Source organism: Tachyglossus aculeatus, chromosome 1, assembly GCF_015852505.1.
Source record: "Tachyglossus aculeatus isolate mTacAcu1 chromosome 1, mTacAcu1.pri, whole genome shotgun sequence".
In the NCBI taxonomy this organism is placed as follows: Eukaryota; Metazoa; Chordata; class Mammalia; order Monotremata; family Tachyglossidae; genus Tachyglossus; species Tachyglossus aculeatus.
The window spans coordinates 39409786-39481615 of NC_052066.1; the positions used below are offsets into that span (position 1 = coordinate 39409786).

General features: G+C 42.4%; 1 protein-coding gene across 2 annotated transcripts; it reads left to right on the forward strand.

The window, feature by feature from the left end:
* Positions 1-20707: 20707 nt before the first annotated feature.
* On the forward strand, positions 20708-59722 carry SPTSSB (serine palmitoyltransferase small subunit B). 2 transcript variants are annotated; one of them, XM_038750274.1, is made up of 3 exons: positions 20708-21085; positions 51564-51687; positions 59211-59722. In XM_038750274.1, the coding sequence occupies exon 3, from the start codon at positions 59260-59262 to the stop codon at positions 59494-59496; it is 237 nt and encodes a 78-aa protein (XP_038606202.1). In that variant the 5' UTR covers positions 20708-21085; positions 51564-51687; positions 59211-59259; the 3' UTR covers positions 59497-59722. The 2 variants fall into 2 exon arrangements, with proteins under 2 accessions (XP_038606202.1, XP_038606211.1); XM_038750283.1 differs by lacking the exon at positions 51564-51687.
* The last annotated feature ends 12108 nt before the right edge of the window (positions 59723-71830 follow it).

Consider the following 71830-nt stretch of genomic DNA (forward strand, 5'->3'; position numbering starts at 1 on the left):
GCAGTCACAGAGAGAGGAGGAGAACCAGGAGAGGACAGTGTCAGTGAAGCCAAGGATGGATAATCTTTCCAGGAGAAGGGGTTAGTTAACAGTGTCAAAGGCAGCTGAAAGGTCAAGGAGGATTAGGATGGAATAGAAGCATTTGGATTTGGCAAGAAGGAGATCACTGGTGACCTTTGAGAGAGCAGTTTCATGGAATGAAGGGGATGAAAGCCAGATTGGAAGGGGTGTAGTAGAGGAACTGGAGACAGCAGTTGTGGATAACTCACTCAAGGAGTTTGGAGACGAATGGAAAGAGGGAGATGGGGTGATAACTGGAGGGAACCATGGAGTCAAAGGAGGGCTTTTTAGTACAGGGGAAACATGTCTGAAAGCACTGGGGAAAAGGCCATTAAGCATGCTAAGTGCAGATTCAAGTGCATAGAAACTCTTTAAAACGTAATGATGTACAAATGTGCACAGGATCAACTGTTAATCAAGCTAGACACTTTTTTACATGTTCATCTAAAACTCCCCCAAATATAATTGTACTGAGAAATGTGGCTATTTCTAATTTCACATGTGTGAGTGCCTCATAGGCTATAAGCTCTCAAGGCCCACGGGTGGTCATGTGTCAGTCAGTCAATCGAATTTATTGAGCACTGACTGTGTGCAGAACACTGTATTAAGCACTTGGGTGAGTACACTATAATAACAGACATATTCCCTGCCCACAACAAGCTTACAGTCTAGAGGGGAAGACAGACATTAATATTAATAAATAAAATTACAGATATATACATAAGTTCTACACATCCATGCACACTCATATATACAGCGCTTACAAAAAACTTTTCCTTCTAAACAAATACATTAAACCATCTGCTCTTCATATCCAACCCAGATGATGTGTCCTATTAATTATGATCTGTCTGTTGTAGAAGAAAATGCCAGCAACCAATCAATACCAAAGCATTAACAAATTTCACCAAGTTTACACAATGGGTCAAATATAAAAAACAAAATAATTGGATGACAATACCCAACCTAGTTTTAGCTTAGGGGTTACAGACTTGAGTGCAAAGGTGAGGAGGAAAGGAGGGAGAACAGGGTGGGAAGATGAGAGTCCTTGACCTAACTTAACACTCTTCATAAGGGGTGATGGTCTATGGAAATGTTTACCATTGCTGAACCCCTCAGTTCTCCTAAAGACTACTAATTTATGGCTACTAACCAATCCCATGCATAACAGTAAAAATAACCCCGAATAGTTTTGAGTCAGGATCTTCATGAAAATGGACTGTTTCATCAAATGCAAAATGTTTCACTCTCCCCTTCACATCAATCAATTACTGATACCAATTTAACACTTATTGTGTGCAGAGCAGTGTACTATTCATTCATTCATTCATTCAATTGTATTTATTGAGTGCTTACTGTGTGCAGAGTACTGTACTAAGCGCTTGGGAAGTACAAGTTGGCAACATATAGAGACGGTCCCTAACCAACAGCGGGCTCACAGTCTAGAAGGGGGAGGCAGACAACAAAACAAAACATATTAACAAAATAAAATAAATAGAATAAATATGTACAAGTAAAATAAATACATAGAGTAATAAATACATACAAACATATATACATATATACAAGTGCTGCAGGGAGGGGAAGAAGGGAGGGGAAGGAATATGTTGACAATTTGTACTTCCCAAGTGCTTAGTACAGTGCTCTGCACATAGTAAGCGCTCAATAAGTACAGTTGATGATGATGATGATGATGATGAGGTAAGGCAGGGGGATGGGGAGGGAGAGGAGGGGGAGAGGAAGGAGGGGGCTCAGTCTGGGAAGGCCCCCTGGAGGAGGTGAGCTCTCAGTAGGGCTTTGAATGGAGGAAGAGAGTTAGTTTGGCGGATGTGTGGAGGGAAGGCATTCCAGGCCAGGGGGATGACGTGGGCCTGGGGTTGACGGCGGGACAGGCGAGAACGAGGCACAGTGAGGAGATTAGCAGCAGAGGAGCGGAGGGTGCAGGCTGGGCTGTAGAAGGAGAGAAGGGAGGTGAGGTAGGAGGGGGTGAGGTGATGGACAGCCTTGAAGCAGAGGGTGAGGAGTTTTTGCCTGTGGTGTGTACTACTACACACTTGAGAGAGTCGAATACAATAGACATGTTCTACACTAGTAGACACATTCTCTGACCTCAAGGAACTTGTAATATAACAGGAGAGGCAGATGTTAAAATTAATTACATCTAAACTGACAAAAGCCACTTGAACAACAAGGCATGAAGACTTTTCTTCTTTTCTCTCCAAGACTCTGCAACTTCCCAAGGAAATAAGACTGCAACTATGATGTCAGGTGCATCCCAGCTCTGCCACCTATCTGCTGTGTGACCTGAAGCAAGCCACTTTGCTTCTCTGTGCCTCAGTTACCTCATCTGTAAAATGGGGAATAAGACTGTGAGCCCTATGAGGGACAGGAACCGTGTTCAATCCAATTTGCTAGTATCCACCCCCAGCATTTAGTACAGTGCCAGGCACATAGTAAACACGTAACAAATACCATATTATTATTATTATTATATGGACTACTATTTCTACTTTGAATCCATTTTTTTGGAAGGCTTTTCAAGCCTAGGAATCAATCAATAGTTTTCTGAACACCTACTGTTCTCAAAATGCTGTACTAGGTGCTTGAGGGAGTAAAACAATGAGAAATTAATTTTCCCTGCTCTCAAGCAGCCTCCAGTCTAACAGAGAAGTTAGACACAAAATAATTACAAGAGAATAAGATAATAAGAATAATAATTACAAAATAATAAGAAGGAAAAAGGTAAAGGGAAATAAATATGTGGATGAGTAAGTGCTTAAAGAGGAGAGTTTGTAAATATATGTCCAAAGACTTGTTACAGATGGATGTGAGAGCATGAGTGCAGAGGAGATACAAAACTGTTCGGGTGGCAGTTCAGAGAATATGACTTGGAGAAAAGAAAACTGAATCAGGGAAGGCCACCAGGAAGAGGTACAATTCCAGAACAGCTTTGAAGATGGATGGACTGGTGATCTGATGGTTCTGGTAGATAAAAATTGGGAGGGCATTTCAGGCATGAAGAATGGCATTCATTCATTCATTCAGTCGTATTTATTGAACACTTACTGTGTGCAGAGCACTGTACTAAGCGCTTGGGAATTACAAGTCGGCAACATATAGAAATGGTCCCTACCCAACAACGGGCTCACAGTCTAGAAAGAGGGGTACAGCACGAGCAAGGGATCAGAGTGAGAAAGCCAAGTATGAGTCATGGGGGAAAAGGGAACTTGGGAAAAGTGAAGAGAGAGAGTTGGGATTCAGTAGGAGAAGAGAGTGGATAAGTAAATGGAAAAGAGTGCAAGAAGTATCTTGAAGCCAATTGTGAGGTCTGATGCAGAGAGGAATGAATAATCATAAGTGGTGTTTGAGAAGTGGGAAGATATGTGCAGTACAGTGTTTTAAGAAAATGATCTGGGCAGCAGAGTGAAGTAAGGACTGGAGAGGGGAGAGGCTGGAGGTAGGAAGCCCAGTGAGGAGGCTAAGGCAATAATCTAGTCACGACATTACGGGTAACTGGATCAGGGTTGTACCAGGCTATGTGCATGAATAGGAAGGCATAGATCCAGAAAATGGTGTGAGAGAAAAAGACAGCCAGAAGAGAGAGTTGAAAAAGAGAGTGGAATCAAGTATAATACCAACAATGTAGGTTTCACAGAAATTCTTATCAGATCCCGCAATGACTACTGCATCAGCCTCCTTGCTGACTTTCTTGCCTCCTGTCTTTCCTACTCCAGCCCATACTTAATTCTGCTGCCTAGATTATTTTTCTAGAAAAAAATTCAGTCCATGGCACCCCATTAGTCAGAAAACCCCAGTAGTTGCCCATCCATCCCTGCATCAAACAGAAACTGCTTACCATTAGCTTTAAAGTACTCCATCAGCTCACCTCTTCCTACCTTACCTCACTGATTTCCTACTACAAGCCATTCCTTATACTTTCCTCCTATCAATCAATCAATATTTATTGAGTGCTTACTGTGTGCAGAGGACTGTTCTAAGTGCTTAGGAGAGTATAATGTAACAGAGTTGATAAGCAAGTTCCCTGCCCACAGTGAGCTTACAGTTAATGCCAACTTACTCGCTTATACCTTAATCTCATCTATCTCACTGCTAACCACTTGTCCACGTCTTCCCTCTTCCTGGACCTCCCTCCCCCTTCATATCAGACATACCACTTCTCTCCTCACTGTCAAAGTCTTAATTACAATCACATCTTTTCCAAGAGGCCTTCCCAGGTTAAGCCCTCATTTCCCTATTTCCTCGTCTTTCTGCATTGCCTAAGTGCTTGGGTCTGTACCCTTTTAAGCACTTGATATTCAACCCGTCACCAAAACCTGCCGGTCTCACCTCTGCAACATTGCCAAGATCCGCCCTTTCCTCTCCATTCAAACCACTACCCTGCTCGTTCAAGCTCTCATCCTATCCCGTCTGGATTACTGTACCAGCCTCCTCTGCGATCTCCCATCCTCCTGTCTCTCCCCACTTCAATCCATATTTCACGCCGCTGCCGGATTGTCTTTGTCCAGAAATGCTCTGGGCATGTTACTCCCCTCCTCAAAAATCTCCAGTGGCTACCAATTAACCTACGCATCAGGCAAAAACTCCTCATCCTCGGCTTCAAGGCTGTCCATCACCTCGCCCCCTCCTACCTCACCACCCTCTCTCCTTCTACAGCCCAGCCTGCACCCTCTGCTCCTCTGCTGCTAATCTCCTCACCATGCCTCGTTCTCGCCTGTCCCACCATCAACCCCTAGCCCACATCATTCCCCTGGCCTGGAATGCCCTCCCTCCGCACATCCGGTAAGCTTGCTGTCTTCCTCCCTTCAAGGCCCTACTGAGAGCTCACGTCCTCCAGGAGGCCTTCCCAGACTAAGCCACCTCCTTCCTCTCCCCCTCCTCCCCCTCCCCATCCCCCCACCTTACCTCCTTCCCCTCCCCACAGCACCTGTATATATGTATATATGTTTGTACGTATTTATTACTCTATTTTATTTATACATGTTTATTCTATTTATTTTATTTTGTTAATATGTTTTGTTTTGTTCTCTGTCTCCCCGTTCTAGACTATGAGCCCACTGTTGCATAGGGACTGTCTCTATATGTTGCCGACTTGTACTTCCCAAGCACTTAGTACAGTGCTCTGCACACAGTAAACGCTCAATAAATACAACTGAATGAATGAATAACCCACCCTCTACCCTACAGCACTTATTAATTAATGATGGCATTTGTTAAGTGCTTACTATGTGCAAAGCACTGTTCTAAGTGCTGAGCACTTATGTACATCTGTCTCCCCCTCTAGATTGCAATCTCCTTGTGAACAGCAAACGTGCTACCAACTCTGTTCTATTATACTTCTCAAGTGCTTAATACAGCGCTCTTCACAGATAAAATGCTCAATAACTACCATTGATTGACTAATGGAAAACTTGAGCGGAGAAGAGGATTTAGAAGGAAAGGTGAAGACTTCGGTTTTTGACTGGGAAACATTCTGTTGCTCCCAGCACCCATTTAGTCTCTCTCTTTCAGGATGGGCAAGTTGACCAAGGTCATAAAGCAGCTGTGTCCAGCCTGATTGTTTTGTGTCTGCCCCAGTGCTTAGTTCAGTGCCTCCCTGTAAACTGTAGCTTGTTATGGACAGGGAACGTATCTACCAACTCTGTAATACTGTACTGTACCAAGTGCTTAGTCAGTGCTCCTCACACAATAAGCGCTCAATAACTATGATTGCTTGGTACTTAGACTGTGGGGCCTATGTGGGACAGGGACTGTGTTCAACCCTACTATCTTGTATCTATTCCAGTGTTTAGTACAGTGTCTGGCAAGCAGTAAGCATTTAGAAAGTACCATAAAAAAAAAAATCACCTCAGCACCACCGCCAATCCTTGAAAGTGTGAGCCTCAACAGAGAGAGGCCAAGAGGACTGAAGTAGCCCCAGGGAACCCTGACCTACCTGAATCATGTTTGGTGCTGCAGATTCCTCAAAAACCAGTTCGGTTCAACACCAATCCAGACGATGTTCCGGGTTCGGTCCAGGATCCCTAATCTTCTCCAACCTGCTGAAGAGGAGACCTTAAACTCCAGTTTAGATTCTGAAACCATCCCAGAAGGATGTTAGTCAGTCAGTCAGTCAGTCAATTGCATTAACTGAGTACTTACTGTGCACATAGTACTGTACTATGCACTTGGGAGAGTACAATATAACATTCATTCAATCATATTTATTGAGCGCTTACTGTGTGCAGAGCACTGTACTAAGCACTTGGAAAGTACAATTCGGTAACAGATATCCAAGAACGGGCTCACAGTCTAGAAGGGGGGGAGACAGAAAACAAAACAAAACAGTAGACAGGCAAAGACACATTCCCTTTCCACAACAAGCTTACAGTCTAGAGGGGGGAGACTGACATTAATATAAATAAATAAATTATATATGTGTACATAAGTGCTTTGGGGCTGGGCGGGGGGCGATGAATGTAGGGAGCAAGTCAAGGTGGTGCCAAAGGGAATGGGAGAAGAGGAAAGCAGGGCTTAGTTAGGGAAGGCCTCTTGGAGGAGATGTGCCTACAGTAGGGCTTGGAAGGTCTGGCTTTCCGAGGTCCCCTGGGCTGGGGTTGTCAGGGGGTGAGACACAGGACTCCAGACCTTCTGCAGCCACTGCCATTCCCACAGGGTTGAATCAGGCCTCGTAGACAAGGCCTGAATAAGCCTTTCAAAATTTATGGGGAATAAAATGTTTGCCAGCCCCCATGAAATATTTGGTTGTGGGTTGTAGCTTAAGATTCTTAGAATCTCTATCCTTTGCCCTTGAATAAATACAATGGGCAGATGATTTAGATCAGCTTTGTGGTGGGCAAGATCAAAGGTGGGGAAAATGTTTAAAACTGGAAGATGGAAAGAAATATTGCAAGGAACGATTACAGCAGAGACCGATCAGGTTTTACTGCATTTGATTGCCAGAAACTAAGGAAAAAATTATCCCGTGACTCTCTGATGACACCAGTTTGAGCAGTTATACCACGCTTGCATTTCAATCATTATTCTGGCATGACAGAAGGTGAATTCATTCATTCATTCAATCATATTTATTGAGTGCTTACTGTGTGCAGAGCACTGTATTAAGCACTTGGGAAGTGCAAGTAAGCAACATATAGAGATGGTCCCTACCCAACAACGGGCTCACAGTCTAGAAGTCCTAAGAGGCATGACTTTCTATGGCAAAAACAGGCACTCAAATGGGGCTTAGTCAGTTGAGGTTAAATCTACTTAAATATTTTACTGTCCAAAGAAATGCTCCAAAAGGATTTCCCAGATAAGGAGAATGACATACAAGAGAACTACAACAGTGGGCTACATGGTGATGAATTACATTATGCAGCTATTCAATTTCACATAGGTGGCTTTCTCTCTAATTCAGTCTTTTCCTATCTTGTTGCAAGATAAGTGTTTCTATTTCAAGTTGTAACAAAGTATAGCATGTAGTAGTTCATCAATCATTTATTCGGAAATGTTCACAGTGACTTTTTAAAAAAATCTCAATTCAGAATTACTCATTATTCTCCTGAAGTTTGGACATAGACACAGTCCCACGTTCTTATGCAGCCAGGAAATAGTCAGTGAGCATAACTTACTGCTCACATCTGGAAAGAAAAAGGGGACGGCATCTTAGATCCGGGTGGAATAAAAGCATTTCCAAAAGCTTTAAGGAAAGCTTTTCAGGTTTCTTACATAAAACAAGAAAAACTTATACACTCAGGAAAAGTCTTTTGCACATAAAATTTTTATAATGTACTTAAGCTTCATCAAAAATATTGCTCTGGTCTTTAAGACTGCCTTACTGTCCCCAAAAAGGTAGAACATAATTTGGATACTATATCTAATGAGAATTAAATGGTCAAATGAAATACAACACCAGTTGGTATGAATGAAAACAAAAATCTTGATAGAATAAATTTAATCTAAAACTAGTTATTGGAGTGGGGAACACTTTGTCCATGCACAGATCTACTATAATGTCCCACAGTGAATCTTGTTGAAACTAATATCAGGAAACTAAGATTTGACCTGTTCTTGCACATATCTCAGAGGTGAGAAAAAATTACAGTCCCTATTCTCATTTTGTTTTTGCAGTTGATCCATCTCCCAACTGTTACTTCACTTATTATTTAGTGCAAAATCAAGAAGTGATTTTTATCCCCGTAGACTGTGAGCCTCATGTGGGACAGGGACTGTATCTGACCTGATTGTCTTGTATCTACCCCTGCACTTAGCACAGTGTTTGGAATCTAGTAAGGACTTAACAAATTCCACAATTTTTAAATGGTTTTTGTTAAGTCCTTACTATGTGCCAAGCACTGTACTAAGCACTGGGGTAATCAGGTTGGACAGAGTTCCTGTCCCAGATGAGGTTGACAGCCTAAATAGGAGGGAGGAGTTAGTCCCCATTTTATATATGAGGTAACTGAGGAGAAATGAAGTGACTTGCCCAAGGTCACACAACAGACAAGTGGCAAAGTCGGGATTAGAATCAGGTCCTCTGATTCCCAGGCTGTGCTCTTTCCACTAGGCCACAATGCTGATTATTATTCCAATAATGTTCATTTCTTTATCCTTCAAGTACTGAAAGGATTGTTTTTACCTCTTCTTCATTTAATGAAAGGATTGTTTTTACCTCTTCTTCATTTAGGAAATGGAAATTTAGCACATGGCATGAAGTCAAATTCCCAGAAAAAAAGAAAATACAGGCATAACACTGCTGCTTGGTGAAACAGAAAAGAAAAAAATAAAGGTGGTGCAGAAGCTGCACTGTATTTTGTTTTGGTTTTGGCTGAGGGAGATGTCCTCTGTCATGGAGAAAATAATTAGTAGGCAACACCAATAATTCTAAATTCAAGACTAGAAGTTAGCCTTATGGAAATCTCAATGTTTATTCTACAGAATTGTCTTAGGAATTTTCATCAGTTCCCACTTGAAAAGGAAGGCTAATTTAAAAGGATGGATACTGAACCATCAATACAAAGAAAATTGAAAGGAAATGAACTCTCATAAAATATATTTACAATTTGTCACCCATTCTGCAAACAGCAACGACTAAGCTTTTCCTGTCTATAAGGTCTTTCAAGGGACGTCAAGACTTCTCCCATTTATTCAGAGTAACTCCAAGTTCATGCCCTTGGTCCCCCAACTTTCTCCAACAATTCACAAAAACGAAAGAGATGTACTCTCACTTTTATTTACCCATAGTGACCCTGTAAAAATCCAGCTTTAACAGTGGGACTATAATGAAGCAAGTTCTTCTTGCTACAATATCCCAAATTCTTGCCACATCCTTAGTATCTTTGCTCCTCCTATTTTCATCATCAGGAAAGTTACAATAGGCCTCCTCTTCACTTGATATTAAGAGATTAAATTAAAGGTGACACCCATCTAAGATTAGAATAATCTTCCCCATTATTTCCATCTGAGGATAGTAGGACATGACCCAAACTTCCCAGTGTAGAGAATTTTCAGTAAATACTGTGGTCTATGAGTACAATTCAGGTGTTAATTCCATTAGTTGTGTATTGCTATGTTATCTCCATTACATTTCTAATTTTATTTTCAAATTGGGCAAAAAGGGATCTAACTATTCTCAAGCATTTAAACATTTTGTTGAAAGAGGTAATGAAAGTAACTACTTTGTTTTCTCAATGAAATACCCATTACATTAATGGTAGACAAATACCTCTCCAGAATTCTTAAAGAAAGTAGTAGCGAGTTACAATAAAAGCTCATTAGAGGAATATTGGAGGGCTAGTGATGCCAGTTAGTCAAAAATTTCAATTAGCTAAGAGCCAAGGTTGCCCAGAATGCCATTCCCAAAGAGTGAATTGCATAATCATAAAAATAGCTAGCTAATGCTGCAAGATTAGGACTGCAAACACTTGTAATCAATCAATCAATGGTATTTATTGAAAACTTATTATGAGCAGACCACTGTACTAAGCACTTGGGAGATTACAGTATAACCGAATTAGTAGTCACATTCTCTACCCATAATGAGTTTAGAATCTAGAGGAGGAGACAGACATAATGTAAATAAACAAGTAATTTATAATATATAACAAAGATATGTAGACGGGGAAAGAGCCTTAGTAATTAATCACTTAGTAAAATGCATTGTATGCAATTAGCACCCAGTAAATACCATTACTACTACTACTGAGAAACAGTGTGGCTCAGTGGAAAGAGCATGGGCTTCGGACTCAGAGGTCATGGGTTCAAATCCCGGCTCCATCAACTGTCAGCTGTGTGACTTTGGGCAAGTCACTTAACTTTTCTGTGCCTCAGTTACCTCATCTGTAAAATGGGGATTAAAACTGTGAGGCCCCCCATGGGACAACCTGATCACCTTGTAACCTCCCCAGCACTTAGAACAGTGCTTTGCATGTAGTAAGTGCCTAACAAATACCATTATTATTATTATTACTACTACTACTGTTACTGCTACTACTATCACTACTAGCGTTATTACTACTACTACTGCTCCTGAGGCCTGTTAGTATGGGGAATCAATAAATTAATGGTATTAATTAAGCAGTTATTCTACGCAAAGCACTCTACTAAGCACTTGGGAAAGTTCAATACAACAGAATTTGTAGATGTCATCCTTGTCCATGAAGAACTTATAGTCACAGGAGGACACAGATATTGAAACATATTTAATGTTTAATTTAATTCATTAGGGATAGGGGAAATAGAAGAGTATAAGAATATTTACTTAAGTGCTGTGAGGGTAGGGTGAGTATGAAAATGCTCAATTCAGGGGTTCACAGCCAATTTCATCAGACCTGCAGGAGTAGGCATCTTTCTTACCGCTTTCTCCTTGCAGAACTACAAGTAACAGAAATAAGTAAGAAAGCAGTGAGGAGAGACAGTTTCCTGATTGACTACCTGGTTAAAATTCAGGAATTGGATGGCCACACCGTTTCCTTTTCCCACCACCAGCCATAGTAGCTGTTAATGAGAGAATAGTTAACATATATCTTCCTGTCTGACTATTCCGAGCTATGCAATATAACTCTGCAAGGACTCCTGGGAAGAGCTTATCGAAGGGAGTGTCCTAGGAGAGAGCATCCAACTTGACTTTATTTCTGATCACTGTAAATTTCTTCCTCCGCTGTCAGCAGTCTCATATATTTGCTCCTAAATGAAAAGACATCAGATATTCCTTCATTCATTCATTCAATTGCATTTATTGAGCACTTACTGTGTGCAGAGCACTGTACTAAGTGCTTGGGAAATACAAGTCGACAACATATAGAGGCAGTCCCTACCAACAATGGGCTCACAGTCTAGAAGGGGGAGACAGACAACAAAACAAAACATGTAGACAGGTGTCAATCGTCAGAACAAATAGAATTATAGCTATAGGATGTGGAGGTAAGTGCCATGCCACGCAGCCAGGGAGAGCATCAGAGTGCTTAAGGGGGACACGGCCAAGAGCGTAGTTGATGCAGAAGGGTAATAAAGGGCTTAATCAGGGAAGTCTTCTTGGAGATTTGATTTCAGGAGGGTTTTGAAGGTGGGGAGAGTGGTAGAGTGTTGGGTGTGAAGGGGGAGGGGGTTCAAGGCCAGAGAGAGGAAGTGGGCGAGGGATCGGCAGTGAGACAGACCAGATCGAGGTATATATGACAGTTACTAGATATTTCCCAATCAATCAGTGGCGTTCATTGAGTGATCACTGTAATAAGCACTACGGAGAGTACAATACAAAAGAGTTGATAGACACGCTTTTGGTAGCCTGCACTTAAGAGTTTAAAGTGTAGAGGGGGAGAGAGACATTACGTTTCCCCATTGGCTCCTTCCCACTGCTTTTAAGTATGTCCATTTATCATCTATCCCCAAAAAAAAACCCTTCCCTTGACCCCACAGCAGCTTCCAGTTATCACCCCATTTCCCTCCTACCACTTCTTGTCTCCACTTGTCTGCTATGTGACCCTGGGCAAGTCAATTTACATTTCTGTGCCTCAGCTACCACATCTGTAAAATGGGGCTTAAGACTGTGAGCCTCATGTGGAACATGGACTGTGTCCAACCTGATTATTGTGTATAAGAATAAGAATAAGAATAATTGTGGTATTTGTTTAGTGCTTACTATGTGCCAGGCACTGTAATAAATAATAATAATAATAATAATAATAATGGCATTTATTGAGTACTGACTATGTGCAAAGCACTGTTCTAAACACTGGGAAGGTTGCAAGGTGATCAGGTTGTCCCACGGGGGGCTCACAGTCTTCATCCCCATTTTACAGATGAGGGAACTGAGGTCCAGAGAAGTGAAGTGACTTGCCCAAAGTCACACAGCTGACAATTGGTGGAGCTGGGATTTGAACCCGTGACCTCTGACTCCAAAGCCTGTGCTCTTTCCATTTAGCCACACTGCTTCTCTAAGCCGCTTCACTGTACTAAGTGCTCGGGTGGATACAAGCATATCAGGTTGGATACAGTGCTTTGCACATAGTAAGCACTCAATAAATATGATTGAATGAACAGTCCCTGTCCCACATGGAGCTCACAGTCTTAATCCCCATTTTACAGATGAGGTAACTGAGGCACAGAGAAGTTGAGTGACTTGCCGAGGGTCACACAGCAGAAAAGTGAAGGAGCCAGGATTAGAACTCAGATCTTTCTGACTCTTTGGCCTGGTTTTTATCCGTTATGCCAAACTACTACCCAATGCTTAGTACAGTGCCTGCATGTAGTAACTTAACAAATACCAAAAAAACTCTGTCCCCTCCTTGACATTCCCATCACTGTAGACAATACCCCTAGCCTCCCTGTTCACCAGCCTGTAACCTTGACATTATCCTCAATTCATCTAACTCAACCTGTATATTTAATCTGTCACCAAATCCTGTCATTTATATCTTCACAATATCTCTAGAATTCATCCTTTTCTCTCCATCCAAAGTGCTACCATGCTCTAAAGCACTCAATCACCTCTGATTCATTCAATCGTATTTATTGAGAGCTTACTGTGTGCAGAGCACTGTTACTAAGCGCTTGGGAAGTACAAGTCGGCAGCATATAGAGACGGTCCCTACCCAACAACGGGCTCACAGTCTGGAAGATAATGATGGCATTTAAGTGCTTACTACATGCCAAGCACTGTTCTAAGCACTGGGGTAGATACAAGGCTATCAGGTTGTCCCACATGGGGCTCACAATCTTAATACCCATTTTACAGATGAGGCAACTGAGGCACAGGAAATTAAGTGACTTGCCCAACGTCACACAGCTGACATGTGGCAGAGCTGGGATTAAAACCCATGACCTCTGACCCCCAAGCCCGGGCTCTTTCCACTGAGCCACGCTGCTTCTCTGATTTCCTACACCTCACTCCGCACACTTTGCACCTCTAACACCAACTTACTCACTGTACTTCAATCTTATCTATCTCACCATCCACCCCTTGCCCACATCCTCCCTCTGGTCTAGATTTCCCTCACCCCCGTATCAATTAATTAAGGGCATTTATTGAGCACTTACTATGTACAGAGCGCTACACTTAGCACATGGGAGAGAGTTGGTAGACACATACCCTGCCCATAATAAGCTCGTTATTATTAAAATTGCTAATAATAATTATTATTATTATAACGGTACTTGTTAGGCACTTACTACGTGTTAAGCACTTTTCTAAGCACTGAGGACGATACAAGGTAATTATGTCGGACATAGTCCCTGCCCTGTTGCCGTCTGCCTCCACGCGTCCGGCGCAGCGGGGAGATGGGCACGCGCAATGGAAGAACACAGGCCAGGCGAGTCTCAGGGTGGACAAGGAGACTGTTTATTCAGCACACTGTGGAGGATTTTATACAGTGAGGAGCCTCAAGGGAGTTGGGTGACAGGCGGATGACTGCAAGCTTATCAGCAAGGCTGAGCTTAACAGCAAGGCTGAGCGCATGCTTGGATCGGCACAGAGGCAATTCTCAGAACAGCGCCAAGTTATTTATCTAGCAGCCTGACTTCCTTCATTGTTCCTTGTAGGTCTTCCTGTGAGCACGGAAGGCCGGGGGGCCTGGCTTTCTACCTAGGCCCAGATGTTAGGTCTGCCACACTGCCCCGCATGGGGCTCACGGTCTAAGTAGGAGGGAAAACAGGGATTGTCTACCCATTTTACACATGAGGAAACTGAGGCATAGAGAAGTTAAGTGACTTGTCCAAGGTGGCACAGCAGACACGTGGCAGAGCTGGGATTAGAACCCAGTTCCTCTGAGTTCTGGGCCTGTGAGCCTTCAGTATAGAGAAGACAGAAATATAAATAAAAATTTACATATATTCTTTTAGACTGTGAGCCCACTGTTGGGTAGGGACTGTCTCTATGTGTTGCCAATTTGTACTTCCCAAGCGCTTAGTACAGTGCTCTGCACATAGTAAGCGCTCAATAAACACAATTGATGATGATGATATATACATATATGTACTATATATACAAATAATTGTCATTTGTAAATGCTATCCAGTCAAAATCTTCCTTTCAGATATGTTTTAAAACAGCATTATTGATTGCCAGATGTTTTCATTTTGACTTAACCTACAAACAAAACCATATTTATGAGGGGTATGTTTGATGTGAATTCTGTTGACCCAAATTTCAGCAAATTCTCTAACTCTAATGCCATTTCTCACTGGCCGTCAAAGAAGAAAACAACCCTAACACAAGTTGGAAGTACCAGAAAGGCATGCAGACCTCACCCACCATGATATACAATTAGATAGTATTATTATAAGTATTCAGAAACATTCCATTTTATGCTTTTGCCCCATTTTTGTGTTTCTAATTAGTCAAATACTGCATTTCCTTGCTACATGCCCCAATTAGCATATCATCTGAAAGTATGCATGATTATTTGCACTGGTATAAAATTTTAATAGCTCATTTGTTCTAAGGATCCACACACCAGCCAAGAAAATAAGTACTGTCCCAAGTTACAGGGACCTAAAAGACATGAGAGAAGAACTGATGGAAACAAAGAAGACCTAATAGAAACTGATACTGTGCTTCTCATCTTTATTCTTTTGGTTCATTTTCTTTGGGATCTGTATTTGTGGATGCCTCCCTAAGTGTGTTTGGTGTAGACAAATGCTTGTATTTTTGTGGCCTAGTAACACAGAGAATGGTGGGGGAATAGCATAGCTTGAAGAGGAAGAGGGTTGCATTAATATTTGCAAGCAAGGCATGTTGCCAACTTGTACATCCCAAGCGCTTAGTACAGTGCTCTGCACACAGTAAGCACTCAATAAATACGATTGAATGAATGAATGAATACAGCCGATCTAAATTTTAGAAGACCAAATAACATATGAAAATCATACTACTTAGAATCAATAAATCAATCAATCAATCAGTGGTATTGATTCTTTCATTCAATCAATCGTATTTATGGAGTGCTTACTGTGTTCAAAGCCCTTGGGAGAGTATAGTGTAACAATAGATACATTCGCTGCCCACAATGAGCTTGAGTACCTATGGTCTGCAGAACACTGTACTAAGTGCTTGGGAGAGTATGAGAGAATCAGTAGACACATTTCCTACCCACAATGAGAAGGTTATTGTCTGTTCTATAAGAGCAAAATTAATCTAAAAATTAGTGGATGTTTTATCCATATAGGAAAAATAGAATGATGTCATGAATCAATGATAGAGAATATTAAATGCCAACCCCTGATTTTATTAGACTCTGTGGAACTAGGAGCATCAGCAACCATAAAAAAATCAACCTCTTGGGTTGGGAAATTATAAACTGCAGCCTAGAGCCTGAGGAGTTTGGTAACTATTGATCATTCTTCTGCTTCTTCTTTCTCTTCATACTAAAATCTTCTTGATATATGAAAATCAATTATGGCAGGCACCTGCATAAAAAAATCCATGAAGGAGTAAATAAAATTTGTGGCTGTAAATACTTTAATTCTATTTTGGAGTGCTGCTGGTTCTAAACCTTTTGTGCATTCCAGTTTGCCATAACATGTTTATATACTTCTGATCATTATGTTGTTTTTGTGTTCCTAGTAATACCCATGTTGCAATATTGCAGACACATTCATTTACTGATTACTTGCTTGTTTTTGCATTTGTCCCATCTTCTCCAGTTAGACTCTAAATTCCTTGAGGGGAGAGACCTTATCTTTATCCCTTCTATGTGGCTCCCTACAAAACATGGTAGGAGAATTAGATAATATTTATTAGAGGAAGCTGTGTTGGAAATAACTACTGTTCTCTGATATGATTTCTATATTTCATTGCAGTCAAGGACTCCTTTGAGGAAAGTGGCCCTGTTGGGAGCTCACCTCCTCCAGGAGGCCTTCCCAGACTGAGCCCCTTCCTTCCTCTCCCCCTCGTCCCCCTCTCCATCCCCCCATCTTACCTCCTTCCCTTCCCCACAGCACCTGTATATATGTATATATGTTTGTACATATTTATTACTCTATTTATTTATTTATTTATTTTACTTGTACATACCTATTCTATTTATTTTATTTTGTTAGCATGTTTGGTTTTGTTCCTGTCTCCCCCTTTTAGACTGTGAGCCCACTGTTGGGTAGGGACTGTCTCTATATGTTGCCAATTTGTACTTCCCAAGCGCTTAGTACAGTGCTCTGCACATAGTAAGCGCTCAATAAATACGATTGATGATAAAGTGGCCATCCCTCATATACTTCCTGATCCATCTTACAGTAATCGAAGTATTCTAGTCCTTTCCACTGTGGGTCAGATGAGAGTTCAAGTCAAAGCTCTACCAATGGCCTACTCTAAGACCTTGGGCAAGTCAGCCTGGCATACTGGATAGAGCACGGGCCTGGGAGTTAGAAGATCATTGGCTCTAATCCCGACTCTGCCACTTGTCTGCTGGGTGACCTTGGTTAAGTCACTTCACTTCTCTGTGCCTCAGTTCCCTCATCTGTAAAATGGGGATTCATTCATTCAATCATATTTATTGAGCGCTTACTGTGTGCAGAGCACTGTACTAAGCACTTGGGAAGTACAAGTTGGCAACATATACAGACGGTCCCTACCCAACAGTGGGCTCACAGTCTAGAAGGGGGAGACAGACAACAAAGCAAAACGTATTAACAAAATAAAATAAATAGAATAGTAAATATGTACAAGTAAAATAGAGTAATAAATCTGTACAAACGTATATACAGGTGCTGTGGGGAGGGGAAGGAGGTAAGGCGGGGGGGATGGGGAGGGGGAGGAGTTGGAAAGGAAGGAGGGGGCTCAGTATGGGAAGGCCTGCATGTGGGACGAGGACAAGCAAATCTGATTTGCTTGTATCCACCCGGTACTTAGTACAGTATCTGGCATATAGTAAGTGCTTAACAAATACCATAATTATTATTCATTATTACTATTATGAAGTAATAATGGCTAACAATCAATCTGCACATCAGGCAGAAACTCCTCACTCTTGGCTTCAAGGCTGTCCATCACCTCGCCCCCTCCTACCTCACCTCCCTTCTCTCCTTCTCCAGCCCACCCCGCACCCTCCGCTCCTCTGCTGCTAATCTCTTCACCGTGTCTCGTTCTCGCCTGTCCCACCATCAACCCCCGGCCCACGTCATCCCCCGGGGCCTGGAATGCCCTCCCTCTGCCCATTCGCCAAGCTAGCTCTCTTCCTCCCTTCAAGGCCCTACTGAGAGCTCACCTCCTCCAGGAGGCCTTCCCAGACTGAGCCCCTTCCTTCCTCTCCCCCTCGTCCCCTTCTCCATCCCCCCCATCTTACCTCCTTCCCTTCCCCACAGCACCTGTATATATGTATATATGTTTGTACATATTTGTTACTCTATTTATTTATTTATTTTACTTGTACATATCTATTCTATTTATTTTATTTTGTTAGTATGTTTGGTTTTGTTCTCTGTCTCCCCCTTTTAGACTGTGAGCCCACTGTTGGGTAGGGACTGTCTCTATATGTTGCCAATTTGTACTTCCCAAGCGCTTAGTACAGTGCTCTGCACATAGTAAGCGCTCAATAAATACGATTGATGATGATGATGATGACTGTCTCTATATGTTGCCAACTTGTACTTCCCAAGCGCTTAGTACAGTGCTCTGCACACAGTAAGCGCTCAATAAATACGATTGATGATGATGATGATGATGAGTAAGCATTCAATAAATACGATTGATGATATTAACCTCTCAGGACCTCACTTTCCTCATCTGTTAAATGGGGATGTTACATTGTGAGGCCCATGTGGTCCAGAGACCATGATAGGGAAGTAGTTTGGCCTAGTGGAAAGACCACAGGTCTGGGAGTCGGGGATCTGGGTTCTAAACTTGGATCCACCACGTGTCTGCTGTGTGAACTTGGGCAAGTCACTTAACTCCTCTATGCCTCAGTTTCCTCATCTGCAAAATGGAGATTCACTGCCTGTTACCCTTCCTACTTAGACTGTGAGCCCCATGTAGAACCTGATCATCTTATATCTACCCCAGAGCTTAGTACAGTGCTTGACACATAGTAAAGAGCACAATAATAATAATAGTATTTGTTAAGCACTCACTATGTGCCAAGCACTGTATTGAGCCCTGGGGTAGATACAAGCAAATCAGGTTGGACACGGTCCCTTTACCCATTTTACAGATGAAGTAACTGAGGTGCAGAGAAGTGAAGTGCCTTGCCCAAGGTCACACAGCAGACATGTGGAGGAGCAGGGATTAGAACCCATGACCCTCTGACTGCCAAGCCCATGCTCTATCCACTACACCAAGCTGTCACCATCACAATCACTATTATTGGTATCTCATAACTTCGTATCTACCCCAGCACTGAGAACATAGTAGTTCTAAGCGCATATGGGCTCCTGGTTCAGGGCTTGAATAATAGTCTGTGCATGTGCCCAGGAGCCCTCTGCAGTCGCCTGCTGATGCTAGGGCCAGTAAGGCTGCTGCTGAGCTATTTTCATCCCCACGGGGCTTGTGAGTTGCCTTAGGTAAACAGTAATGTAACTCCTGTTTTGCCATTGGTAAAGAAGAGGTTTGAAGAGGTGGGGCTCTTGAAAGGGCTAAAAGGAGCAGGCTTCTGGGGAAAGAGGGAAGGGAAGGAGGAAGAGAGGGGCCGTATGAAAAAGATGAAAGCAGGAGAGAAAGGCAATATTGTGGGAAGCAGCGTGGCTTAGTGGAAAGAGCAGAGGCTTTGGGTCTAATTCCCACTTCACCACTTGCCTGCCTTGTGACCATGGACAAATCAAAACATCTTTGTGTTTCAGTTTCCTCTTCTGTAAAATGGGGATTAAAAGCCTGTTCACAGTACAAATTATGAAGTGCTTACTCACTGTTCTAAGAATTAAGATCGTCATCATCATCAATTGTATTTATTGAGCGCTTACTGTGTGCAGAGCACTGTATTAAGTGCTTGGGAAGATAGCTGCAAGTTAATCAGGTTGGACATCATCCCTGTCCCTCAAGGGGTTTACATTCATCGCCATTTTACAGATGGGGTAACTGAGGCACAGAGAAGATAAGTGGCTTGCCCAAGGTCACACAGCATGTGGCAGAGCAGGGATTAGAACCCAAGTCCTCCTGACCCCCAAGCCCGTGCTCTGTCCACTAAACCATGTTGAGAGTTGGTACATAATCCCTGCCCGGAAGGAGTTTATGGACTAGGGGTGGAGACAGACTTTCAGATCATTCAGACAGCCTTTCCAAGCCAAGCAGAATGTCTCCCCCATGTCAGCTGAGGGCTCGGAGGTACACAACCCTCACTGTTGCTTCCAGCCTGGCCTGATGGGGTCTGGAGCAAAAGGAGCCTGGAGCTTCGGGCCTCTCCCTCAACATTGAGATCCCTGGTTTGGGTCATTCTCTGCATCAGCGATGGATTAGTTTCGCACTCACTGACAATTCGTCTTTTATGCTAGACTCTGTCTGAGGAGATGTGGTAGATTCTACAGTGCCCAGGAAATGGTGCTGGGAAAAACAAGTGAACTAACAAAATTGTCTTCTCATAGACCCCCCAATTTGCATTGTCTGAGTACCTTCCACCAGTGATCTCAATAGCTCTTGTTACCAGTTTTTCACCTGCTTTCCAGGAGAGACGTACATCTTTAAAGAAGTGCAGTCTATCAGCAAGGCAAACAGTTAACATTTGCATCCTCAGAGACTGCAAAATGTATCTCACTGACTATAACATTTTAATTTCCCTCAGAATAAAATGGTGTGAAATGCATTTAGTTAAAAGCATGCACACACACTAGCCACATTTGGCTCACTACCCTGGCTGTAGTCTGGCTATCAGACTTCAATCTTGCTGTAATGAATACTGGGTTGTTGTTTTTTAATTATTGCAGAAGCCTGCAGATGGGACAAATACTGTACTATACTAGCACAAAGAGGGGCATACCTTTCAAACTCTCCTGATTTCTGTGTTTCACTCCTGCCCACCACCATCCAGGGACAGCCGCCTTTAATCATTTTCATTGATAGTAGTCATCCGGGAGAGGGAGACGAGAGATTCATCTTGTCCTCCCTCCTGCTCTGACTCTGGATGCTACTGCAGTAGCAGAGTTGCCAGCAATGCCTCAGCCTGCATTGCTGCTTTCCAGAGCCACAGAGCCGTTCCACCGAGACAGTGCACCTAGCCAGGAGGATTTAGGGGAGGCTGTTTCCTAGAAGAGTGATAACTGAATGGAGAAAACCAAATAAAAAATGAGTTGTTTGGCTACATTCCTCCAGTGACTAACATAATTGTACAGTGTAGAAAGGGTCAGCCTGTAGGAAGTTAGGGCAAGGGAGAGGAGGCATTACCATCTTTAAAGAGTCATTAGGAGCAGTTCAGTTGGGCTTTAAAGTTGGTGTGGGAGTGTTTTCCCTTTGTCAATAATTAATCATTAAGCTCAGCCTAACAGGAGCTGGGTATAAGTGATAGAGGCCAGGGTGGAGCTGTAGGAATCCTAGCTCAGAGACGGTGAGCAGCACTCTATGCAGTGAGGAGTCACACAGCCCAGCAGATACAGCTCACCCTACCCAGTACAAGAGGTAAGTGCTTTCTCCTATTTATTTGAATTGCCTGATCCCTTGAGAGACCAGCTTTGGGTCATTAAAAGTAAAATACTCTTGCTTCTGTAACATTTAGGAAGCTTACTCTAGCTAATTGACTTTATTGTTAAGTGATGAAGAGATCATCTGGATTTTTCTTAAAAGATTTAGAACCATTATTTTGCTATTCCACTAAAGCAGAAACCAACCTAATATGCTAAATGCTTAATACCTTATCCAAAGGGAAGATGCTAGAACGATGCCTCTAAGCTTTTCTACTGAGATATGAAGGGCCTCTTTCCAGAAACAAGAGTTGCTATACTATAGCTTTCTGAGGAAAAACAAGACAAAAAAAGCATGTATTTGAAATTCTCTGGTGAACCTGTAATACTTTTTGATGCTCTTGTGTGATTTTTTTTAGTGACTTCAGGGAATACACTGGTGGCAGAACTTATAAAAAAGAAATTTCAAGGACTAAACTTCAGGATGCTCTTGTATGTGTTTTTTTTAGTAACTTCAGGTAATACACTGGTGGAAAAACTTTAAAAAAAAAAAAAAGAAATTTCAAGGACTAAACTTCAGGACTTTTCCAAAGTCAATAACATGGTAAGCCCCTTGAGAGGCATGTCCACTAACTCTACTGTATCCTCCCAAGTGCTCAGAGTAAGTGCTTAATAAATACTACTGATTTTTTTTCCCCATCATTGTCTGGTTAGGATTTGTCTTTAGGGACTGTAATTTGATTCAAAGACTCCAGAATTGATTAGTTTCTAGGTATCACTTTGGCTACCTCTATTACTAAGATGGATTCAGCTGGTTGCCACTCTTTGTAGTGGTTCCACTGAGCCACCCATTGACTCCATTTCTTATTAAGTAGTCTTGATGGTCATTCTGCAGGTTTATCTTATTAAACATTAGCAAGGACACACTGTCAAGAAGTCTACAGGAAGATTCTGTGGTCCAGGAAACTGTTTTCAGCAACAGCCTTTTCTGTGTAGTTAATATTTGGCGGTTTCCTCATCTAAACTCTAAGTTCTTGTGAGCAGGGAATGTGTCTGCCAATTCTGTTGTACTCTCCCAAGTGCTTAGTACACTGCTCTGCACATAGTAAGCACTCAATAACTACCACTGATGATGATGATTACAAGACCTTCCTTCTTCTGAGAGCTCTCCCCCTGAATTTCTAGATTGAAGAGGTCTGCCTAATTTGGGACCAGCATCTGAATTTTTTTGAATGCTTTTTTAAACATATGTTTGACTCAAGGAGTATTGCTGCTGCAAAAACTCACTTATTCCACCATCAGAAGTCAACAGGCTTGGAGATACAACTCCAGACTCACTAATGTTCCATGCATTATCATGTAACCATTTTGGAACAATGAATTCAAACCAAAAATGAGAGAGGAAAATTTAAGTACTGTGTAAAATTTATCATTACTGTTTGTGATTGGAAAGAACACATTAAAATGGACCTAAGATTGAGGAGGTAGGCCAGAAAGGCCTTGTCCATTAACATGAGCTAGTATTAACATATGTGAATACCTCATTTGTTATTCTTCACCACACCCAAGCAAGATACATAGGTATTAACTATCTTACAGATGTGGCAACCAAGAAACAAAAAGATGAAAGCATCAATTAGCCCAAACAAACACTGTAATAGCTAGAAGAGCTGCCAGTAGAATTCACACTCTCAAAATCCAATATTTAACCTATTTAACTAGATCTCTGTTTGGATTCTCCTAAAAGTCCTGCTCTGGTGTCTGAAATACAAGATGGCCACAGATGTGGCCATCAAAGCATGTATGAGTAATTTGCATCTACACACTCAAAGTGCATAGTCTTTCTCCAGGAGAATGTTATTTCCTCTTTGCTATTATTTCTCACCAGGAAAAATGCATTTTAGTAGCCCTGGGGGAATTATAAAATGGCATGACACTATTTTCTCAATGAGATAGTCTCCAGGGAATCAATGCTAGGCCATTGAGTGCCTCACACAAAAACCATCAGTGTTGCTGAAGACACAAGGATTCCTTTATTCACCATTCGTTCATTCAGTCTTATTTATTGACTGCTTACTGTGTGCAGAGTACTGTAACAAGCACTTGGAATATACAATTCACCAGACCCATCATTCCCCCAGGTGTGTCTTCAGGGAAACTAGGTCACAACAGGCCTAGAGAAAAGTTGGGGAATACACAGGTGACCCATTTAGTGGGCAGGGAACATGTCTACCTGCTCTGTTAAATTGTACTCTCCCAAGAGCTTAGTATAGTTCCCTAACACAGTAAGTGTTCAGTAAATGCAATTTATTGATTTAAGAGATTCCTACATAGGTTCTGTCCTTGAGGGTTCCCTGTTCAGGCTGAGTCCCTTCGCATCTCTTTGGATGGCACTGAACCAATGGGAATCTGGGAGCCCAGAAGAAATATATCAAGTCCTGTGACTTCTGAGGTGACCACAGGATGAAATGGATTCCAAAGTGCCAAATCTGCTCTCTCAGGGTGGTATAGAATTCAGGAATGCAAGCCAGAAGAAACACTTTGGTTTAGAAGTGTCCTTCTGGTCTGAATTTTGTCTTGCTGACAGTCATAGACACTGAAGTCTTGTCTGGGGCCACCTGGAAGTTTTCAGTTGTTTCTGTATCCTTCCCCCGTCTCACTGACACAGATCTACTGGGTCAGAAATGAAGGACGGGAAGGAATGGAGGATATTAAAGAAAAGCAAAAAGGGGTGAGGGGAGGAAAGACCCAGAGAAACCTGGCCCCTCCAACTTCTTCCAGATATACTGTACTCAAACTTCAAAACCCACAGAGTTCATTGGCCTGTTCATTCCATTAATTCACTCTTCATTTTGAGAGCATCCACAGGGTACTAGCCCTGTATTAAGTCCTCAGAGATGTGGGTGTGAGACAAAATTACCTGTCTGCAGCATGCTAATGAGTTTTAAAAGGAAGCCTTTTGCCACAGCATGTTTTGGAGAATGCTGTGCTGGACTATGCTAAGGGAATAGAAGAACTACTTTAATGGGCTTTAGGTAAACTCTAATGGTCTGGACCTAATAGATTTTTCTAGTAAAATTGTTTGATTCCATGAACTGATGATCTAACCTTATGTGATAGTACTATTTATTGAGCATTCACTTGGTGCAGTGCACTATATAGTTGCCTGGGAAGTACAGAACAAAGAAGTGACACTGTCTCTGTCCATCAAGATCTTAAACTAATGGGAAAGACAGAAAGAGGACAGAGAGAGAGCATGCACTTTCACTTTACACTGGCCAAGTCTTCAAAACCGAAACACATCTCCCATTTAGAAGAATGCTTTGTTGAGGTGAAATAATCTGAAGTAGCTATTCTTTCTTGGGTCGAAGCAATCCAAGGACCAGAATCAAGGAGAGAAGTATCAAGTAGATATCAAATATCAACCAAATAGAACAGCAACTAGAATGAGCAGTGTCTCTCTTTCTGTTGGCACCACTTTCTTACTAGATTTATAAAAAAGGCTTTAGAGCTAGTTGTCTTTCCTAAACACCAACACGTTTCTACATTAGCATTTGACCTACACCACCTTTTTAATTGCTTCAAGGTGGATAGTATTAAAGAAATGCAAATTTGCCTCATATAAACTAGTTTATCTCCAACTTACATCCAAGACATCTTTTCCACTGAATTTTCCTTGGTTTTTAATCCTATCAATAGGGAAGCAACGTCTTTAAATTTCAGAAAGTAGTAGAAGGCAAAGTGAGTAGTTTTATGGAACTATACCTTGTTGCAGGTTAGGGAACGTGTCCACCAACTTTGTTATATTTTACACTCCTAATGCTTAGTATTGTGCTCTGCACACAGTAAACATTTAATAAATATGATTACTTGGGGTGGGAGCCTTTGAAGGTGGTTGCTTAAGAGGAAAGCATGACAGAGTAAGGGAGAGAAAAAGGAAGAGAATAAGAGGAAGTGAGGGGAGGGGAGTGCCTTTTAACCACTGGGAATATGCTGCTTATATGGCAACAAAAGTGGCAACTACCACTGTGTATTCTTGGACTTCCCAGAAATTTGCGTAGAGGAACTTTGCTTCCAGTCTTGGATAATGGAAGGCTGAGATGTCAACTTTATCCAGAAACAAATTTTAGAGAATGGATTTGAGGATTATCTGTTTTAGTATATCAGAAAGAAAAGCTATTCCCGGACTGAAGTCCTTGAGAAAATGTACGTGAATGATGAAAAAGAACTCTGACAATTTGGTCAGAATAAAGGAAACATGGAAAATAAAAAGGATCATTGAAAATCAGAACAAAATATTAGAAGGGCACAATGGTGAAAGCAAAAAAAAAAATCTCTATTATATAATCACCAGACCCCTTTAAGGCTTCAATTCACAGTTGCCCAATTCATTTTATGTGTCAGAAGAGTAGACAGAGCAGAGGTTACAACAGGCCAGATGTATGGATCAATGGATTTTTAGGGACTTCATTCTTAGTGTTGGTCAGCAGTAAGACTTTAAAGTGCAATTCTTCCAGTCCTATCTACAGCACCTTCTTACCAGGTTGGTAAGAACCTGGGCCGTTGATTGGTTCTTAAAGTCACTAGGCAACTGGCTTCTTGGAAAGAGGAATGGGCAAATCAGGATCGGCCTCCAGTTAGCGACTCTGATTAGACAACATGGAGCTGTGTTTGGATCCTGCCCTTTGTTGCAAAGCTCTACAATAGAAAGTCAAAGCAAATGAATCGCATTTTGTACCTACAGCATTCTGATCTCCCCAGGATTTGCCCAGTATCTCTCTGGCTCATGTGCCTTCTCCTCCCATTCTAGACTGTAAGCTCGCTGTGGGCATGGAACATGTCTACCAACTCTGTTATATTGTATTCTCCTGGGCACTTAGTTCCATGCTCTGCACACGGTAAATGCTCAATAAATATCATTGATTGATTTCTCTCTTTTCTGTGAACCATGGACCAGTGGACACATGACAAGAAGGGTGCAACATCCTCTTTCACTACCACCGTTTCCCCTCTCTGATGGTACTTGACATTGAGCTCATCTGACTGGGATTTATGGGCTCGCAGGGTTTCGTCTCATCTCAGCACATGTCCCTCTCTCATCCTCCTTTCCATGCTCTCTCAAGGGGACTTGTGAACTTCAAGGGCTTTAAGGACAATGGAATAAGCAGTTGGACTTTAAGCTCTTTGAGGGGAAGTACTATGGTTTCTTTTTTGTATTTTCTTTAACTTTTTATTCCTAGACCTCTAGTATAATGTTCTCCATGCAGTAGCGCTCAATAAGAAAAACTGATCAGGAAGACAAAGAGTTAAGAACATTTTTAAAAAAATATGTAGGCAAGAAAGGGATTGATAATCAATGAAAAGATTTGAAGTGTTATAGAAACAGCATGATCCTGATTTTTTTTTCTAATTCTAGATACACACAGTAAGCACTCAATAAATCTGGTTGCTTGATGTGGTTTTTGTAACTAAAGTCCTTGAGGTCAGAAACCATTCATATCTGCATTCTGAAAATATCCTTAATGCCTCAGTTTCATATCCCTAACAAATACTGATGACAAAAGTGAAAAAAGAAAGGCCATTAGGTGGGAGGGGGGTGGTTTTCTGAATCTCTGGGAATTTTTCGTCATCCTTGACCTACCTGTGAAAAACGTGCCACCAGTAGAAAAACTCAACTCAGGTTCATACCCTGTTGCTGATAGGAATCCCATTACCAAAAATACTATGCAAGTTGGCATGCAGGAATGTTGCTTTTTCTGTTACTGAGGCAGGAGCAGCAGCTGTATCTGACAGTATTCTGGGTATCAGAAGAGTTCCATTTAAGGAACATACAATTTTCCCAGAAAGGGGCCCTAAAAATCATCTACCTCATTCAGAACAAGCTCACCTAATACTACTGAGCATGTGAGCTGCCATTTTTGTTATACCAAAATTGCACAATAAAATGAATTGTATTTGCCATCAGTAATGTTTGCCCCAGGTAAACATTATGAGCCTCACCCTTGGGTCTGTTTGTGACTCTGTCTCTCTCCTTGGAACATGGCCTAGTAGTAAAAGCACAGGCCTGGGACTCAGAGGGCCTGAGTTCTAGTTGCTGCTCTGCCACTTGCCTACTGTGTGACCTTAGGCAAGTTACTTAACTTCCCTGTGCCTCAGCTACCTCATCTGTAAAATGGGAAATAATATTGTGAGCTCCATATATGAAAGGGGCTGTGTCTAATCTGATTAACTGTCTCTACCCTAGCGCTAGTACAGTGCCTGGCACATAGTAAGCATTTAACAAATACTATTATTATTATTATCACTACAAGAAAAATCCAAAATTGACAAGTAAAAGAAGCATGGTCTGTAAGAATTATTAATTGTAGTCAGAGTCTACTATATGCCAAGAATTGCACTACGCACCAGGGTAGATAGAATATAATCAGATTAGACAGACTCCCTGTCCCACACAATGCTCACAGTCTGAGGGAGGAAGCTGTTGTTGATTTGTACTTCCCAAGCGCTTAGTGCAGTGCTCTGTACACAGTAAGATAAATATGATTGAATGAATGAAGAACAGTTATTTAATCACCATTTAACTAATGAGGAAATTGTGGCACAGAAAAGTTGCGTCTTGCCCAAGTTCACAGAGCAGGTGAGTGACAGAGATGTGAATAGAACTGAGATCCCCTAACTCCTAGGTTCATACTATTTTCACTCAGCCATACTGCTTCCCAATCAATCTGTAGTTTTTGTTGAATTCCTACTGTAAACAAAAACTATACTAAACAGTTGAGAAAGGTCAACAAAATTAGAATACATGTTCTTTGTTCTCAAATAAGTTTAAGAGTAATTTATCTGCATATAGTATGCAATGTCTTGAGTGAAACACTGTGATAGATACTCTAATCTACCACATAAAGATATTCTCTAGTTAGATATTCTCTAGTAGGCTACTCTCTAGTCTACCACATAGGACTCACAGTCTAAGGACAAAGTAGAGAAGAAATTTAAACCCATTTCACAGTTAAGGAAACTGAGACCCACAGAGGTTGTTACTTTCCCCAAGTCACACAACAGGCAAATAGAAGTGCTTAGTACTCTCTGAAGCGCTTAGTACAGTGCTTTGCACATAGTAAGTGCTCAATAAATAAGATTGACTGAATGAATGAGTACAGGGTGAGGGTCCCATGACCTACCCACCTGCTCCAGAGAAATTGGAGCCAGGCCTTAGCTCTGCCACATGCCTGTTGTGTGCACTTGTGCAAGTCACTTCACTTCTCTGGGCCTCAGTTACCTCATCTGTAAAATGGGGTTTAAGAGTGTGAGTCCCATGTGAGACATGAACTGTGTCCAACATGATTAACTTGTGTCTACCCCAGTGCTTAGAACAGTGATTGGCACATAGTAAATGCTTAGCAAGTATCAGTATTATTATTATTATTATTATTATTATTATTATTATTATTGTTAAGGGTGTGCTCTCAAGCCACCAAGTCAATAGTATTTATTGAGCGTTTACTATATGCAGAGCACTATAGTAAGTGCTCAGGAGAGAACAATAATAACAATAAACAAAGATTTTACAGGGAAATGACCTACTTCTTAATCATAATTTTGAATCTCACTCAGTCGTCTTACCCAAAAAAAGTTTTGGGACAAGAGCCAAGACTGACAGAAGGCGGGTGCTCGAAGTTAAAATTCCAGTCAGAGGCATCCAGTGCCTTATCTGAACTGGAAGGGGAACAGACCCCACAAAAGTTAATGTACAGCATAAAACTATGTACAAACATACATATAAAATTTTATATTAACCAACGTTAATATAACTTTAACCTTGACTGGCAGGTAAGAACCAGGAATATAAAATGATGACTGAAGTTACCCAAATTAATGATTTCTTCCCTCTGTGACCCACCAATATTCTCAGCCAAGAATAAATTGCAAAACGGATAAACCAGTTGAGCCAGAAACCAGCTAACTTCAAGCTGCTTCAACCTGAAATCCCAGATAATATTACCAAGATTGAACTAGGCTAAAGACTTCTGTCTAAAGACTAGACTAAAGAACCTGCTCAACTGGAACAACAACAGAAAACCAAGCCCACTGAAGTTTCTTTCCTCTCCCCCTTCCCGCCCTCCCCCTCTCCACCCCCCCGCCTTACCTCCTTCCCTTCCCCCACAACACCTGTATATATGTATAGATGTTTGTACGTATTTATTACTCTATTTTACTTGTACATATCTATTCTATTTATTTTATTTTGTTAATATGTTTTGTTTTGTTCTCTGTCTCCCCCTTCGTTCTCGCCTGTCCCGCCATCGACCCTGGGCCCACGTCATCCCCCGGGCCTGGAATGCCCTCCCTCTGCCCCTCCGCCAAGCTAGCTCTCTTCCTCCCTTCAAGGCCCTGCTGAGAGCTCACCTCCTCCAGGAAGCCTTCCCAGACTGAGCCCCTTCCTTCCTCTCCCCCTCGTCCCCCTCTCCATCCCCCCATCTTACCTCCTTCCCTTCCCCACAGCACCTGTATATATGTATATATGGTTGTACATATTTATTACTCTATTTATTTATTTATTTATTTATTTTACTTGTACATTTCTATCCTATTTATTTTATTTTGTTGGTATGTTTGGTTCTGTTCTCTGTCTCCCCCTTTTAGACTGTGAGCCCACTGTTGGGTAGGGACTGTCTCTATGTGTTGCCAATTTTTACTTCCCAAGCGCTTAGTACAGTACTCTGCACATAGTAAGCGCTCAATAAATATGATTGATTGATTGATTGATTATAGACTGTGAGCCCACTGTTGGGTAGGGACCGTCTCTATATGTTGCCAACTTGTACTTCCCAAGTGCTTAGTACAGTGCTCTGCACACAGTATGCACTCAATAAATACGATTGATTGATTTTCTAAGATTTTATAGGGAAATGACGTACTTTTTAATCATAATTTTGAATCTCACTCAGTTGTTATACCTCCGTGAATCAAAATGGTATAGCCACAAATTTTTTCTTAATTATACAAGTAAAAATATTTCACAGGTAACCCAGATCAGATATTTGAGAGCACCTTAACTACAAGAAATTCTCCTCCAAGCCACAGTTTTTATCTCCAGTCTTTGAAAATAATAATAATAATTGTGGTATTGGTTAAGCACTTACTATGTGCTAAGCACTGTACTAAGCACTGGGGTGGATAGATGGACATCGGGTTGGATACAGTCCCTGCCCCTCTTGAGGCTCACAGTCTTAACCCCCATTTTACAGATGGGGTAACTGAGGCCCAGAGAAGCGAAGTGACTTGCCCAAGGCCACACAACAAATAAGTGGTGGAGCCTGGTTTAGAACTCACGACCTTCTAACTCCCAGGCCTGTGCTCTATCCACTATGTTATGCTTTGCTTACTCCAGTTAGTAAAGTGACAGGAAGCATTTAATAATATGACTGATATATTATTAACAATTATAACAATATAATTCTATTATTTCTTAAGTGCTTAGTATTATATATGTGCTAAACACTGGATTAAATACAAAATAATCAGGGCAGATGCAGTCCCTGTTCCACATGGGGCTCACGATTGAAGTAGGAGGGAGAACAGGTTTTGAATCCACATTTTATAGATGAGGAAACTGGGGCACAAAAAAGTTAAATGATGCACGCAAGGTCACACAGCAAGCAAGTGGCAGAGCCAGGATTAGGTCCTCCGACTCCCAAGGCCCATTCACTTTTCACTAGACCACACTGTTTCTCCAAGAAATTAATAAATTTGATGCAGAATAGTTGATGAACAGAATAAACTAAAACATTTTCTGTTGCAGGGGCAAAATCATTTATATTTCTATAAACCAAGTTTCATAATGAAAGTGTTTTACAACTGAAGAATGCGTTATGAAATTGCAGGGGAAGAGGTTTTCAAAACAAATTTTTAAGCTAAAAAACTAGCATTTCTTTTAAGGCAAAATGCCGTAGATTGAACTGCATATTTTTTCAAGTATTTGAAAATTACTTTGTTTAGTATTTAGAAGCATTCTTCTGTGGGGACTTTTCTTTGCCTACAATTTTTGGTACCAATATTACTCAATATACTTTTTCCAAGAATGACAGAATGTTTTGCAAACTCACTGATCTTAATTGCAGATGCTTAGTTGGGGGCCTAAAAGGTGGACAATAAGTACTACTAACTCTATCCATGAAATAGCTAAGTCAAAGAGATGTTAATTCCCTATCCCCCAGTTGGCCAGAAATCAATTCCATCTCTTAAACTATGTCAGTCATTAAACACTTGCTCCCTGTGAAAATTCTGGACAAGTAATCTTAAGAGAATGTACTATTGCTAAAAACATTCAACCAACAACAATAAAAAAATTAGGCTGATCTGATCCTGTTCTGCATGGACAGGAAAATCAGGTTGGAATTTAGAACAAAGGAAGCTGCTCCTCAGGTTTCTCCTATTAGAAGATGATAAAATCAGTGAGAGCATAAGAGGAGATAATGTGATATACCATTCTTTACTCTTGGTGAACTCTTCTCCCTCCCTCATAGTAAATAAAATGCAACATTCTCTTACCTCAAAATAGTGGGTTTCAATAAGAGCAAATGCAGATAGGAAAAACAAAGGTTTCATTAAGCAGCATTGCCTAATGGAAAGAGCCCAGGCCTAGGAGCTGGAAGACCTGGGTTCTAATCCTTCCTGCCTGCTGTGTGGCCTTGGGCAAGTCACTTCACTTTTCTGTGCTTCAGTTCCTTAGCTGCAAAATGGGGATTCAATACCCCTTCTCCCTCCCACTTAGGTTGTGAGCCCCACATGGGACAGGGACAGTAAGCAACCTAATTTGTATTGCCCCAGCATTTAGAACAGTTCTTGATATGTAGTAAGCAGTTAACAAATACCATATAAAACAAGTACCATAGACTAAATCAAAGAACTCTTTTTTCTCCCAAGGTCCAGGGACATTAAGATAGCTACTTTTTCTATCCATCCCTTCCAAGTTAAAGTGACCCTCTCCAGAATGGCAAAGAGGTTCTACTCTACTTCATCAGTATTTTCCACAGTATTAATTAATGTCATTTATTGTGCGCACAGCAGTGAACTAAGCACTTGGGAGAGTATAGTAAAACAGAGTCGGTAGACATGTTTTCTGCCTATAAAAAGCTTACAGTCTAGTATTCATTCATTCTCTCAATCATTTTTATTGAGCGCTTACTGTGTGCAGACCACTGTACTAAACGCTTGAAAGAGTACAATATAAAAGATACATTCCCTGCCCACAACAAGCTTACAGTCTAGAGGGGAGACAGACATCAATATAAATAAATTACAGATATGTACTTAGGCATTGTGGGGCTGGGAGAGGGAATGAGTAAAGGGAGCAAGTCAGGGTGACGCAGAAGGGAGGGGGAGAAGAGGAAAGGAGGGCTTAGTCAGGGAAGGCCTCTTGGAGGAGATGCGCTTTCACCCCATACATCCAATGCGTCACCAAAACCTGCTGGTCTCACCTTCACAATATTGCCAAAATCCGCCCATTCCTCTCCATCCAAACCACTACCCTGTTAGTACAATCACTCATCGTATCCATTGTTGGGTAGGGATTGTCTCTATCTGTTGCTGAATTGTACTTTCTGAGTGCTTAGTACAGTGCTCTGCACAAAGTAAGCACTCAATAAATACGACTGAATGAATGAATAAGGCTTTGCACAGGGGGAGAGTAATTATCTGTTAGATTTGAGGAGGAAGGGTATTCCAGGCCAGAGGCAGGACATGGGCAAGGGGTCGGTGGTGAGATAGTTGAGATTGAGGTACAGTGAGAAGGTTGGCATTAGAGGAGTAAAGTGCAAGGGCTGGGTCCAGTGCTTAGAACAGTGCTTTGCACATAGTAAGTGTTTAATAAATGCCATCATTATTATTATTCGTAGTAGTAGACTGTGAGCCCTTTTAGACTGTGAGCCCACTGTTGGGTAAGGACTGTCTCTATATGTTGCCAACTTGTACTTCTCATGCACTTAGTACAGTGCTCTGCACCCAGTAAGTGCTCAATAAATACAATTGATTGATTGATAGTAGGAGAGTAGTGAGGTGAGGTAGAAGGGGGCAAGTTGATTGACTGCTTTACAGCCAAGAGTGAGGAGTTGTTTTTTGATGAGGAGGTGGATGGGCTACCACTGGAGTTTCCTAATGAGTGGGGAAACATGTCCTGAACATTTTTGTAGAAAAATGATCCAGGCAGCAGAGTGAAGTAAGGACTGGAGTCAGGGATAGGCAGCAGGGAGGTCAGCATGGAGGCTGATGCAATAATCAAGGTGGGATAGGATACGTGATTGTATTAACGTAGCAGCAGTTTGGATAGAGAGGAAAAAGTGCATTTTATTGATGTTGTGAAGGTGGAACTGATAGGATTTAGTGATGGATTGAATATGTGGGTTGAATGAGAGAGAGAGGAGTCAAGGATAATGCCAAGGTTATGGGCTTGTGAGACAAGAAGGATGGTGGTGCCATCGGCAGTGATGGAAAAGTCATGGGGAGGGCAGGGTTTGGGTGAGAAGAAAAACAGTTCTGTTTTGGACATGTTAATCTTGAGGTGATGGGAGGATATCCAAGTAGAGATGTCTTGAAGGCAGGAGGAAACGTGAGACTGTAGTGAGAGAGTTAGATCAGGGCTGGAGATGTAGATTTGGGTAGTTTTGCAGCTTACAGCAGTATATAGTATATATTGAGCTCCTTACTGACTACTATATTTCTGCCCTGCCAGCATTCTTAAGAACAGAGATGTTTTCACAGCAATAAATAACCTCCTGTGGTGCAAATTCCTAAAAACATAGGCACGTTACAAATGGACTTTAGTAGAGGTGTTAATGCCAGAGTAATACAAATAGCGCCTAATATATTATTTACAGACCCATGGGCTTGAGGCAACTTCTGTTTCTGCTCCATGTACATTTCTTAGTAAATTATTTAAATGGAACACCATTTCATCCTGAATTGCCCTAGATCCTTGCAAGGAATGTATCTTTCAATAAACCTTACATTCAAAAGACAGCACAAATTAAGAGGGGTTGGTGGTATAACAAAAAATGATTTAATAATTCATAGCTGATGGCCTGCCCTTAGAGATCCAGATAAATTTAGTACTGATATTAATGCAGTATTCTTACCTTCTTTTATAAGGACAGGCAGAACTCTAACAAGTCTAGTTAGAGTTAGAACAGTGCTCAGCACTTTGAACAGTGCTTGGCACATAGTAAGCGCTTAACAAATGCCATCATTATTATTAGAGTTGAGAACAAAGACTGAATCAATCACTCAGTGGTATTGAGTGCTTGCTCTGTGCAGAGCACCGTACTAAGCACTTAGGAGAGTATAAGATGATCAGAAGTTTTTCCCTACCTCCAGTTGCCCATTTTTAAAAATATTTTTTCAGCATTTACTATATGCCAAGCACTGCATTAATAACTAGGGTATTTGTTAAGTGCTTACATTGTGCTAGTAAACGCTGGGGTAGTCACAAGCTAATCAGGTTGGACAAAGTCCATGTCCCACATGTGGGCTCGCAGTCTTAATCCCCATTTTACAGATGAGGCAAATGAGGCACAGAGAAGTTCATTTATTCAATCATATTTATTGAACGTTTACTGTGTGGAGAGCACTGTGCTAAGCACTTGGAAGAGTACAATGCAGCATTAAGCAGACATAATTCACTGCCCATAACGAGCTTTATGACTTGCCCAAGATCACATAGCAGAAGAATGGCAGAGATGGGATTAGAACTCAGGTCCTTCTGACTCCCAAGTCCATACTCTATCCACTAGGCTACACTGCTTTCTGTTCAATCCAGGCTTTACAAACTTCCCTCCAGTCCCCTTGTAACTGGGTGTAATGCAGAAATTTCAATTATCGCCTTTGTTAAGCACTAAATACTAAGTGCCGGGGAAGAGACAGGATAATCAGGTTGCACACAGTTCCTGTCCCACCTTGGTGACTCAGGCCCCTTGCCTATTTATGAACTGTGGCATATGCACCTATATTCTCCCTGGGGGTGGTCACTTCCATCTCCTCTGGGCTCATCTAAATAATAATAATAATAATAATAATAATAATAATAATAATAATAATAATAATGGCATTTATTAAGTGCTTACTATGTGCAAAGCACTGTTCTAAGCACTGGGGAGGATACAAGGTGATCAGGTTGTCCCACACAGGACTCACAGTCCTCATCCCCATTTTACAGATGAGGGAACTGAGGCACAGAGAAGTTAAGTGACTTGCCCAAAGTCACACAGCTGATAACTGGGGGAGCCAGGATTTGAACCTATGATTTCTGACTCCCAAGCCCACTCTCTTTCCACTGAGCCACGCTGCTTCAAGCACCATGGCCTGGTGGAAAGGGAATCAGAGAACCTGAGTTTTAAACCTGGCTCTGCCAACTACTTGCTATGGGACCCTGGGCGAGTCACTTAACTCTTCTGCCTCACTTCTGTTCTCCCTCCTTACTTAAATTGAGGGTCCAATGCGGGAGAGAGACTGTCTCCACCCTAATTAGCCTGTGTCTACCCCAGCACTTTTCCCTCTCAGGATCACACCTGAAGAGTTTCCAATGCTCTATCAGTCTCTACTACAGGAGGCCTACCTTTACCATTCCTCGCTGTGGCAGTGACTAGCAAGTAGAAGGCAATCTGCTACAAGTCAAAACTCACCTGTGCTGGGCAGCAACAGCATGAGAGAGAGTCGAGGGCGGAGACTCAAGTTTATAGCACGGAAGGAGGCACTTCTGGATTTTTACCAAGAAAACTCTATGGCTACACTACCGGAATGATTGCGGATGGAGGTGAGGCGTTGTGGGAGAGATGAGCCCATGCTGTTGCTATGGGTCGGAGATGATTCAACAGCATAAGACAAGACCCCAGAACTTAGAACAGTGTTTGAGACCTAATAAGCACTTAACAAATCCCATAAAAAAAATAAAATAAAAAGGAAGCCCCTAGTGAGCAGGAGACATGGGAGCAAACTTCTGGCATACCTTCCGAAGAGCTTAGAAGAGTGCTTCTTACTTGGTAGCACTTAATACTAGATCGATTGTACGAGTGTCCCTACAGCAATCTCTAGAGCCCACGTCCTGACTCCCAAGACTATGCACTAGCCACTAGGCTGCGGTCCTTCTGTAAAATAGGGGTTAAGGCTGTGAGCCCCATATGGGACATAAACTGTGTCCAACCTGACTGGCTTGCATCTACCCCAGTTCTTAGTATAATGCCTAGCACATAGTAAGCACTTAAATACCATTTAAAAAAAACTTTTTGAAATATCTTGGACAGTTGACTCTCGTGGCTCAGTGGAAAGAGGCCAGGCTTTGGAGTCAGAGGTCATGGGTTCAAATCCCGGCTCTGCCAATTGTCAGCTGTGTGACCTTGGGCAAATCACGTCACTTCTCTGGCCCTCATCTGTAAAATGGGGGTTAAGACTGGGAGCCCCCCGTGGGACAACCTGATCACCTCCCCAACACTTAGAACAGTGCTTTGCACATAATAAGCACTTAATAAATGTCATTATTATTATTATTACTGCTTAGTTTTCCACAGGTATTGTGTCTGCTTATTCTTGTGGGTCGGTCCTACTACTTTCTCCCAGACAGTCACCTTGCACTGGGATGGTTAAATAACTTAGGGGTAGCATATTTTAAAGAACAATAATTGTGGTAATTGTAAGCACCAAAAACTATACAAAGCACTAGGGTAGGTACAAGATAATCACGTCCTTCAAAGGGCTCTAAAAACTACCTAACCCATGCCAGTGACTGCCCCAACCTCCTCTGAGAAGCAGCATAGCCTAATAGAAAGAGCACAGACCTGGGAGTTGAGAACCTGGATTCTAATCACAGTCCTACCACTAGCCTGCTGTATGATCTTGGGCAAGTCATTTCACTCCTCTGTGCCTCAAGTACCTCATCTGTAAAATGGAGATTAAATACCTGTTTTCCCCTCCCTCTTAGATTGTGAGCCCATGTAGATTAGGGACTCAGTCTGGATCTGTCTATGTTCTATCTAACGCAGGGCTGAGAACAGTGCTGCGCATAGTTAGCGCTTGAGGCCACATTATTATATCTGAGGCATAGGAGGTAGGGAGAAAAGTGGGGAAGTTGTACTCTAGATGGAGGAGACAGGACTAGAATTTTTCCCAGTCACCTTTCAGAATCGGAGTTGGGTAGCAACAGTAACTGGGATGAGGGCAAAGGAACAATCCCAGTCCTATGGACAACAATTTTCTGAGGAGGCAGCAGGGCACCCCCTCTCCTCTGAAAGAAGTGACTGCTGTCATTTTTTCAAATGCTGTAAGCTTGTCTCTAGACTGTAAGCTTGTTGTGGGCAGGGAAGGTGTTTATTGTTATATTGTACTAAATTAAGGTAGTTGTTAAGTGCCCACTATGTGCCAAGCACTGTTCTAAACACTGTGGTAGATACAAGGTAGTCAGGTTGGACACAGTCCCTGTCCCACATAAGGCTAGACTCTTCATCCCCATTTTACAGATGAGGGAACTGAGGCCCAGAGAAGTGAAGTGTTTTATTTTGTTAGTATGTTTGGTCTTGTTCTCTGTCTCCCCCTTTTAGACTGTGAGCCCACTGTTGGGTAGGGACTGTCTCTATATGTAGCCAACTTGTACTTCCCAAGTGCTTAGTACGGTGCTCTGCACATAGTAAGCGCTCAATAAATACGATTGATGATGATGATGATGAAGTGACTTGCCCAAGGTCACATAGCAGAGCCAAGATTAGAACCCATGACCTTCTGACTTCCAGGCCCCTGCTCTATCCACTAAACCATGCTGCTTCCTCTCTCCTAAGTGCTTAGTACAATGCTCTGCACACAGTAATAATAATAATAATAATGTTAGTATTTGTTAAGCGCTTACTATGTGCCAAGCACTGTTCTAAGTGCTAGGGTAGATACAAGGTAATCAGGTTGTCCCACGTGGGGCTCACAGTCTTCATCCCCATTTTACAGATGAGCTAACTGAGGCACAGAGAAGTTAAGTGACTTACCCAAAGCCACACAGCTGACAAGAGGCGGAGTCGGGATTAGAACCCACGATCTCTGACTCCCAAGCCAGTGCTCTTTCCATTAAGCCACACTGCTTCTCAAATGATGGCATTTGTTAAGCATTTACTATGTGCAAAGCACTGTTCTAGGTGCTGGGGAGGATACAAGGTGATCAGGTTATCCCACAGGGGGCCCACAGTCTTAATCCCCATTTTACAGATGAGGTAACTGAGGCACAGAGAAGTTAAGTGACTTGCCCAAAGTCACACAGCTGACAATTGGTGGAGCCAGGATTTGAACCCATGACCTCTGACTCCCAAGCCCGGGCCTTTCCACTGAGCCACACTGCTTTTCTAATGCTCAATTGTAATGATCAATAAATCTGATTGGATGAATCACTCAGAGTAAACTCCATCTGGGCAGGGAACCCTTTTTTGTTTTCCTGTTTGTAATCTTATCCCAAGGTGCATTACATCCAGTGGATGTTCAACTACAAATACTACAAATCATTCAGTGGCTAAGGAAATGTTTATCTAACTTGTTCCATGCATGAACAAAATTAGTTTATGTTATAGGGTCTAGATCTGGCCAAGTACCCAGGAGAAAGCCAATAAGTCCTGACTGGTGACTGCAAACATCCTAAGGAAAAAGCATTTTTTAAAAAAAATCTATAAAGTATCATCATTGTTAAAGCAAACACTCATTTCAATATTCATGTGTTATTTGTTTTAATAACGATTTCTCACTTATTTCTGGAATTGTACTATAAAGGAAGGAAAAGGAATGATCATATTGGGGAAAATGAGCCTTTTCTCATCTGAATGATTCTTCCTTTTAATCTGCTTTTTACAAAATAATTTGGGAAAAATAGTTCTTATTCGGTAATGTTTGACCCCGGGTCCCGACATTCATACTTAAGAATTTAAAGGGTAATGTTGATAAAGCAAATTGCCTATAACTTGGCTTATCTTCTGAATCTTGTTGGTAACTTAGTTTCTGATGACATAACATACTACATTAGTGCAGGTCAAAGAAAACATCATCCTTGGGTCTAATTTACAAGGAGGTTTTGCCCTTGGTACTGAGGTTGTGTTGCTGTGTGTTTCATGTTTTTGTTCGATATTTTTCTGGTAGCCACTCCAGAGTTAACTCTACCTTAGGAAGATGTATGTCTTCACTACATACTGCCCTTCCTTCCTCTCCCCCTCGTCCACCCTCCATCCCCCCATCTTACCTCCTTCCCTTCCCCACAGCACCTGTATATATGTATATATGTTTGTACATATGTATGTTTGTACATATTTATTACTCTATTTATTTATTTTACTTGTACATATCTATTCTATTTATTTTATTTTGTTAGTATTTTTGGTTTTGTTCTCTGTCTCCCCCTTTTAGACTGTGAGCCCACTGTTGGGTAGGGACTGTCTCTATAAGTTGCCAACTTGTACTTCCCAAGTGCTTAGTATAGTGCTCTGCACACAGTAAGCGCTCAATAAATACGATTGATGATGATGATGATACTGCCAAGTCTTACAGTCTACAGATTTCACAAACTATGCCTTAAATCATCCTAGGTTCATCAAATCCAGCCACTCCTTTTATAATAATAACAGTATTTATTAATAATTTTACCATGTGCACAGCACTGTGTGGGCTAAATACAAGATAATCGTATTTGACACAGTCTCTCTTCCACATGGGGCTCAGAGCCTAAGAAGGGGAAGAATTAATATACCCATTTTACAGTTGAAGAGAACCAAGGCATTGAGAATTGTTTTCCCCAAGGTTACCCAAGAGATTTTTAGCACTATTTTGAGTACTCTACCATACATTTAAAAAAAAACCTTAAAATAGGACTCTATGTTAAATTAAGGCAGACACTGGGGACTGAACACTGTACCTGGAAATTTCCTTCATATGACTTAATTTACTCTCCTCCTCCCCATCCCCCCTGCCCTACCTCCTTCCCCTCCCCACAGCACCTGTATATATGTTTGTACAGATTTATTACTCTATTTTACTTGTACATATTTACTATTCTATTTATTTTCTTAATGATGTGCATCTAGCTTTATTTCTATTTATTCTGATGACTTAACACCTGTCCACATGTTTTGTTTTGTTGTCTGTCTACCCCTTCTAGACTGTGAGCCCGTTGTTGGGTAGGCACCGTCTCTGTATGTTGCCAACTTGTACTTCCCAAGTGCTTAGTACAGTGCTCTGCACACAGTAAGCACTCAATAAATATGATTGAATGAATGAATGAATGAGTTGTAATTATTCATAAGGAAGACTGAATGGGGCATTCAATCCAACTTAGTCTTGTAGTTTCCAAAAGTTCATCAGCTAAAAACATATGTTCCCAGGTTCCCAACTTTCTCCAATCTTCTCCACACCTGGAAATGCTTTTTTTTTTTTTTTTTTTTGTATTTTTCCCTATGGCCAGAAAATGTCCTTTGAACAATTCAATTGACAGCATTTTTTGAGGGGAATTCATCTTGTGGCTGGACAGCTCCCTGCTAAACTGCCCCAGGACAGACTATTGTATGAGATTGGGGGTTCATTCATTCATTCAATCGTATTTATTGAGCACTTACTGTGTGCGGAGCACTATACTAAGTGCTTGGAAAGTACAATTTAGCAATAAAGAGAGACAATCCATGTCCTCACCAGGCTTAGAGTCTAGGGTTGCAGAAGGGGGAACAAAGAGGACACTGGGGAAATCCCTATCTCCAGAAAGGCCAAGAGTAACTGACAAGTGACCACCAGTCCTGGAGGGTAAGAATGAGGATTTCCCATCAGTTCCTTCCTTTCACCCCTTTCCCAAAACCACAACCAGCCACCACTGGTTCCTGGCTCATGGATGTAGCTCCATAAAACCACAAAATGTCTGAGAAGCAGCACTGCCTAATGGTTAAAGCACAGACCTGCACATAGTAAAGTGTATAAGAAATATGATTTAAAAAATGGAACCTCCAGAATCAATTTACGTTGGGATTCTCTGGACTCAGCCCCAGAACCTATGAGCTGTTTTGGAGCTCTGACACTTTGAGGGGAATTTCAGCACTTTTTCTGGTTGAGCTAAAATGGGCTGACCAGCTCAAGGCAAGACACTCCTCAAGTGAGGTCACAGCAAAGTGGTGTGTCCAGCACAATGGTCTGACATATAGCAGAATTTCTAGCTCCTTTCTTCCCCCATCCCAAACCTCCTTTGAGGACATTTCAGTGCCCAAGACCCTCAAAGAGAAGAGATGTCGGCTTGAAGTTTCCTGGCACCTTCTCCAGAGCAGAGAAGCAGTGTGGCCTAGTGGTCTGGGAGTTAGAGGACCTGGGTTCTAAAACCATCTCTATCTCTTGCCTGCGTAGGACCTTGGGCAAGTCACTTCTCTGTGCCTCAGTTCCCTCATCTGTAGAATGGGGATTAGGACTGTGAGTCCCACATGGGATGTGGACTGTGTCCAAACTGATTAGTTTGTCTCTACCCCAGCACTTAATACAGTGACTGGCACATAGTGCTTAACAAATATCATAAGAAAAGAATTAAATACTGGTGACTCCCCACCTCATTGGGCCCATTGCTCATATAGAAGAACTTTGTTCTTCTCCATAACCTCCATGTCTGGCCCAATATCATGGCTTCATCCAACAGAGACTCAGGCATGCTGGAAAATGCTTGGGAGGGCCAGAGTAGCAAAAGGCCAATGGTGACTGTTATTTTCCAAAGTTGGGAACCTCAAAAATTGAAAAATTTCAGGTTAACAGCCTAAATCAAAAAGATAACTCTTCTCTCCCATTTTATATAACAGGAAATCCAGAACTCTGGACCACAGAAAGCATAGAAGAGTCCATCTGCTCAATATTACTTTAAAAAAAATCCACTGAGGGCAAATGAATAGGTGAGGAATATGAATTCTACAAGAACTCGAGGGAAGAATCCTTACACCAGGGAATCCCTCTGCCTTGGCTACTGAGAATTCTCCTATGAAAAGCAAAATAATGAGCTTCCAAAGAATGTACTCTTGGCCACCAGGTTTTCAGGCTAAATTTATCTCAATCCAGTGTGCATTCAGAGTCAAAGTGCTCACTTTTTTCAAAGTGCTTATGCACCTTAAATCACCTTACATGCACCTTATATCAAATGCACTCATGCACAGACTGTACATCACTGAAACAGCTGATTGATAAGTATCTGGGTCCTAGAGAATGCAGTTGACTGGAAGCCAGGCAAGGAGTTTTATTTCACCGAATGGTGAGTTTGGAGACTCATTTGGAATGGGGGGGGGGGGAATAATAGTGGCATTTTTAAGCACCTATTATGTCCCAAACACTGTTCTAAGTGCTGGGTCCCACATGGGGCTCATAGACTAAGTAGGCGAAAGACTGGGTATTGAATTCCCATTTTGCAGATGAGGGAACTGAGGAACAGAGAAGTTAAGATACTTGCCCAAGGTCTCACAGCAGGTCATTGACAGAGGCAGGATTAGAGCCCAGGTCCTCTAGCTCCTAGGCCCATACTCTTTCCACTAAGCCATGCTGGGTTGGGCAGATGTTGTACAAGAGCATGTGAAATGCAATCTGTAAGGTGGAGAGAGGAGACAGAAGTTGTTTGGCCAAGACAGCATAGCTGCCAGCCATCTTTGACTATCTATGACACTTCTCTGGTCATTAACATGGCATGTACTCTCCCCCAAATTGTCCCTTTTTTCACCACATGTGCATGCTGGTCAGATACAATTCAACATTGCATTGGACATATGCACCAGCTGTTGCTTCTTGTCATTTTTGAGAGAATTTTTGATTGTTCGATTGTTTGCTGTTTGGATGAGCTTATATGGGTGATTTTTTTTCCCAGTATTGAAATGTTCCAATGCCCAGTGGGGTTGGGGGTGGGAGAACCTCTTTCCTTTTCACTTTAATCAACTAGATTATCAAAGTCTCCAGACCAGTGAGGTAACTTTGTTTTCTCAATTATTGCCTATAAAAATAATTGGCCCTGGCCTGAGTGTCCAAAAAAAAAAAAACAATTTTTATGAAAGACCAAATTGTATCAACTAATTCACAATTCATGTCCTTTTTTTCCCTCCTAGCACATCGGCACGGAGGCTGCCATTGAAAAATAGACTCTAGAGCTTGTCTCCACCACTACTACTAGAAACAAATTAGGGACACTTTAATCAATCCCAAATCACACTGAAAAGACACTAAGAACAAAGTAACAAGTTTCAGGCATCTTTTGTAAAAATTGACAAGTGCAGCCACCACCACTATATGCCTTTATTTTTATTTTTGGGTAAACAAAAATAATAGCTTCTTTTCTAAGTAAAAGCATCTATAAACTGACTGGTCCTGAACTCACTCTATTACATAATACCACTGTGAACTTTTCCATTAAAATAAAATCTTTCAATATCAGCCCAAAAGGTTGATCATTCAATAAAAACTTCACAAGCATGTCAGAGTAAGTTAGCTAGAATCAAAAATTGTGTTACAGGTTCAACTGACCGATGTATGAACTTCCACAACAATATCGAAAGTGAGATCAACTGCTTGAATGGGTATTTGGTATTGTGCATGCTATTATTTTGAGTGGTAATTCACATAATAGTTCAGAGGATTTCAGATCACATTTTACTTTATTTCTGTAGGATCCACCCTAGCTTTCTAATCAGGCGACAAATTGTGTTATGGGCATCTTCTAGCCTACTAACAAAATACCCGTGCTATGCCTGGGTTTAGATAGATGTGGATCTGTTTTTCCCCTTCTTTTCTGGCCCTTTTCATTTTCTTTCTTCTTTTTCATTCTCCCCAGCACTCCCATGTCCCTGTGTTGAGTCCACTGAAGCACAATGTGCTGAATCCTATGTGGGACAGGGAATGTGTCCAACCCGATTGTCTTGTATCTACCCTAGTGATTAGTACAGTGTCTGGCACATAGTAAGTGCTTACTAAATACTATTATTATTATATTTTGAGCTTGTCTTGTCTTATGCCATCGAGTTGTCTCTGACCTATAGCGATGCCATGGCCACATCTCTCCCAGAATGCCCCGCCTCCATCAGCAATTGCTCTGGAAGGGTATCCATAGAGTTTTCTTGGTAAAAATACAGAAGTGGTTTTCAATTGCCCCCTTCCACACAGTAAACTTGAGTCTCCACCCTCGACTCTATCCCATGCCACTGCTGCCCAGCACAAGTGATTTTTGACTTGTAGCGGATTGCCTTCCACTCACCAGCCACTGCCCATGCTAGAAATAGAAGGCGTATTCCTCTGCTTGATTGTCCCTTCTGTAGTTGAGACTGGTAGAATACTGGAAACTGCAATCCTGAGGGGATTATGAGCTTGGGTGGATAACAAATAATCAGGTCCCAAATGGGACTCCCAATTTAAGTAGGAGAGAAAATAGGTATTTAATCCCCATTCTATAGATGAGGAAACAAAGGCACAGGGCAGTTAAATAACTTGCCCAAGATCACACAACAGGCAAGAAGCAGGGTGAGATTCCTTCCTTCCTTCCTTCCTTCCTCCCTTCAAGGCCCTACTGAGAGCTCACCTCCTCCAGGAGGCCTTCCCAGACTGAGCCCCTTCCTTCCCCTCCCCCTCGTCCCCCTCTCCATCCCCCCCATCTTACCTCCTTCCCTTCCCCACAGCACCTGTATATATGTAGATATGTTTGTACATATTTATTACTCTATTTATTTATTTTACTCGTACATATCTATTCTATTTATTTTATTTTGTTAGTATGTTTGGTTTTGTTCTCTGTCTCCCCCTTTTAGACTGTGAGCCCACTGCTGGGTAGGGACTGTCTCTATATGTTGCCAACTTGTACTTCCCAAGTGCTTAGTACAGTGCTCTGCACACAGTAAGTGCTCAATAAATACGATTGATGATGATGATGATGATGATGATTAGAGCCTAGATCCTCTAACTCCCAGGCCCATGCTCTTTCCATTAGGCCACGTTGCTTCTTTCCTCTCTTCTTACATATGTTTTTATTTACACATCCTTTCTCCTGTCTCTCTATTCTGTGTATCTTTTTCACCTCTTCTCATGCTTCATCACCACCACAATTTTTCTTTCTGGCTTTCACAGCTGCTATAAATTTGTGTCATTCTTGTCACTCTACTCCCCTTTTTTTCCCCTCTCCATCTTCCCTAGGTGTTCTTGGCCTATCCTTCTTGTCTTTAGCATTTTTTCAACATTTATGGCTCTCTCTTTCTCTCTCACCCCAAGCCCTCCCCACACCAGGCTTGAACTTGGTCCTCTTGTTATAATGAACCGAAAAGCCATCCTTCTGTCCAGGCCAGAATTGACTGGGCAGAACTGGGAAACAGAGAGTTGGAAAAAGAAGATGAAGATGACTTCCAGGGGGCCTCTGAGGGAGCCAGAAAACTCTTCCCTGAGATACTGCAGAAGGATAGAGGGAAGCCTTACCCTGGCTGGAGCTGTGGAAGGGGTGAGGTAGTGGGTGAGAAAAGCTAGTCCTAGCAGGAAACAAAAGCAAGAGGCAGAAGAAACTCAGCTTTAAAGAAAAGGAGGAAATCGAGATATTGGGAGCCTTGTAAATGTCTTGCAGGTGTCAAATAATTTTAATCCAAATTGTGGGTAAAACATCACATTTAGTATGCTTAGAAAAATTTCAAACTCCCTTCAAATAGAACTAACTTGGCAGCCATAGTCAGTTTCTGTTAAATATATTAGCCTAGTTTAAACTTAGTTGGTTTGGTTTGTCTTCATTTCTCTTTCCTATACATATTAAGACTACCTGTGATTGTTACAATCGCTTCCAAAGAGCTCAAGGGCACCACAAAATGCATCCTTCCAGCTTCACTTCAAAGTGATGCTGGGAGGGACAGGTATTTTCATCCCAACTTACAAGGAAGCAACAAAGGCACCAAAGAGTTAAGTTACCTTATACAGGCCATATAGCAATAAGGACAACAGGTCTATAACCCTGCCCTTCAAGGCCATGCTAAATCCAGTAAACAAGGCACGACTCATACATCAAAAATTACTAACCGCACTGAGTGGGTGACTGCCTACTTCCCCATCCCCAGAAGCATTTCCCAATAGATTCCAGGGTTTTGCATACTCCATGTAGTGAATAATAATAATTATTATGGTATTTTCTCAGTATAATAATTATGGTAATTATGGTACAAGCATTGTACAAAGTGCTGAGGTACATCAATCATTGGTATTTATTGAACGCTTATTGATCCTTTGTACAGACAGGATCGCACCTGGACTATGGGAGGGAGAATCAAGCAGAGGCATATCCATTCCATTCCTAGCTTGGGCAATGGCTAGGCAAGTGGAAGGCAATCTGCTACAAGTCAAAACTCTCCTGTTCTGGGCAGCAGCAGCATGGGAGAGAGTCGAGGGCAGAGAACCAAGTTTACTGCATGGGAGGAGCCATTGGTAAACCACTTTGGTATTTTTACCAAGAAAACTCTATGATTATACTACCAGAATGATTGCAGGTGGCGGTGGGGAGTTCTGGGAGAAATGTGTCTGTGGAATCTCTACAGCTTGGAAATGACTCTACAGCATAAGACAAAACAAGACAACCTACAAGACAGGAGCTAAGAGGCCCAAAATGCTTGTAAAACACAAATTACACATCTCTGATGAAACTTCCATATAAAGATGTTGAAGATAGGCTTAGCCAATTTTAATAGGCCTTTGGATGTACTATATAGTTTTTGATAGTTTTCCCCACCTGAATAAAATTGATATTGAAGTCACATAGAGTCTTCCTCACTCTTTTCCCTCCAAGCTTTCCATTTCCTTCCTCGACTTACCTGAACAGCATGAGTATTGCATTGCCATATTTTGGTTTTGAGAATACAGAACACTGCTTTCATCCCTTTTTACTCTACTTTTACCTAGAGATGGGCGTTGCACCACTTGAAAACTGTACAAGTATGCATTCCTCCTTGACAGATGTCTCCAGAAAACAAAACAAGGCAGTGTATAAGGACACTCTCTAGACTGTAAGCTTCCTCTTGACTCTAAGCTCATTGTGGGCAGGGAACATGTCTACCAACTCCATCATATTATACTCTCCCAAGCCAAGCTAGCTCTCTTCCTCCCTTCAAAGCCCTTGACTCCGCTCTCTCATTCACCCCTCACATCCAAGCCATCACCAAAACCTGCCAGTCTCAGCTCCGCAACATTGCCAAGATTCGCCCTTTCCTCTCCATCCAAACCGCTACCCTGCTCGTTCAAGCTCTCATCCTATCCCGTCTGGACTACTGCACCAGCCTTCTCTCTGATCTCCCATCCTCGTGTCTCTCCCCACTTCAATCCATACTTCATGCTGCTGCCCGGATTGTCTTTGTCCTGAAACGCTCTGGGCATATTACTCCCCTCCTCAAAAATCTCCAGTGGCTTCCAATCAATCTGCGCATCAGGCAGAAACTCCTCACCCTCGACTTCAAGGCTCTCCATCACCTCTCCCCCTCCTACCTCACCTCCCTTCTCTCCTTCTACAGCCCACCCCGCACCCTCCGCTCCTCTGCCGCTAATCTCCTCACTGTGCCTCGTTCTCGCCTGTCCGGCCCTCGACCCCCGGCCCACGTCATCCCCCTGGCCTGGAATGCCCTCCCTCTGCCCATCCGCCAAGCTAGCTCTCTTCCTCCCTTCAAGCCCCTACCGAGAGCTCACCTCCTCCAGGAGGCCTTCCCAGACTGAGCCCCTTCCTTCCTCTCCCCCTCATCCCCCTCTCCATCCCCCTCATCTTACCTCCTTCTCTTCCCCACAGCACCTGTATATATGTATATATGTTTGTACATATTTATTACTCTATTTATTTATTTATTTATTTTACTTGTACATATCTGTTCTATTTATTTTATTTTGTTAGTATGTTTGGTTTTGTTCTGTCTCCCCCTTTTAGACTGTGAGCCCACTGTTGGGTAGGGACTGTCTCTATATGTTGCCAACTTGTACTTCCCCAGTGCTTAGTACAGTGCTCTGCACACAGTAAGCGCTCAATAAATACGATTGATTGATTGATTGATACTGAGAGCTCACCTCCTCCAGGAAGTCTTCCCAGACTGAGCCCCGTTTTTCCTCTCCTCCCCATCCCCCCTGCCCTACCTTCTTCCTCTCCCTACAGCACCTGTATATATATTTGGACAGATTTATTACTCTATTAATTGCACATATTTACTATTTATTTTGTTAATGATGTGCATATAGCTTTAATTCTATTTGTTCTGACGATTTTGACACCTGTCTACATGTTTTGTTTAGTTATTCAATTGTATTTATTGAGCACTTACTGTGTGCAGAGCACTATACTAAGCACTTGGGAAGTACAAGTTGGCAACATATAGAGACGGTCCCTACCCAACAGTGGGCTCACAGTCTAGAAGGGAGAGACAGACAACAAAACATATTAACAAAATAAAATAAATAGAATAAATATGTACAAATAAAATAAATAGAGTAATAAATATGTACAAACATATATACATATATACGGGTGCTGTGGGGAGGGGAAGGAGGTAAGATGGGGGGATGGAGGGGGGGGGAGGGGGAGAGGAAGGAGGGGGCTCAGTCTGAGAAGGCCTCCTGGAGGAGGTGAGCTCTCAGTAGGGCTTTGAAGGGAGGAAGGGAGCTAGCTTGGCGGATGTACGGAGGAAGGGCATTCCAGGCCAGGGGGATGACGTGGGCCGGGGATCGATGGCAGGACAGGTGAGAATGAGGCTCAGTGAGGAGATTAGGGGCAGAGGAGCAGAGGGTGTGGGCTGGTCTGAAGGAGAGAAGGGAGGTGAGGTAGGAGGGGGCAAGGAGAGCCTTGAAGTCAAGGGTGAGGAATTTTTGCCTGATGCGTAGGTTGATTGGTAGCCACTGGAGATTTTTGAGGAGGGGAGTAACATGCCCAGAGTGTTTCTGCACAAAGACAATCCGGGCAGCGGCATGAATTATGGATTGAAGGGGGGAGAGACGGGAGGATGGGAGGTCAGAGAGGAGGCTGATGCAGTAATCCAGTCGAGATAGGATGAGTGATTGAACAGCAGGGTAGCGGTTTGAATGGAAAGGAAAGGGCAGATCTCGGCGATGTTGCGGAGGTGAGACCGGCAGGTTTTGGTGACGGATTGGATGTAAGGGGTGAATGAGAGAGCGGAGTCGAGGATGACACCAAGGTTGCGGGCTTGTGAGACGGGAAGGATGGTAGTGCCATCAACAGTGTTGGGAAAGTCAGGGAGAGGGCCGGGTTTGGGAGGGAAGACAAGGAGTTCGGTCTTGGACATGTTAAGTTGTAGATGGCGGGCAGACATCCAGATGGAGATGTCCTGAAGGCAGGAGGAGATGTGAGCCCAGAGGGAGGGAGAGAGAGCGGGGCCGAGATGTAGATTTGAGTGTCATCAGCATAGAGATGATAGTTGAAGCCATGAGAGCGAATGAGGTCACCAAGGGAGTGAGTGTAGATCGAGAACAGAAGGGGACCAAGAACTGACCCTTGAGGAACCCCTACAGTAAGGGGATGGGTGGTGGAGGAGGAGCCCGCAAAAGAGACTGAGAATGAATGTCCGGAGAGATAAGAGGAGAACCAGGAGAGGACAGAGTCTGTGAAGCCAGGGTTGGATAGCGTGTTGAGAAGATGGGGATGGTCCACAGTGTCAAAGGCAGCTGAGAAGTCGAGGAGGATTAGACTATAGTAGGAGCCATTGGATTTGGCAAGCAGGAGGTCATTGGTGACCTTTGAAAGGACAGTTTCTGTGGAATGCAGGGGACGGAAGCCAGATTGGAGGGGGTCAAGGAGAGAGTTGGCGTTGAGGAATTCGAGGCAGCACGTGTAGATGACTCGTGCAAGGAGTTTGGAAAGGAATGGTAGGCGGAGATAGGGTGAAAACTAGAAGGTGAGGTGGGGTCAAGAGAGCATTTTTTTTAGTATGGGAGAGACGTGAGCATGTTTGAAGGCAGAGGGGAAGGAATCAGTGGAGAGTGAGCAGTTGAAGATGGAAGTTAAGGAGGGGAGAATGTAGGAGAATGCTGAGAATGGCCGCCATCTCCGTGACTTCCGTGACCGTTGTTCTGCACTGTGAGGAGTCTAAGATGCTGCAGCTCTTTTCATGGTTTTCATCACCTACACCTTTTGTGTCTTTGCTCGCCTGTCCTTACTTTTCCTTACCGCAACCCCTCCCACCTCTCCTCATTTTTAGAGGTTGATCCCCTTGAAGCTGGGGACTGCATCTATAGCTTATATCTATATTCTCTCCCAGAGCTTAGTACAATACCATGCACATAGTAAGGTGGTAAATAAACCCATCCTCTAGAATGTAAGCCCGTTGTGGGCAGGGATTGTCTCTCTTCGTTGCTGTATTTCACTTTCCAAGTAGTACAGTGCTCTGCACACAGTAAGTGCTCAATAAATACAACTGAATGACTGAATGAATCAATAAATACTATTACTACTATGACTAACTAAAGACAAGGAGGAAAGAGAGGAAACAACACCAGGCACTGGAAAGATTGAACAAAATAAGACAACTTTTCTGTGTGCACAAGGTGGTGGTGAAAGGTGGCTTCAAATTAACCTTTGAGCCACTCATGAACTTCATCATCCTTTGTGCCTGCTTCCAATAAAAAGGTCAAATATACACAAAATATGTTATATAGAGAAATCAGTAAAATTATAATGGAATTATTATTGGAAACAGTGTGGCCAAGTGGATAAAGCAGAGGCCTGAGAGCCAGAAGACCTGGATTCTGATCCCAGCTCTGCTACTTGCCTTCTGTGTGACCTTGGACAAGTCACTTAACTTCTCTGAGCCTCCGTTTTCTCGACTGCAAAATGAGACTTGGACTATGACCCCCATGTGAAACCGGAACTGTATCCAGCCTGATTGATTTGTACTGATTTCACAGATGATGAAACTGAGGCTCAGAAGGGTCAAGTAATGTAACCAATTAGGGGCTGCTTCAAGTTTCTCTAAGTAAGAGGCATTCGTTCCTCCCCTAGGCACCAAATCTCCAAAGAATTTTCAAACTTTCATTCAATTCAGTCATATTTATTGAGCCTTTACTGTGTGTAAAGCACTGTACTAAGCACTTGGGAGGGTACATATAACAATAAACAGACACATTCCCTGCTCAGGAAGAGCTAATTGTTCCCCAATGGCTATTGTGAAGTCCAGACTTTGAACATCCCTCTCTTCTCAATTGCAGAAATTCCTCTTTTAAATGTGTATAGCCCATTAAACTCTTCCAAAGGAAAACTGCTTTCCAAATGCAAATACTACCCCTCTAAATGTCATAGCATCCCAGCAGGAGACTATTACTGTTTCTCCGCCTTACAAAGTGCAATATCTGAAGCCCAGAAAAAGCTAAGTGACTTGCCTAAGGACACAGAACGAGTCAGCAAGAGCAGAGCAAGGAATAGAGCCCAGATCTTTTGGCTTTCTCTCATAACAGTTCAACCTAAAACTCAGGCTTTTGTTTTTCAGGAACAGCCACAGAAGGTTCAGTTTCCTCTGTATTTTACAGAGGAAAGAAATCTATTTTAAACTTCCAACGTTCTGGAGATTTTTCCACCGAAGGACGCTATTAATTCATCCAGGATATTCTAAGGTAAAAGGCTGGCTGCCTTCCTAAAGTCCTTTTCTTGCATTCTAACTGCACAAATTTCTCCTTGCCCATTCCCTCAGACAACAATTAAAACTCATTCAAATCATCAAGCTCCCTTGAGTTCTGAGTCAAATGGAGGATCGGATGCTGGCCAGGGATAACATTATCTTTCTATGTTCCCCTCATCTTCTTTCCACCCCACAGCTCAAGGACATGTATCGTTGGAACACTATTTTCTCTTTCTTACTGCAAATATTTTTTCTCCCTATGTGTGCGGAACTAGAAAACCCACATCCCTTCAAAAAATTGGTCATGTCAAATTCATTCAATCGTATTTATTGAGTCCTTACTGTGTGCAGAGCACTGTACTAAGCACTTGGGAAGTACAAGTTGGCAACATAGAGTGACGGGTCCCTACCCAACAATGGGCTCACAGTCTAGAAGGGGAAGACAGAAAACAAAACATGTGGACAGGTGTCAAGTCACCAGAATAAATAAAAATAAAGCTAGATACACATAATTAACAAAATAAATAGAATAGTAAATATGTACAAGTAAAATAAATAGAGTAATAAATCTGTACAAGCATATATACAGTTACCTCATCTGTAAAATGGGGATTAAGACTGGGAGCCCCCCGTGGGACAACCTGAACCCCTTGTAACCTCCTCAGCGCTTAGAACAGTGCTTTGCACATAGTAAGCGCTTAATAAATGCCATCATTATTATATACAGGTGCTGTGGGGAGGGAAAGGAGGTAGGGCAGGGGGGATGGGGAAGAGGAGAGGAAAAAGGGGGCATCATGCTTCTTTCTTACAACTCACAGAATGTGATGGAAGGTATCCCTAAAGGGTCTTGCCTTTGGTCTTTCAGGGGATAGGAGAAAATTCGAAATGGGAAAGACCCCACTTTCTAAATGCAAACTGTAAAATCACCTGATCACCTGAAGCCAGGAGAAGCCTCTCACTTGTTAGGATTCATCAATGGTCTCTTCTCCCTCTGCCTCATCAGTTATGCCCACCTGAGAAAATGACACTGGCTGCCTATTTGGGCTAAGTAGCTATCAGTGCTAATAGATTGAGGAATTAACAATGCAATCAATCAATAAGAAACAGCATGGCACAGTGGATACAGCAACCTCAGAAGATTATGAGTTCTAGTCCTGGACTCCCCCACATGTCTGCTGTGTGACCTTGGACAAGTCACTTCACTTCTCTGTGCCTCAGTTACCTCATCTGTAAAATGGGGATTGAGACTGTGAGCCCCACATGGGACAGGGACTGTGTCCAACTCGATTTGCTTGTATCTACCCCAGCACTTAGTACAGTGCCTGGCACACATTAAGCGCTTAACAAATCCCATCATTTAGTATTTATTGAATGCTTACTGTGTGCAGAGCACTGAAATAAGTGTTTGGGAGAGTACACTACTGTAGAATTGACAAGAACCCTGCCCACAAAGCTTACAGCCTAGTGGGAGAGACACATTAATATAAATTATAGATAGGGGAAGGAGCAGAAGATTAGGATATAAATCATAAGTTCTTGAGGCTGGGAGAGCAGTGAGTATCAAAGTGCTTTAGGGATAAAGACGTAAGTGCACAGGTGTAGCCAAAGAGAGAGGTACCAGTGGTATTTACTGAGTGATGATGATGGTATTTGTTAAGTGCTAGGCACTGTGCTAAATGCAGGGGAGGAGACAAGCAAATCCAGTTGGATATAGTTCCTGTCCATGTGGGAATCGCAGTCTTTATGCCCATTTTACATTCATTCATTCAATCGTATTTATTGAGTGCTTACTGTGTGCAGAGCACTGTACTAAGCGCTTGGGAAGTACAAGTTGGCAACATCAATCAATCATTTATTGAGCGCTTACTGTGTGCAGAGCACTGTACTAAACGCTTGGGAAGTACAAGTTGGCAACATATAGAGACAGTCCCTACCCAACAGTGGGCTCACAGTCTAAAAGGGGGAACATATAGAGACGGTTCCTACCCAACAATGGGCTCACAGTCTATCAGGAGGAGACAGACAGCAAAACAAAACATATTAACAAAGTAAAATAAAGAGAGTAGTAAATATGTACAAGTAAAATAAACAGATGAGGTAGGTGAGGTACAGAGGAATAGGAGTGACTTGCCCAAGGTCATGCAGCAGACAAATGGCAGAACTGGAATTAGAAACCAGATCCTCTGATTCCTAGGCCCATGTTTCTTCTGCTATGCCATGCTGCTCCTCTAATATAATAAAACAGAGTTGGGAAAGCAAGTAGGGTAGATAAAAGAGAGGATAGTCAGGGAAGAGCTTTTGGAGGTGAAATGATTTCTATAGGACTTTGAAGATGGGGAGAGTAGTGATTTGTCTGAATGAGGACGAAAAGAGTTACAGGGCAGAGGGAGTTCCAAACCAGAGGTCTAATGTCTCACTTTTGTTTCAAGCCTTGCTTCTATCCTCTTCCTCAGGTTTAATTTGCTGTCCTTGTTTCCCTCCAAATCCTGCTAGAATTTTTTTTTATAGTTATGTCAGAAGAAGTGATGGTAATTTGACCTCAAATGCAATTAAGTGGTACTTATATTAATTTTACCATTTAGTGGCATAGGGAAGAAATGCATGAGATCAAAATTCTCTGAGTCAAAGGGATTTTCTTTGATGGATATTATTATTATTATTATTATTATTACTATGTGCTTACTATGTGTCACACTGATCTCAGTGCTGGGATAGATGCAAGTTCATCAAGGTGGCCAGTTCCCATTTCACAGTTGAGGAAACTTGAGGCCCAGAGGATAGAGCAAGCAATTGACAGACTCAGGATTGGAACCTAGATCCTCTAAGTCCCAAATCGTTACTCTTTCCAATTGGCCATGCTGCTTTTCATAAAATCTTCTTAGTGGCCCAAGTTCTCCTTCTGTCCCTTAACTAGATATCTACTTTCAACCCCTCACTTCTTTGAAACTATCATTCTACTGTATGACCCTTAGTCATGGATCTTGGAAGTGAATCTTTATTTCCACCTTTTTCTTCCACTTACATAAGGGGAAAATCATATGATTAGAAGAGATCACAAAAAGTCATTTTGCCCATGTCCTATTTTTTTACATAGTCCTCCAACTAATCTATTTCATACAGGTGACTGAATAATTGAAATGATCATAACTGTGGTATATGTAAAGTGCTTACTATGTTCCAAGCACTTTGTTAAGCACTGAAGTAAGTAAAGGTTAATCAGCTCGGGCACAGTTCCTATCCCACATGGGACTTAAAGTCAACGTACTAGAGAGAACAGATATTGAATCCCCATTTTACAGATATGAAAAGTGAAGCACAGAGAAATTCAGTGACTTACCCAAGGTCACACAGCAGAGACACGGTGGCACTAGGATTAGAGCACCAGTCTCCCAACTGCCAGGTCCATGCTCATTCTACTAGGCTTCTTACTGATCTCTAGAAGTGTCCTCCTTCTAGAGATTCCAGTACCCTTGATAATCCCATCCACTGCTTCGGTGTCATCGCATTGCCATATATTCTGTTTGTTCTTGAACATTACTTGAACTAGTTTGAGAGCTGGTGAAAGGGAAGAAAATGAGGGAAAGTAGAGTTTGACACACATGGAACTTACTATTTCTTGGCACAAATTTGCCAAGGTTTGGAACCCTCACAGACTACCTCTCCCCATTCCCCCCAGCCATCTTTTCCTCTGCCCTACCCCACTTCTGTCCAATATAATAATAATAATGGTATTTGTTAAGTGCTTACTATGTGATAAGCACTGTTCTAAGCATGGGGGTAGATGCAAGGTAATCAGGTTGTCCTACATGTCCTACACTGTCTCAATCCCCATTTTAACAATGAGATAACTGAGGCACACAGAAGTGAAGTGCCTTGCCCAAGATCATACAGAAGACAAGTGGTGGAGCCAGGATTAGACTGTATCCTTCTAGTTATCGCCCCATATCCCTCCTACCATTCCTTTCCAAACTCCTTGAACGAGTTGTCTACACTCGCTGCCTAGAATTCCTCAACAACAACTCTCTCCTCGACCCCCTCCAGTCTGGCTTCCGTCCCCTACATTCCATGGAAACTGCCCTCTCAAAGGTCACCAATGACCTCCTGCTTGCCAAATCCAACGGCTCATACTCTGTCCTAATCCTCCTCGACCTCTCAGCTGCCTTTGACACTGTGGACCACCCGCTTCTTCTCAACACGCTATCTGACCTTGGCTTCACAGACTCCGTCCTCTCCTGGTTCTCCTCTTACCTCTGCGGTCGTTCTTTCTCAGTCTCTTTTGCAGGCTCCTCCTCCCCCTCCCATCCTCTTACTGTGGGGGTTCCCCAAGGTCCAGTGCTTGGTCCCCTTCTGTTCTCGATCTACACGCACTCCCTTGGTGACCTCATTCGCTCCCACGGCTTCAACTATCATCTCTACGCTGATGACACCCAGATCTACATCACTGCCCCTGCTCTCTCCCCCTCTCTCCAGGCTCGCATCTCCTCCTGCCTTCAGGACATCTCCATTTGGATGGCTGCCCGCCACCTAAAGCTCAACACGTCGAAGACTGAACTCTTTTTCTTCCCTCCCAAACCTTGCCCTCTCCCTGACTTTCCCATCTCTGTTGATGGCACTACCATCCTTCCCGTCTCACAAGCCCGCAACCTTGGTGTCATCCTCCACTCCGCTCTCTCATTCACCCCTCACATCCAAGCCGTGACCAAAGCCTGCCGGTCTCAGCTCCACAACATTGCCAAGATCCGCCCTTTCCTCTCCATCCCAACCGCTACCCTGCTCATTCAAGCTCTCATCCTATCCCGTCTGGACTACTGCATCAGCCTTCTCTCTGATCGCCCATCATCCTGTCCCTCTCCACTTCAATCCATACTTCATGCTGCTGCCCGGATTATCTTTGTCCATTAATGCTCTGGGCATATCACTCCCCTCCTCAAAAATCTCCAGTGGCTACCAATCAATCTGCGCATCAGGCAGAAACTCCTCATCCTGGGCTTCAAGGCTCTCCATCACCTCGCCCCCTCCTACCTCACCTCCCTTCTCTCCTTCTACTGCCCAGCCCGCACCCTCCGCTCCTCCGCCGCTAATCTCCTCACCGTACCTTGCTCTCGCCTGTCCCGCCATCGACCCCCAGCCCACGTCATCCCCCGGGCCTGGAATGCCCTCCCTCTGCCCATCTGCCAAGCTAGCTCTCTTCCTCCCTTCAAGGCCCTGCTGAGAGCTCACCTCCTCCAGGAGGCCTTCCCAGACTGAGCCCCTTCCTTCCTCTCCCCCTCATCCCCCTCTCCATCCCCCCATCTTACCTCCTTCCCTTCCCCACAGCACCTGTATATATGTATATATGTTTGTACATATTTATTACTCTATTTATTTATTTATTTTATTTGTACATATCTATTCTATTTATTTTATTTTGTTAGTATGTTTGGTTTTGTTCTCTGTCTCCCCCTTTTAGACTGTGAGCCCACTGTTGGGTAGGACCTGTCTCTATATGTTGCCAATTTGTACTTCCCAAGCTCTTAGTACAGTGCTCTGCACATAGTAAGCGCTCAATAAATACGATTGATGATGATGATGATCCTCTGACTCCCAAGCCCATGCTACTTCTGGGATCCATGATTTCCCCTTGGATCCCTTCACACCAAGCCCATCTGATCCCAGAAGTAAAAATGCACAATTTCAGTAGCCCCTGAAGGCCTTGAAGACTCCCGAGCTTGTTTGAAAATTGTCTCTATTGACACAAATTGGAACATGGGTGAAACTCATCCCAAAACTTCCCTTCTCCACTTCCCCCATCCAGTCTTCCTCGCCCCATCATAGAAATAAAAGCTCTTTCTGGGGCAATATTCTCCACCACAACAAATGCTCTCTGAGCAGAAGCCAACAGCTGTGGTTACCTCAAGCTTTGAAGACTCCTGAAGGCATGTACAGAGTTATTAAATAAGACTGTGACTCAATCTGTACCCCCAAGCTTTCCATCTGATGGGAACAGGACAAGCACATGATAAGCAGTTTCAGGTTCAAAAAAAAAAAAACAACTAGAGCCTAGTCTGGAAAACTTTAAGATTTGGCAGAGAAGGAGGAGGTAGAGAGGGAGGACTTGGTGAGGGGAATATGGTTTGGAAGAAAGAACAGGCACAGTATGTTTGAAAGACAGTAAGTGGAGATCACAAGCCAGAGTTAACAAAACATGGAAGCTGTTAAATAATGGAGAGTCTCTTTGAAGACCAAGATCAGGAATTATCATTTGAGAGAACTGGTCTTTGGAGACTTTGTAGGGTTATGATTATTTTATGGTATTTGTTAAGCTCTTATTATGTGTCAAGCACTGTTCTAAGAGCAGTGATTGATACAAATTAATCAGGCCAGTTATAGGCTAAGGCTTAAAGTCTAAATAGGAGGGAGAACAGGTATTTAATCCCCATTTTACAGTGAGGAAACTGAGGCCCAAAGAAGTTGTGACTTGCCCAAGACCACCCACCAAGCAATTGGCAGAACTGGAATTAGAACCCAGGTCCTCTGACTCCCAGGTTTGTGCTCTTTCCACTAGCAGACACTGCTTCTGATAGGGCTTGATCAAAATGATACTTGAGGAATATGATCCCATACCTGCATCCCCATTTTAACATGGCTGGCAACTCTGTCCAGAAGGATCATTTGGAAGTCAGAGAAGATCAGAGAAACAGCATGGTCTAGTGAATACAGCACATATCTGGGAGTCAGAAGAACTTGGCTTCTAATACTGGCTCTGCCACATGTCTGCTGTGTGAGCTTGGGCAAGTCACTTCACTTCTCTGTCCCTCGGTTACCCCATCTGGAAAATGGAGATTAAGACTGTGAACCCCATGTGGGATTTGGACTAATACAACCTGATTAGAATGTATCTACTCCAACACTAAGTACAGTGCCTGGCACATAATAAGAACTTAACAAAAAACATTTTTTAAAAAAATTACATCCCCTTAACACTTCTGCATATGCACGCATGTATACACACACACATACACACACAACCCGCCACCAGTGATCTGTGAAAGATTGTTCCAGAAAGTACAGACACAGAGTTATGATTTTTTACTGAGTTCTTTGAGTAATAAAGAGAAGGAATACATTTTTGTCAGGAAAGTTTATTTGGCTTTGGAATGGATTACTGAGTGAGGTTTTAAAAAAGCTTTGAGGGTGGGGAGAGAAATAGCCTGACAAATGTGCAGAGGGAGGTTGGGAGCGAAAGGTCAGTATGTGGAGAGAGATGAGATCATGGCACAGTGTAAACTGGCATGAGAGGAATGAACGATGCTAGAGGGGTGTAATGTGGTAGGGAGAGTTGATTGAATCCTTTAAAGTCATTGGTCAGGAATTTCTGCTTGATGCAGAAAATGGGGGTAGCATGTTATCCTTCATCTAATTTCCTTATTGATAATCTTTTCAATATTATGAATATTTTTAAATGAAGAGATTAACACAAAATATGAGTTTTTTTACTTTGTCCATTTTATTTCAATTCTCTATATTTCTCTGCTACAGATCGTTCTTCTGGAACCAGAATAAGTACCAGAATAAGAACCAAACCAAAATGGATTTTAAGCAGGTGAAGGACTATTTTTCCTGGCTTTACTATCAATACCTCATTATTACCTGTTGCTCTGTCTTGGAACCATGGGAACAATCCATGTTCAATACCATTTTTTTCACCATTGTTGCCATGGTGATATACACAGCCTACGTCTTCATTCCGATCCACATTCGTCTGGCTTTGGAGTTCTTCTCAGAACTATTTGGAAATCAAAGTACAACCTCTGTTTCAAATTGACTTTACCTAAACCAAGTGGTCCCTGCATCCTGAACGCTATGAATTCCCACCGCAAAGTTGAATATTGCTTAATAATGAGCTCACTGTTGCAAAAATTGTGGCTCTGACCTGAAAAGCAGAATTTTCTCAAAGTATTGCTGTGCAATTGTTGTGTTTTTTAATAATATGCATATCTCCTTATGTTCTTGTGAGAATCCACTCTATGCACTTAATCGTTGCCATATAGTCCCTATAGAGAAAAATGTTTACATACAGGATGCTGGTTTTCATAGCAAGAATGAAATTTGATAAGTAATTTTAAGCAATGTCATTACACAGTGTTCCTGTATTTCTGTTCCTCTGATCTGTAACTGAGTCTATTTTTACCAGAAACTCATTTAAGCTCATTTAAATTTCTTGTAGAGGCATGTCTGAATTGAAGTTGCATTTAAAAAAAGTGTTTCCTTAGTACTCGTTAAAACACCCACCAGGATCAAATCAATCTGAATGATTTATTCGGAGCAAATCTATCATGAATTTGTACCGATCTTGCAGAATGCACAAACTACTCAACAACCCTAACAGAATCACCTGGTTACCCAGCCAACAAAAGTGTTTTTTTGTCACAGTTAAGGAAGGAAAGCATGAAAGGGCAAATCTAGCAGAGTGGGTTTTTGTTTTTTTCCTGTGATATTGCGTGTCTGCTGAATAGGACGGGAGCCTGCCCAGTTTACAGCTGTTGATGGGTGGGTGTATAAATGGAATTGCACTGCTTTCTCCCTAGAGCTGACTTGCCTAGACTCTAGCAACCCTAGGAACAGGGTCCATAGCTGAAAAGCCTGAAATGCTGAAATGAGGTGAATGTGCTGACATCAGGAATCTTGAGTCGGAACTCTGGGTTCCGGACTTCCAAATCAATATAGTCTGGTCTGTGTGGAACAACCCCTACCTACATTAGTTCAGCTCTTTAAGTTTGGCTTGTGCTATGCAGATTTGGGCAAAAAGTAATCATCAACTAGCCTGTTTGCAGAAACTATGCCCGGACCTTTGCAGATCTAACCACTGCTTCTAAATAGGGTAGAAATGGTAATTTTATGTATCACGGCACTTTCTTCTGCCCTGGTTTACGACGCATGAAAAAATGTGAATCTAATGTGATGAAAACACCTGAAGGTCCTCTAGCATGTTATTCTTTCCTAAAATCGTTTGACCTCGAATGCAAAAGATTGATTTGGAAGCTATAGGGTTCATCTTTTCAGAAGCACAGAAGACTGGATTTATTTTTGCTTCAGATCTATAAAGAAGGTTGTAAATAATCGAACGAGCATTATAATAAAGACAGCGTAAGTGCAATGAACTAAATATACCAAAGCCAAATCAGATATCCTAACTTGTGATGCCTTTTTGCCTTGCATGATGCAGAAAATAAAAATGGGATTGCTTTCCTTTTACATTGTTTCTTAATGGAACTGCAGTGGCAAGATCTGCAATGTGTTGAACTGCAGTAGTAGAATCTAATTAACAGACTGGAAGTAATAGTCCAACAGCAGGAAACCTAGAGTTTCCAGTGATATCCTCTGATACAGTGGCTCCAATGCAAGGCAAAAATGAGAATTATTCAGTTATCTTGCAAATAAAATTTTCTAATTGTCCTGCTGGCTCAAATGTGAATGCTAAAGAGCAAGTTCTGTATTTTGTTTTTCTTTCACACAAGCACTAGTGTTAGTGAAATTGAAGTGAAAATTGTAAATGATTTTTGAACTATAATTACAAAGTTGTATACATCATGAAAAACTTAGTTATTCCCAGGGAACATATAGAATCAAGTGTTTTGCATGCTATCTATTCCTAACCAAAACAAAGGCATGTTTTGAAGATGAAAGCTCTGAATATGAATTTAGGTTTTCCGAAATAAAGTTTAGTTTGGATTATTTTGAAAAATGTTAAACTTCTGATTAAAATGTTTTCTTACTGTTTTACAAAACTATACATTTTCTCTTCAGCTTACCCAATTTCTACATGCCCCGTTTCCTTCATTCAAAAGCATAATCTTTTTCTTTGTCTCAACAAATCTCTAATAGACTATTACTGCTAAACCAAGGTAGCTATGACATATTCCAAAGACTTTTCTGGCAGAAAATCTAAATAAGGAAAAAAAAAGCATTCTCTTCACCACCTCATTTTCATTCTGCAGAAGGAGGATTTTGGAAATGGCAGACAGAAGCAAGACATGATAATGAGCCCATTGTTGGGTAGGGACCGTCTCTATAGGTTGCCAACTTGTACTTCCCAAGCGCTTAGTACAGTGCTCTGCACACAATAAGTGCTCAATAAATACAATTGAATGAATGAATGAATAAAGAAAAAGCCTCCTTCAGGGTTGTATTAGGACAGTGGGACTCAATCAATCAGTATTTATTGAGCACTTACTGTATGCAGAGCATTCTACTTAGCACTTAAGAGAGTATAATATAACACAGTCGGTAGACATGTTCCCTGCCCACAGTGAGCTCACAGTCTAGAGGGGGAGACAGATATTAATATCAATTTTAAAATTTCAGATAGGTAAGTGCCATGGGGCCGAGGAAGGGGTGAATAAAACATGCAAATCTTAGTGCAAGGGCAGTGCAGAAAGGAGAGGGTAAAGAGGAAATGAGGATTTAGTTGGGAAAGGCCTGTTGGAGAAGATGTGTTTTTAATAAGGCTGTGAAAGTGGGGAGAGTGTTCCAGGCCAGAGGCAGGATGCAGGAAAGAGGTCAGTGGAGAGATAGAGATCGAGGTGCAGTGAGTAGGTTGGCATTAGAGAAGTGAAGTGTATGGACTGAGTCGTAGTAGGAAATCAGAGAAGTTAAGTAGGAGGGGACAAGATGATGGCGTGTCAATGGTAAGGAGTTTCTATTTGATGCAGTGGAGGTTTCCCAGGAGTAGGGAAACATGGGCTGAAAGGTTTTTTAGATAAACAAGCCAGGTAGTTGAGTGAAGTATGGACTGAGGAAAGGAGAGACAGACTGAGGGCTGGGAGGACAGCAAGGAGGCTGATACAGTAACCAAAGCGGGATAGGCTAAGTGCTTGGATCAACACGGTAGCAGAATGGAGAAGAAAGGGCAGATTTTAGTGACGTCAAGGAAGTTGAATCAACAGGTTCTGATGATGGATTGAATATGTGGCAAACTCAAACAAATGACCAGTGAGCCTTAGGCCAGTCTGAATAAGAACAGAAGGAAATACAGCTGCTTCCAGCTCCCAGGGTCTGCTTATTAAAAATAATAAGAATCATGGTATTTGTCAAGCACTTACTAGGAGATGTTGTGAAGGAAGAAGTGACAAGATTTGGCAGTAGACTGAAAGGAGACAAGTGTTTAGTACAGTGCTCTGCACACAGTAGGTGCTATCAAAAAAAATCACCTGTTATAATAATGATGACATTTATTAGTCATGTACTATCTGCCAAAGACTGTCATAAGCAGTGAGGTAAAAGCAAAATCATCAGATAGGATGAACTCACAGTCTTAAGAGGGGAAAAAAAGAACAAGTATTTTAACTGAGACACAGGGAAGTTAAGTGACTTGTCAGGTTTCCTGACTCCCAGTCCTCTGCCCTTTCCACTAGTCCACATTTCCACCCCTGCGTCAGGGCAAAGTGTTGGCACTAGGCTGTGGCCACATCAGCCATAAATGGGCCCCGCACGTAATAATTTTTGTGTGTACTACACAGTGTTTGCCTCTGTTCCTCTACTCATTGCCCCAGTAAGAACATGACTGGCAAAGAAGAGTGAACGTGAAGGACACTGCACCAAACATTAGCACTGGAATTTCTCGGGCCCGAAGGGTGAAGACAGGGCTCATTTCTCAACACTGACAAGGTGATTCCATCATCATCATCGTCGTCCTCTTCATCATCAAATGAAGCAGTGTGGCTTAGTGGAAAGAGCATGGGTTTGGGAGTCAGAGGTCATGGGTTCTAATCCTGTCTCCACCACTTGTCAGCTGTGATTCTTTGGGCAAGTCTCTGTGCCTCAGTTACCTCATCTGTAAAATGAGAATTAAGACTATGAGCCCCAAGTAGGACAACCTGGTTACCTTGTATCTATCTCAGTGCTTAGAACAGTGCTTGGCACATAGTAAGCACTTGACAAATGCCATCATCATCACCATCATCATAGACAAGGAAAATCATCACAGACAAGGAAAGACATATAGGAAAATACTAAAGTTGAATTAATGCAATACACTCTAAAAATTTTCCAAATTATAATGACCTCTCTTCCTCTTGAGAATTTTAAAAAGGAAACTTGTATTTGTGTGACCTTGGCTGCCATTACTTTGGCTTGATAGTTTCTACTAAGGTGCTCTGAAAAATCAAACCCTCTAAAATCATTCGAGGGATGGCACAATGTTCCCTTTTTATCCCTACTTAAAAAATGAGATAAATGACTGTTGTTCTCTGCCAGGGCAGTACTTAAGAATTATGCAATAGGGCACCCATGCCAAAATATTTTTTTTCCAGAGGGGTACCACATGGAAAGACAATGTAGGCATAAACTACACCATGTTCAACACAAAAATTTATCCTATATCATTTATTGAGGGGTCATCATACATGCTGCACCCCAAGACACAACCAATTGCTGCAGAAAATCAATTTTTACCCTGACCTCTTGTCCCCTTACCCTCCCAACTCCCTTTCTCCCTTGTTTACAACAGATATCCTGTGCCCCTCCTCCCCATCCCCAATCCCACACCATGAATTTGGGCCCCAGTCTTCCCACACCCCCACATTCCAGGATTTGATTTTCTTCATTTGAACCACAATCACAGCAGAGTTGATGCTACAGGCCCTGCCCCACCCATTCTCCTCCCTGATTCATAGCCTCACATCTCCATCCTGGCCCTAACAGGACTAGGGATAGGAACTGACCCTCAACAGGAGAGGAGGGCCAGAAAATACTGTCCCCTCCCAAGCCCCACCCATCCCTGTCCCTCTTCATTGTCTCTGTCCCCAGAATTGAACTGTTGACCAGGACGAGAAGATGGAGCTACAATCTGAGATGGGAAGGAGGAAGGTGAAGACAGCACTACCTGTAATCTCTGCGGCTGATAGGGACAAAGAGGGAAGGATTTAGAATGTATTGTTTCCTTACCTGGAAGATTTGATTGTCACATCAGAGGTGGCCGTGGAATGGATCCCAAATGGATAGATTCACTTAGCCTCCTTCCTTGCTCTCTGGTGTTTGTATAGCCTCCTGCTCCTAGGTATGCCCTCCCCTCCACCACCAATCAATCAGTGAGTGCTTACTGTGTGCAGAGAACCGTGCTAAGCTCTTGGGAGGGTATAATATAAAAGAGTTGATAGACACATTCGTTGCCCACACCAGAACTTCTGATCTAGAGTAGCAACAGTGGCAGAGAATTAATAGCTGGGAGATGGAGAATAGCTGGGAGATGGAGAATATTCTTGGCAGTTCCAGAAGGGTCCCTGATACCAGGAGAGGATCATGAGAACAAAGGACCAGCTGTTCATTTGGCACCATGAAGCCAATCTGATTTTATGGACAGTGATCCTCCTATTTGGCCCATTCCCCAAAGATAAACTATGCTGGAGCTTATCAATCAATCAATTGCAGAACACTGTACTAAGTGCTTGGGAGAGTACAGTATAACAAAATAGCAGACACATTCCCTGCCTACATCGTTTACTGTCTAGACAGGGAGACAGACATTAATATATATAAAGAAATTACAGATATGCAGATAAGTGTCATGGGGCTGGGAGAGGGGAATGAATAAAGGGAGCAAGTAGGAACACTGCAGAAGAAAATGGGAGAAGAGGAAAGAAGGGCTTAGTCAGGGAAGGCCTCTTGAAGGGATGTGCCTTCAATCAGACTTTGAGGGGAGGAAAGTAAGCTATCAAGACAACTATTGCTTTAAAAACTATAATAATAATATTTTTTAAGCACTAACTCTATGCCAAGCTCTGCACTTATTGCTGGGATATATACAAGAAAAACAGCTCAGACTTAGTCCCTGTCCCTAGCCTAAGTAAGGAGCTAGAACAGGTATTTCAACCCTACTTTATAGATGAGAAAACTGAGGCAAAAAGAAGTTAAGTGACTTGTCCAAAATCCTACAGCAGGGAAGTGGTGGATACGAGATTAGAACACAGCTCCTCTGGCTTCCAGATCCTTGCTCTTTCCACAGGGCCATGTTGTGTTTCATGTACACTAAGGGTTGTTTCTGGCCCTGCTAATAAAGAGAGGACAGGACTGGAGTTAGAGTAAGGGTGGACCCTCCATGAGCAGCCAGGTCAGGGGGGTGTAACCAGATCATTTCTAAGGGGGCAGGATTTTTCTGTCTCAATGCAGTGCCTTTAATGGGCCCTGGTCTCCCTTCTGACAGTCAATCAATTAATCAATCAATAAGCATATGTTAAGTTCTTACTATATGCAAAATATTGTACCGAATTCTTGGGAGGGTACAAAAGAATTAATTACACTTGACCCCAATTATCCACTGTTATCGTTTCTGCTTCTTACATTTCGCGGCTGAAGTGGAAAGAGCTCAATCAATTAGTCACTGATATTTACTGAGTACTTAATGATATTTATTGAGTACTTATTGTGTGCAGAGCAGTGTACTAAGCACTTGGGAGAGTACAATATAACAGAGTTGGTAGACATGTTCCCTGCCCACAATGAACTTGAGACCAGAGGAACAGACAGACTTTATCAATATGAACAGATAAATTAAATTACGGCTATTTAATTATTCATTCATTCATTCCATCAGATTTATTAAGTACTTACTGTGTGCAGAGCACTATACTAAGTGCTTGGGAAAGTACAATACAACAATAAACAGTAACATTCCCTGCCCACAATGAGCTCACAGTCTAGAGGGGTGGAGACAGACACCACTACAAGTAAATGAAATTACAGATATATACATAAGTGCAGTGGGGCGGGGAGGGGGATAAAAGCAAAGGGAGCAAATCAGTGCAACACAGAAGGGAGTGGGAGATGAGGAAAAGTGGGGCTTAGTCTGGGAAGGCCTCTTTTAGGAGATGTGCCTTCAATGAGGCTTTGAAGGGGGCGAGAGTAATTGGCAGATTTGAGGAGGGAGAGCAATCGAGGCCAGAGGTAGGATGTGGGCCAGGACTCAGTGGTGAGACAGACAAGACTGAAGCACAGTGAGAGGTTTAGCACCAGAAGAGCAAAGTATGCAATCTGGGTCGTAGGAGAGAAATGATGTGAGGTGGGAGGGGGAAGGTGATGGAGTGCTTTAAAGCCAATGGTGAGGAGTTTTTGCTTGATACAGAGATGGATAGGTAAGCACTGGAGATTTTTGAGGAGATGGGGTGACACGACCTGAGCGTTTTTGTAGAAAGATGATCTGGGCAGAGGAGTGAAGTATGGACTAGAATGGGGAGAGACAGGAGGTTGGGAGGTCAGCGAGAAAGCTGATACAGTAATCTAGGCGGGATAAGATGAGTGATTGTATCAATGTGGTAACAGTTTGGATGGAGAGGAAAGTGTGGACTTTAGCTATGTTGGGAAGGTGGGACCGACAGAATTTGGTGATGGATTGAATATGTGGGTTGAATGAGAGAGAGGTGCCAAGGTTACAGGCTTTTGAGATGGGAAGGATGTTGGTGCCATCTACAGTGATGGGAAAGTCTGGGAGAGGACAGGGTTTGGGTGGGAAGATAAGGATCTCTGTTTTGGACATGTTGAGTTGGAGGTGACAGGAAGACATCCAAGTAGAGATGTCTTGAAGGCAGGAGGAGATGCAAGCCTGGAGATAGGGAGAGAGATCAGGGGAGGAGAGGTAGATTTGGGTATCATCTGCATAGAGATGGTAGTTGAAGCCATGGGAGCAAATGAGTTCTCCAAGGGAGTGAGTGTAGATGGAGAATAGAAGGGGACCCAAAACTGAACCTTGAGGGACCTCTCCACAGTTAGGAGGTGAGAGGCAGAGGAGGAGCCTGCGAAGGAGACTAAGAATGAACGTCAATGCTATGGGGCTGGGGGATGGATGAATAAAGGATGAAAATCCTAGTGTAAGAAGGATGTAGAAGGGATTGGGAGAAGAGAAAATGAGGACTTAAGTCAGGGAAGGCCTCTTGGAGGAGATGTGCTTTTAATAAGACTTTGAAAGTGGGGAGAGTGATTACCTGTATAAATCAATCAATTGTATTTTTTGAGCATTTACTGTGTGCAGATCATTGTACTAAGTGCTTGGGGGAGTACAATATAATAATATAACAGACTTGTGGACACATTCCCTTCCCACAATGAGCTTACAATCTAAAGGGAGCTGGATATGAAGAGGGAGGGAATTACAGGTCAAAGGCAGGAAATGGGAAAGGGGTCAGTGGCAAGATAGACGAGATTGAGGTACAGTGAGCAGGTTGGCATTAGAGAAGCAAAGTGTGCAGTCTGGGTGGGTGGTAGTGGAAAATGAGAGAAGTAAAATAGGAGGGAGTGAGCTGATAGAGTGCTTTAAAGCTAATGGTAAGGAGTTTTTGATTGAGCAGATGTGGAAGGGCAACACCTGGAGGTACTTAAGGATCAATCAATTGTATTTATTGAGTTCTTAGTGCATGCAGAGCACTGTACTAATCCTTTGGGAGAGAACAATATGAGCATTGATAGACACATGCCCTGCCCACATCAAGCTTACACTGTAGAGGGGGAGACAGACATTAATATAAATAAATAAATTATGGAGAAGCAGCAGAGATTGTGGGTTCTAATACCGGCTCCACCCCTTGTCTGCCGTGTGACCTTGGGCAAGTCACTTAACTTCTCTGTGCTTCAGTTACCTCATCTGTAAAATGAGGATTAGGACTGTAAACCCCATGTGGGACAGGGACTGTGTCCAACGATTACCTTGTGTATATGCCAATCTTTAGAACAGTGCTTGGCACATAATCAATCAATCAATCAATCGTATTTATTGAGTAATAAATCAATAAGTAACATAGTAAGCTCTTAACAAATGCTACAATTATTATCATTATTATTGATATATACATAAGTGCTTTGTGGATGAGGAAGAAGCAGTATGGTTTAGTGGCAAGTGCACAGGCTTGAGAGTCAGGGGTCATGGGTTCTAATCCCTGCTCCCCCACTTGTCAGCTGTGTGACCTTGGACAAGCCACTTAACTTCTCTGTGCCTCAGTTACCTCATCTGTAAAATGGGGATTAAGACTGTGAGCCCGATGTGGGACAACCTGTTTACCTTGTATCTACACCAGCAATTCAAACAGTGCTTGGCACAAAGTAAGCACTTAACAAATACCATCATTATTATTATAAAGGGTGAGGATTGGGGAAATATTGACTAAATGGTTTTATAGAAAAATGATCCAGGCAGCAGAGTGAAGTATGGACTGAAGTGGGGAGAGAGAGGAGGCAGGGAGGTCAGTAAGGAGTCTGATGCAGTAATCAAGTGGGATCGGATAAGTGTCTGATTTAATGTGCTAGCACTTAGGATGGAGAATAAAGGTTGGATGTTAGTGATATTGTGAAGGTTGAACCAGCAGGATTTGCTTACAGATTGAATACACGGGTTGAATGGTACTCTCCCAAGCACTAAGTACAGTGCTCTGCACACAGTAAGCTGTCAATAAATACAATTGAATAAATGAATGAATGAATGAATGAGAGATATGAGTTGAGGATAACGCCAAGGTTACGGGCATGTGAGATAGTGCTGTATCCAGTGATAGTACAGTGGTGAGAAAGTCAGGGGCAGGACAGGGTTTGGGTGGGAAGGTGAGGAGTTTTCTTTTGTACATGTTTAGTTTGAGGTCTTGTCTGTACATCTAAGTAGAGATATACTTATGACAGGAGAAAATATGAAACTGCAGAGAAGGAGAGGGATCATGGCTGGAAGTGAAGATTTGGGAATCATTCCACACACAGAGATGATAGTTGAAGTCATGGGAGCAAATGAGATTCCCAAAGGGAATGGATGTAGATGAAGAATAGAAGTGGACCTAGAACTGAGCCTTGAAAAACTTTCACTGTTAGGGGGTGAGAGGAAGAGGAGCGGGCGAAAGAGACTGCGAATGCGCAGCAGAGAGAGAGGAGGAGAGACAGGAGACGAGAAGGTCAGTGAAGCCAAGTTTAGATAATGTTTCCAGGAGAAAGGGGTGGTTGATAGTGTCGAAGATAGTTGAGAGGTCACGAAGGATTAGGAAGGAGTAGAGGATGTTGGATTTGGCAAGAAGGAGATCATTGGTGACTTCTGAGAAGGCAGTTTCCAAGGAGTGAAGGGATCAGAAGCCAGATTGGAGGGAATCAAGGAGAGACTTGGAGGAGAGAGAGGACTCGAAACAGCAGGTGCAGAAAACTCGCTCAAGGAGTTTGGAAAGGAATGGTAAGAAGGAGATGGGGTGATAACTGTAAGGCTCCATGCGATCAAGGGAAGGGATTTTTTTATAATAGGGGAGACATGGGCATGTGTGAGAGTAGTGGGGGAGAAGCCATTGGAGAGTGAACAGTTGAAGATGGCAGTCAGGGACAACCAACTGCATCAGCTTCTGGAAATAAAAGGGAATCCTAGTGTAGACACCCAGTTCTCTACCCATTAGCTAGTTTTTACATTTGAACTAATTACATAATAATAATAATAATAATAATAATGGTATTTATTAAGTGCTTACTATGTGCAAAGCACTGTTCTAAGTGCTGGAGAGGTTACAAGGTGATCAGGTTGTCCCGTGTGGGGCTCAAAGTCTTCATCCCCATTTTACAGATGAGGTAACTGAGGCCCAGAGAAGGTAAGTGACTTGCTCAAAGTCACACAGCTGACAAGTGGCAGAGCTGGGATTTGAACCCTTGATCTCTGACTCCAAAGCCCGTGCTCTTCCCACTGAACCACACTGCTTCTTCATGAAGCAGTGAGAAGCAGCATGGTCTAGTGGATAGAGCACAGGCCGAGGAGTCTGAAGGACCTAGGTTCTAATTCAGGCTCTACCACTTGTCTGCTTTGTGACCTTGGACAAGTCACAACTTCTCTGTGCCTCAGTTATCTCATCTGTCAAATGGGGACTAAGACTGCGAGCTCCGTTTGGGAATAGGACTGTGTCCAAATCTGACTGGCTTGTGTCCACCCCAGCGCTTAGTACAGTACCTGGGACATAGTAAGCACTTAAATATATATATATATATATATATATATATATATTTAAATCTCTGAATACATCTGGCTGATCATTATTTTGTTTTTCTAAAGATAAGAAAGTGAACCAAGTCTCCTTGTAAATTGTCCTGTAACTTAATACTCATTAACTTGTCATTATCTAAAGTTTCCCCTCTCAGGGTCGCACCTGGAGAGTTTCCAGTTCTCTACAATTCTCGACTATGGGAAGGAGAGTCAAGGAGAGGCATTTCCATTCCTAGCTTGGGCAGTGGCTAGCGAGTGGGCAGCAATCTGCTACAAGTCAAAACTCACCTGCGCTGGGCAGCAATGGCATGGGAGAGAGTCGAGGGTAGAGACTCAAGTTTACTGCATGGAAGGAAGTACTGGTAAACCACCTCTGTATTTTTACCAAGAAAACTCTAATGATACACCTCCAGAACAATTGCAGATGGAGGTGGAGAGTCTGGGAGAGATGTGTCCTTGGCATCACTATGGGTTGGAGACGACTCGACAGCAATAAGCAAGACGATCTAAGCATTTCTGTTCAGCAACTGTTTGCACTATAAAAGTCACTTGAAAGGCCTTTCTCCCAACTTTGTTGTGCCATATGTTACACCTGTTGGGTGGGATGCATGAGTTGCTAAAGTAGGGGAACTTCCTATTAATACACATTAGGTAAATTAAAATATATATGGCCCATAATCAAGACCAGAAGAATTAAACCAAAACAAAAACAACAAAAGAAAGCCTGCGAGTTAGCCCAGATGGTGAACTTTCAAAGACAGTCATCATGAAAACGCAAGTGTATTATTTAATTAGGTACACAAAAACTACAGAACTGAAGTAGCCCAAAGCATGTCGCTTTTATTTAAAATTCATTTTCTTAATTTAGTTTCATCACTTGTAGGCATTTTTACAGCACTAAAGATTTCCTAACCAATTTCATGGATCATCTCACAAAGCCATTATTGCTGATTATGAACCTCGTCTCTCTCCTGAAAACAAACTTCTAGGATGGCCCCAGTTAGATAAATACTGACGCAATAAAGAAAATTCCCTAGCTTCCTTATATAGACACTAAACAATTATTATAAAACAACTATTTACTGTACGTTTTAGATTGTGAGCCCCCTGAGAGACAGGGACCATGTCTAATTGACACCTGTGTATGCTTTCCAAGGGTTTGGTACTGTACTCTGCACACAGT

Coding starts and splice junctions, on each gene's coding strand:
- SPTSSB (XM_038750274.1), top strand. CDS start 59,260: ATGGATTTTAAGCAGGTGAAGGACTATTTTTCCTGGCTTTACTATCAA.